Below are 72,089 nucleotides of genomic sequence, written 5' to 3'. Positions count from 1 at the left end.
CAAGCATTACGAGAAATATTAGTTGTAAAAAGAGACGAAAACATATAAAACAATGCTCCTAGTAACATATAAAGCAGATCAATATGTGACAATAACATTAATTGGGACACCTTGGTATAATGACTGCCAACTAATGAGATTAATGTTGGAGGAATTATTGGTCTACCCGATTCCTTCAGCTTTGAGGGCTCGTGTTATACGTACACAAGGTATGTCTGCATGTGTTTGTTTTCTCTTTAGCTTTACTGAAGAGGACAAACACGTTGAAAGTGACTTTTCCATTCTTGTTTAAACATCTGACATTATACGCTTTCCTGCTCTCGGCTGCTAATCAGAGTCTATGAAGTGTAAAGTAATCCTGAAAACACGGTGTGCAGTCCTTTCTTGATCGGGGAGAAACCTAACTTTAGTAAGACCTCTAACCATTTATCCAACCCCCGGTAAATGCTTTGCATGCTTGTTTTATAAAAGGTGATTCTTAGTGCTAGAGTCTGCACATATGTGGTCTGAGCTGGCAACAATGGAACTGTTAACCACAGAGCGAACTAAGAATGAGGCATCGCAGGTACAGACAGATAACAAACAAACTGGCCACTCCAAACCGTCCCTTATACAAACTTGGAAGAGTTAATGAGGGACGAGGTGCAGCTGGGCACGCAGGTGAGCAAAATCAGGTGTTTAACTCAGAAAGCAATCGCAAATACAAGGGAAAAAAATGGGAGGGAGAACTTTGAACATTCAAGTTAATTATTTCTTCCAACCAAGTTTATATGACAAAACCTTAGGTGATATGTAGATTTTATTGTTAGATATGTTTTTACACTACAACATAAAACTCGTGATAGCAAATGACACAGATTACCCCAATAATCACCACCCATAATCCCCTCTTTACTTTTTCTATATCCCAGATACAGATTTGTTTTAAAAGTTGAGTTTGGCTTCTGCTGTATAAGTCATTAATTCAATTCACAGTTGAACAATGCATGCATGTATACATGTGTCATGGACATGTGAACAGATTTAACACATACACCTATGTGTAAATATGATTTTGTATTTTATTTCATGTTTTTTTTCCATAGAAAACTCAATGCATGTACTGTCCGAGGAAATAGGACATTAAAAAAGGAAATGCAAATGTTGAATGTGATGAATAGGTTTAAATATGTGGCTGTCATATTTGCCTCATAGTACCTAACATTACAATTTAAAATACATAGTAAACTGTTAATTGTCTCCTGTTTGGTTTCTTCTTGTTTTATCTTCAATCTAGTTCACCTTTATTCACCCTTGAGGGGAACTGTGGTTTACAGTACATTCAACAGGACATTATTCAACTACAGTAAAAAATAAATAGCAAACAAGACAATTAAAAAGAAAGATAACCTAAAAATATCAGTGATACTGCAGTCAAATTAGGGTTAAAGGTCACCTATTATGCAAAATGTACTTTTTGATGTCTTTTATACATAAATATGTGTCCCCTGAAAATAAAACCCCCTCTCTTTTCCTCCATGCCCAAATCTCTAAAAACGGGGGTACAACGGAGCTGATCCAGATTTGCAGAGAACTTGACATCATTACTAAAATGTGGGGTGGCTTTACATTGAACTCCTGGCAACGTGCCGGCCACGGCCCAACCTATCGTCCCCAAATAGTCGGCTAGATCAAGGGTTCCCAAACATTTCAGCCCGCGACCCCCAAAATAACAGTGCCAGAGACTGGTGACCCCCTACTATCACGTGGTGACTGGAAGAAAAAGAAAAACGTGTGCACAGGACGCACGCACTAATAGGCGTATCCAAACACGCGCATAACAACAACACACAAGAACAGAACAGCCTGACAACCATGATATGATTTTACATATAGCAATTTAATATAAGATAACAGCAGAACTCGTGAGTCAAAGTAATCTCCATGTGAATTAGGAGAACATTGTTGCGGTACAAACTTTAAAAGACATAAACTGTAGTAAACATATGAACATTGTTGCGGTGCAAACTGTAAAAATACATAAAGGTAATAAACATATGAACATTGTTGCTGTGCAAACTTTAAAGACATAAAAGGTAATAATAACTAATACAAATATGAACATTGTTGCGGTGCATATTTACATTTGGGGAATACGCTATGTTTCAGCGTTAATCTCACCTAATGAGACGGGTGGGCAATATGCATGGAGCACAGCAAATCCATCCTGGGCTTAATTTTGGAGACGGCCACTCGGAGATCATCCTCCACGTTTAGACGAGATCTGTATTTGTTTTTTATGTATGTCAGTGCCGAGAAAGTCTTTTCGCACAGGTATGTGGAGCCAAACGGCATCAGCACGTCCATCGCGGCCTTGGAAAGCTGTGGGTATTCCCTCTCAACTGAAATCCAGAACTCAGCAAGCGTCTTCGCATTAAAAGCTGTCTTTAATGTGCGGTCACTTGACAGTTCAGTCAGTGCGTCCTCCATGTCGGATGACAGATGACTTGCGGTCGTTACGCTAAATGGTGATCTTATCCAGTCATATTTTTCCGGAGCTGCTTCCTCTGGGAAATACTTGTTAAAGTGTTCCAGGAGGGCTTGCAGGTGGGTAGTGATAGACTTCTTCACAGAGTTAACACTAAGATCATTTTCTTCTATGAATTCCTCCAGCTCAGGAAACATATCAATCCTGCCCATTTCAACTCGCGCAGTCCAGCGATCCACTTTCCTCTTGAATGCGCAAATGTTATCATTCAAGGACATGATGCTTGTGTTTTCAACTTGCAATGACAGGTTAAGTCCGTTCAGTCTGTCAAATATGCAAGACAAATATGCCAGCCTTGTTAACCAGGGTCTGTCAGGTGGTCAGCGAGCTGGGACCCATGCTCCATGAGAAATAAGCGCAGTTCATACAGGCGGCTGAGAACATTTCCCCTTGAAAGCCACCTGACTTCTGTGTGGAACAGCAGGCCCTGATGCTCCGATCCCAGTTCGTTGCAGAGATTGGCGAACAGCCTGGTATTGAGTGGACGGGATTTGATGTAGTTGACCATTTTTATCGCCGTCTCAAGAACACTTTTAAGCTCTGGGTCAAGCGTTTTACTCACTAGAGCTTCTCTGTGGATAATACAGTGCGTAAAGATAACGTGGGGCGCCACTTGTAAGACTCTTGCTTTTAGTCCTCTCTTTTTCCCCAGCATTGCTCCAGCACCATCTGTACACACACCGATGCACTCATCCCAAGACAGTCCCTCTTCTTTTATTTTGTTGTCAAGTTTTGTGAAAATGTCCTCGCCTGTGCACTTTAGCTCCAGCGGGGTGCAAAACAGCATGTCCTCATCAAGTTTTCCATCAAAACTGTATCTGGCGAAAACAAGCAGTTGGGCAGAGTTTGACATATCTGTGGATTCGTCTAACTGCAAAGCATATTTCCCTTTCTTCACTCTGTCAATCAGCTGACACTTGATATCCTGGGCCATGTCCGTGATGCGCCGGGATATGGTCCCGTCAGACAGCGGCACTGCTTCCAGCTCCCGTGCCTGTTTATCCCCATGCATTGCCCTACTCATAGCGATAGCAGCAGGTTTAATGAGGGTTTCCCCGATTGTGTGTGGCTTTTTTGCCTGTGCAATTAAATATGCCACCTCATATGATGCCTTTTGAGCCTTGGTAGGGATTGTTGCTTGGTTAGTTATAACTTTCTTTTGGCCTTGCAATTCTCTCTGCTTTCGGCGGAAAAACTCTGCTGGTTTAGTAGCAAGAGAGGGGTGCTTCGTGTTTAAATGTCTGAGCATTTTTAAGGGCTTTAAGCTCTCATGTGCAAGAACCTCAGTGCACACTACACATTGGGGATGTTGTGCTTCATTGATAATGAGGCATGTGAATCCGTACTGGATGTATTCCTCTCGATACTTGCGACACTTGGATGAAGGCTGGTCTGACTGATTATGGACCGCCTTACGGTTGTCGTCTCCTCCTCCTCCTCCTCTTCCCGCACAAGAAGTCGACGGCTCTCCGCTCTCCTCCGCTGCCTTCTTCGCTGGCCTGTCTGCCTTCTCACTAGTTGGTATTAACCAACGTTTCATTTTGAAAAATGTATTAAAGATCTGTTCAGAAGAAATATACTAGTATAGTTGATGTGTGTTTTACGTCTCTGATATTTACTGTGGTGCTGTAAAGTGACCTTTGAGCTGCAAATGACTGTCGTAAATCTGTCAGAATCAAAATTCCTTTATTTGCCCGCTTACCTATTAAACAGACTTACATAATACAAAATGTCTATGCACACGTTATTATTATTATTAATAATAATACAATTAATAATAATTCAAAAATATATTTACATTTTTTTTTTTTTTAAAAACACCTCAGGGGTCACATCAAGAGGATTCTGAAAACATCTCACGACCCCCACTTTGGGAACCCCTGGGCTAGATGAATCCCCTCCCGCAGCTGTTTGTCTGTGTATTCAGCAAGATGTCTACAGGAGGGACTTAGAGTGAAGTTGTTATATATATATATATATATATATATATCAGGGCTGTCAAGTTAACGCGTTAATAACGCGTTAACGCACAAAAAAATTAACGCCACTAATTATTTTAACGCGATTAACGCATGTGTATTTTTTTTCCTCAGCCGCCCCGTAGTTTCAGAGCGCATCGAGTTTAAACCATCTACAAGCTGATGCTGACAGCCCCGCTCCTGCCGCCCGCTTGTGGCAGACCACACTTCCACGCTCACCGGCAGGCACCGACTGGCTATTGGGAGGACCGGGAGGGTGTGTGTATGTGTGGCCCGAGCGAGCGAGAGAGAGACCTTACGTGCATTGTTGTTGTTAGCATCTGGTGCTAGCTAGCTGCGCTAACGGATATAAGGAGCTGTTTAAATGAAAACAGAGGAGCGACATTTCGCCACAACTGCACCGAGCACTTGACTTTATGCAGGCTCCCGTTCGAGCATATGCCTTGAGTTGCACATAGCTCCAACGATCCATCTCACACACACACACACACACACACACACACACACACACACACACACACACACACACACACACACACACACACACACACACACACACACACACACACACACACACACACACACACACACACACACACACACACACACACACACACACACACACACCACTTTGTATTGTATTATTGTATGAGAGAGGTTCCAGGTTGAATTGAGGCGAATATTTGTAATGTTCAGAGGTTGTTGTGTTTAATATTCATGAGAATATTTGTCATTGTTCAAATGATAATAAACATTAGCATAAAGCATATTTGTCCACTCATATGTTGATAAGAGTATTAAAAACTTGAAAAATATTCCTCTAAGGTACATTTAGAACAGATAAAAAATGTGCGATTAATTTGCGATTAATCGCGATTAACTATGGACAATCATGCGATTAATCGCGATTACATATTTTAATCGACTGACAGCCCTAATATATATATATATATATATCCATATAATGGCACTGTCCTAGCGGTAAACACTGAATAAAGAACATGTCAAGCTTTGTGATGTATACATCAGAAACAATGCGCGATGTGTTTTGGAAGTAATATCATCTGTGTTTACATTAGCAAGCATCGCTAACACTCAGAGCTAACGCTGTACTGGAGAGAGTAGGCTATGTGTAAAAAAGCAGGTTATAAAAAGGTACTCACCTTGTGGTAAACCCGCGAAAGAGAAAGCGTTTGAGCTCCATTCTGTTTCAGAAATAATGCTTGATGTTTAATCACAGCAGCGTTTAGCTGAGTTTATTCCGGTAAACACCCTTCTCTTCACAGAGCTCACCGCTTGCATGCGGATGCTCCAAAGGTGCGTGGCCAGCAGCAGCTTGGTTACATTTAAAGGGCCATACCCAGAATCAGCAGTTTAGTAACAGGGCTGAAATAGAGGGGTATGAGGCTTGGTTACAAAGGGTGATCTGTTTTGTATTTTGAGCAAAACACATCAGAGACATTTTTTGTATTGGTGGCCCTATAATATATTGTTAATATATAGCCTCATAGGTGAGCTTTAAGTGCAATTTAGTTAATGTATTTAATTGACACAACAGGATGTCTCTAAACCTAGTGCTTTTTACCAGGGGACCGGCCACCCTGTGAGTTATAACAACCAATTCCTTCAAAAATGGGTGGTCAGAGTTGAGAACTGGACATAGTCACCATGATGTCAGTCAATCATTTTTGGACTGTGTTTTCAAGCTTTGAGTTTTGTGATAGTTCGAGAACACTTGCTCATTATAGACTGTTATACAGTCATGCAGCCAGTGGAATTACCCCCTGCTGGATATTAGAGAGAATGCAAGATTAGGACACTTCCTCATTAGCGTCACTTATTAGTCTATTTCGCTGTCTGTGCCATAGATATGTGCTAAAGAATGGTTCTGCTTGAACAATGTTGAACACACTTTTTAGTTTTTCTTTCATCAGTAAGTATCCCGTACCAAGAAAACCAACAAAATGTCGGAATGGCCATCAGTCTGGAAGAGAGTAAAGTACATCTTTATTTTTGTATTTCTATATTTTATTTTACACAAACAATAATATTGGTGTAATTGTTTATATATATATTGAGCAACATGTAAAAATCAAAAATACCCCTAGGTTAAGCCTGTTTACTGATAAAAAAAACCTGCTTATATAGCACCATTATCTCTAATTGCCAGCATGTAGAAAAGTCAATGACAGTAGTGTAGCCTACTAGCTACAGATATGTGTTTGCATTGCATTAAAAGCAGAGGTGAGGACTCGAGTCACATGACTTGACTCGAGTCGCATATTTTTTGACTTGAGACTTGCTTGACTAACATTGATAAAATACTTGACTTAACTTTGACTTGGTATTTATGACTTGAGACTTGACTTAAGCTTGAGATAGATGACTTGAAAGGACTTGACTGTTTAAAATTAAATATTTGCGTTTGTTTTTGTAGTGAGATATTACGTTTAGTTTTTTCGAAAAACGTGATTATAGCGCCATGCGCGCAAACCTGGCAACCCATTAGAAGGCAGGAGTGTCAGTTAACATGGCAGCGGCTAGCTTTACTCCAAAAATAGTGACGTTTGGATTCAAGGATTATTTTGGCGATGACGGTAATAAGAAGAAAACAGCGGCATGCAGGGTCTGCAGCATAAAGATCAGTGACACGACCACCACAACATCCAACTTCATTCGTCACTACAAAAAAAAACACAGTGAAAGGTGCGTGCATGTGTTGTGTTAGCAGGGCCGCCCCTGGTCAACTTGGGGCCCCAAGCGACATTGTGAGATGAGATTTTATTATAATATAGTTGTAATATAGTCAAGACAAAACATGCTTATGACATGCTCAAAAACTGATATTTCTTAAATCTGTATTCTAGTTCCCTCTGTCAGCAATGTATCAACAACTACACACACATTTCTATCAGTATTTCTCTGTGTTGTGGTTGACATGATGATGACTGTTAGGAGTTAAGGGGAGAGGCTGAGCATCACCATCAAATGTGCAAATTGACATAAAAATGAATAAAAGAGGAAAAAATGCTCCATGTTTTTTAAGCTGTAAACTTGAACTGTTATGTAAGCCAACTAGACAGACAGTGTATCACTCTTCCTCCTGTAGGCTACATTAGATAAAAGGCATAACATACTTGAATGAATGTTAAATAAAGAATGCTGGAAATAACTGCATCTCCATTAGCCTATATGCTATGCAGAGACTGCCTTCTTCATGTCATGAATTGCAGCTGATGTTTTAATATGGCACTTGGCAATTTGACTTATACAACATTCGCAAGTTGTACATTTGACTCATACAATAACCCACCTTCGAGTGATGCTCTAGTTTCTTCATGTTTTGTTTTTTTCCCTCTTGCTTGCGCCGGACTGAAACTGTCTTTTCACCGACATCTCTTCACCTGCACTAGTGGCCGTTTCAAAGCCGTTATTGGTCAGATGTCGATTTATTGCAACGGTGTCGGGTTACAGACGTGCTCCCCTTGTCACCTCTCACTCTCACTCTCGTGGGGGGTGCGCGGAGAACTGAGCGGAGAACTGCGCACAGCAGCTGAGGCCCTCTGGGCGGGGCCCCCTGAGCAAGGCGGGGCCCCATGCAGCCTGCGTGATTGGCCTGTAGGGAGGGGCGGCCCTGTGTGTTAGCTAGAAAGCTAACGTTAAGTTTAGTTAGACTTGGTTTCAAATCGATTAAGCATTGCAAAGAGAAGACAAAACGGTAATTTAACACTAGAACCACCAGGGATTCATTTTGACTAACCCTGATAGGCCTACTGACGGGCTGTCAGGAGAGGGAGAGAGAGAGAGGAAAAGAGATGCCTCGTTTATTCCCCCTGTGTTATTATCAGAAGTTACTGTACACTTTTGAATAATGTAGTTCATCTACTTTTAGTAGTTTGTTTAAATGTTTTAATTATGTTGTTTTTGTTTGTAGAAGTGCATCATTCCTTGAATTATTGTAAAATGAATCTGAACTTTTTGATCTGTTATGATGATAAACTGAATTAATTTCTAAATTAACACAATTAAGTGAGTTTTAAATCGTCCTACTTAGTTTACAAGGAAATTTATTTAGATTAGTCACAGCATCATCCTGTAATAGTAAACAACAGTCAAACTGTGATAGCAAATTTTCATTCAGTCGTACTGACTAACCAAAAGTGTCGTATGAATACAGGTTAACTTCACAGATTATGTTGATAAAGATGGGTAACCAATACCTTCAGTAGTGCTGTTATAAAATAAAATTCAAGATGCAAGTTTTCTTTTCTAAACTTTGCAGCAGTAATATCACGTGTGCATAACATTCACAATAAACAGAACCCAAAATTCAGCAGACTCAGAGTCCACCTGTGTTTCCCTATTCATTTTCTCCCCCCCCAAAGGCCATAGGTGTTTTTTTTCCTCATTCACCCCCAGAGGTCATTGTGAAACACCGAAAACACTCCTGTCTACAAGTCCAACCTAGTGGCCGGCTTACTGACACGGCCAGACCTGGTCTGAACACGTCCTGGTGTTGGTGTATGGGTTGTCACCTCACTTGGTTTCAGGGTAACAGTCTCTGGTGTGTTGGCGCTTACAGGCTGGGAAATCGCCACAGCACTCTCTGCTGGTGTTAGTGGGATGTGCTGTGCAGGTCGGGAAGTTGGTTCTGCCCGGAGATGAAGTCGGTTCCGCCGCAGCACTGCACCTCCTTGTGTGTTAATGAGGTAAGACCTCGGAGTAACACACTCTTTTGAGACGAATGCTGGTGTCTTCCAGGACTTCTCGTTGTCGAGCTTGGTGTAGACTGTGTCTCCTGGCTGTAGAGCTGGCACCATGTGCCTGAACCATGTCCATATGCCTGACACTAGGGCTGTGCAATTAATCGTATTTTAATCGCGATTACGATTATGGCTTGCGACGATTATGAAAACAGCATAATTGACAAAATACGATTATTTTGCTGGGTGCGCTTTCGCCCCTCCCTAAAAGCCCACTCGGCCACGTGGGAGTGACATGTGTTGTGAGTGTTCAGCGCGAGCGAAGATGTCAGAACAAGAGCAGTCGCCGCCCAGCTTCATCAACATCTGTCCAACCATGAGCTCTACGAACCCCTACAGTCAGCCTACAGAGCACATCACAGCACAGAGACCGCCCTCCTCAAGATCACTAATGACCTCCTTCTCGCTGCTGACTCCGGACAAATCAGTATTCTCATCCTCCTCGACCTCTCTGCTGCTTTTGACACTGTTTCTCATACAGTCCTCCTGAAATGCCTCTCTAACAACCTTGGCATCACTGGCACAGCTCTGTCATGGTTTCAGTCCTATCTATCAACCAGGTCTCAGTTTGTTAGCATCAGCGGCTCATCCTCCCCCTCGGCCCCAGTCAACCATGGTGTCCCCCAAGGCTCCGTGCTTCGTCCCCTACTTTTCACCATTTACATGCTCCCCCTTGGCCAGATCATACGTCAATTCGGTCTCAATTTCCACTGCTACGCTGACGACACTCAGCTCTATCTCATCACCTCACCATCCGCCCAGCTCCCTCCACAGTCTTTGGTCAACTGTCTCCACGCCATAAAAACCTGGATGACAGCAAATCTACTCAAACTCAACAGTAAGAAGACTGAGCTCATGGTTGTGGCCCCCAAAGCACTGCTCCGGAAGGTTGGGGATCTCCTCCTCCACATTGACGGCTGTTCCATCTCCCCGTCTCCCGAAGTCCGTAACCTGGGTGTCATCCTTGACTCCACTCTCTCATTTCAGTCACACATCAAATCCGTCACTAAGTCTGCCTTCTATCACCTCAGGAACATCTCCTGTCTACGACCATCACTCTCTGATTCCGTGGCCGAGACCCTCATTCATGCATTCGTCTCCTCCCGGTTGGATTACTGCAACGGAGTCCTGTTCGGGGTTCCCAGTAAAGCCCTGGACAGGCTCCAGTATGTGCAGAACTCGGCTGCCAGGGTGCTCACTCACACCAAGCCCTGGCAGCACATCACCCCCACCCTGATCCACCTACACTGGCTCCCAGTCAAGCACCGTATCACCTATAAACTCCTTCTTCTGACTTACAAATCCCTCCATGCCCTCGCCCCCCAATACCTGTCTGACCTTCTCCGCTACCACACTCCATCCCGGAAGCTAAGATCATCTGGACAGGATCTCCTCTCCACCCCCCGCACCAGGTTGCGGACTTTTGGTGACAGAGCCTTCAGTGTGGCATCCCCCACCCTCTGGAACTCTCTCCCCCCCGAAATCCGCAGCGCCCCAACCCTGGACATTTTCAAAAAAGCCCTCAAAACGCACCTTTTTACCAAGGCTTTCGCCACTGTATAGTTAGTTTAATAGGTTTATTTTTCCGCTACTTCCCCCCCCCCCCCCACCCCCTTAACCTGTCTGCCTTTTTTCCCCTACTCCCCCCCCCCCCCTACCCGACTTGTAAAGCGACCTTGGGTTTCCTGAAAGGCGCTATTAAAATATTATTTATTATTATTATTAAGAGCAGCAACTCGTTAAAAAGAAGGGTAAAACTATTTCCACTATTTGCAAGTACTTTGCCATTACATTCCACATCGCTAAATATATGTGCCCAGTTAGCACTGTTAGCAACCAGGGCTTTAAGCAACTTGTCAACACGTTGGACAAGCGTTACGCGATGCCGTCTCGGTATTATTTCAGCAGGTCTGCGCTGCCTGCGCTATGACAAATGCCGTGGGGAAGTTGAGAGAGATGTGGCTTCAGCTGACTACTTTGCGACCACAACAGACCTATGGTCTAGCCCAGGGGTGCCCAACCAGTCGATCGCAAGATGTGTCTAAAAATAGAACAACAATATTCTGTTTTATCGTTAATGTCCTGTAACATAATCTTCCTGTGCCAGAATAATGCACATGAACGCATCAAAGCTTTGTGATTGGCCGGCGTCACCCCATGTGTCAGGGCGTGGCTGAGGGTCTTCAGTACAGGTGGCAATATCGTCACCTGCCTGCGCTCATCTCTGAAACCAGACCATGTAAACAGCCTGGTGTTTCTTGCAAAAAATCTTTAAGAGATGCATGAGCAGCCCTACCAGCATTTGCCATGGTGGCCTAAACATTTTTATTTGGTCTTAAATTGTAGTTCAACATTTATTTCCTGTTACTTTTGGACCATGACGGTTGGCCAGCCTTCAACGTTTAACTGAGTGGAATAATGAATATGTTTTACCAAAATGTTGGCTATATGTTAAGGAGTTTTCAGTAGGTTGTGACAGTGCACTGCAACATGTTTGATTTAATTTATTTTGGTCTAATTTATTTTTATTTATCATATTAATATATGTTTATGGTTTTGGAAGTGCGCTCCAACATATTTGTTGATCTTGTTTATTGGTAAAATATTATTTGTTTTAAAGTTCAATAAATGGTCAATGAATAATCGTCAAAATAATCGTGATATCAATTATTGACCCAAATAATCGTGATTATGATTTTTGCCATAATCGCACAGCCCTACCTGGCACCATGTCGTCGGTTGTAATAAAAGGCTTGTTTTGCTTTCTCACTCGTGTCCTTTTGTTTGACAATCTGTCTGTTAGGCCATTTAGGCCGTAGATTTTTCTCGAGTGTCGGGAGCGTCATTCTGATCTTTCTCCCCATTAGCAGTTCTGCTGGACTGACTCCTGTGGTAGTACAGGGAGTGGATCTATAGCACATAAGGGCTATCAGCGGATCTTCCTGACGAAGGATTCTCTTAGCGGTCTGTACTGCTCTTTCTGCATGACCGTTTCCTTGAGGATGGTGAGGACTAGACGTGATGTGTCTGAAGTCTCTGGATGACAAGGGCACTGGTCGTAGATGGTAGTTGTAGTATTTCTAGGTACCGTGGATAGTAGTCTGAAATCACAAGGTAGTTGTGCTTGTTATGTTTGCAGAGGTCGAGAGCGATTATTTTCCACGGACGATCAGGCAGCGGTGTGGAAATAAGCGGCTCCTTTTGTTGAGCCCGCTTCTGCTCCTGGCAGCTCCTGCATATGTTGACAATGTTCTTAATGTCTACAGAGAGCCCCGGCCACCAAACTGATGCATTCGCCTTTTCTCTGCATTTTGAGAGCCCCTGGTGTCCCTCATGTATTTTCTGCAAAATGTCTGCTCTCAGTGACCCCGGAACCACAATCCTGTTTCCTCGTATGACTAAGCCATCAGCTTCCGATAGCTCTTTTTTCACTTTGGTGTAGTCCCTGATGTTCAGTGGAACATTACTACTGTATTCAGGCCATCCTGCCCTAATCAGCTTGATGATAGCCTGAAGCTCACTGTCGGCTGCTGTCTCTTTTCTGATATTCTCCATTCTCGTTGGAGATGCTGGGATGCCCTGTATCACTGTGGCTACATAGCATGCCACATCTTCTTGAGTGTCAGTCTCTTCCTTTGTATGTGTCTGTGGGCTTCGGGACAGTGTGTCGGTGACAACAAGGGTCTTCACAGGCACATGCTCTGCTAAAGGTTTGTATCTCATGAGCCTCATTAGTAGACGCTGACATCTCAAGGGGACGTTATCTAGGCTTTGTTTGTTGATCAGTGGCACTAATGATTTGTGGTCGGTCTCCAGCCTGAACTGATCCAAGCCACATAGATACTTGTCAAACTTCTCACAGGCCCATACGCTAGCCAAGCACTCCTTTTCTATCTGGGCGTAGCATGTCTCTGCTTCTGTGAGACGCCTCGAACAGTAGGCTACTGGCTTCCACTCCTCTTCATGGAGCTGGAGGAGGACCCCCCCCAGGCCATAGCTACTGTTATCAGCAGACACCGCTGTGGCTTTAGCCACATCATAGAACATCTCGTTTTTAGTCTTACGCATCCGACCTGGAAAACTTTGCAGCCAATCTTATTTGTTACAGTGTACCGTGCACCAGGTCCTTATTCAAAATTCCTATCTGAATTCTCTGAGTTTTTATCAACTTTGGTTCTTAAAACAGATAAAGTAATTATCGTAGGTGACTTTAATATTCATGTTGACGATGATAAAAATAGCCTTACTGTTGCATTTAACTCTATATTAGATTCTGTTGGTTTTTGTCAGAGTGTAAATAAACCAACCCACTGCTATAATCACACTCTCGACCTTGTTCTGACTTATGGTATTGAAATTGAGCAACTATTAGTCGAACCGCATAATCCTGCTTTATCCGACCATTTCTTAGTAACTTTTGAAGTACTGTTACGAGACTACAAAGCATTAGTCAAAAGCTCCTGCAGCAGAAACCTATCTGTTAGTGCTATAGCCAAATTTAAGGAAGAGATTCCACCGATACTTAACTCGATAACATGTCTGCATGTAAGGGAGGAAACTTATACAAAATGTACACCACCCCAAATTGATCATGTTGTTGATAGTGCTACAGATGCGCTGCGAATAAAATTAGACTCTGTTGCTCCTTTGAAAAAGAAGAAAATAAAACAACATAGATTAGCTCCATGGCATAATGCCGAAACCCGCAAAATAAAGCAAAAGTCGAGACAACTTGAAAGGATATGGCGTTCCACTAAACTTGAAGAATCTCGTTTAATTTGGCATATTACTCTCAATGAATATAAGAAAGCACTGCGTAAAGCGAGAGCAGCCTACTACTCTTCATTAATAGATGAGAATAAGAATAATGCAAGATTTCTTTTCAGCACTGTAGCCAAGCTGACAGAAAGCCACAGCTCGATTGAGCCTTCTATTCCCATAGCACTCAGTAGTAATGATTTTATGTGCTTTTTTAACGATAAAATTGTTACTCTTAGAAACAAAATTAATGACCTCTTGCCTTTGACCAGTATAGTGTTATCAACAGCTCCCGGAAACGTAAGTTCTAATATTACACTAGATAGTAAACTAGAATGCTTTTCAGCCATAAACCTTGAACAATTAAATTAAATGATTCTCTCTTCTAAACCATCAACGTGCATGTTAGACCCAATTCCAACTAAGCTGTTGAAGGAAGTTTTTCCATTAATTAGCACTTATTTATTAAATATTATGAATATGTCTTTATTATCAGGCTATGTTCCACAATCATTCAAAGTAGCAGTGATAAAACCGCTTCTTAAAAAGCACAACCTCGATCCAGAGGTTTTAGCCAATTATAGACCTATTTCCAATCTTCCGTTCCTCTCAAAAATTCTTGAGAAAGCGGTCGCAAAACAGTTGTGTGATTACTTAAAAAACAATGATTTATTTGAAGCTTTTCAGTCTGGCTTTAGAACACATCATAGCACAGAGACAGCTCTGGTTAAAGTCACAAATGACATTCTAATAGCCTCTGACAAGGGACGTGTCTCTATTCTTGTTTTGCTCGATCTCAGTGCTGCATTTGATACTATCGACCATAATATCTTATTGCAAAGACTAGAGCACTTAGTTGGCATACAGGGAACTGCTTTAGACTGGTTTAGGTCCTATCTATCTGAACGCTCTCAGTTTGTACGTGTCAATGATGAATCTTCCACGCAAACCAAAGTTAGCCATGGAGTGCCACAGGGCTCAGTGCTCGGACCTATTTTGTTCACATTATATATGCTTCCGTTAGGCAATATTATAAGGAATCATTCTGTAAACTTTCATTGTTATGCGGATGATACTCAACTATATTTATCAATCAAGCCTGATGAAATTAATCATCTAAATAAAATTCAAGACTGCCTTAAGGACTTAAAAACGTGGATGACCTTAAACTTTTTGATGTTAAACACGACCAAAACTGAAGTTATTGTACTTGGCCCGAAGAATCTACGAAACAAATTATCTAAGGATATACTAACTATGGATGGCATTAATTTGGCCTCCAGTGAGACTGTAAGGAATCTTGGTGTTATATTTGATCAGGATTTATCCTTTAACGCCCACATAAAATCAATTTCAAGGACCACCTACTTCCATCTACGTAACATTGCAAAAATCAGGCATATCTTGCCTCAAAACGATGCAGAGAAACTAGTCCATGCATTTGTTACTTCAAGGCTGGATTATTGTAACTCTTTATTATCAGGGTGTACCAAGAAGTCAGTCAAGTCGCTTCAGCTGATTCAAAATGCTGCGGCTCGTGTACTAACCAGAGTTAGGAAAAGGGACCACATTACTCCTGTTCTGGCTGCCTTACACTGGCTCCCTATAGAACACAGGATAGAATTTAAAATTCTTCTTCTCGCCTACAAAGCCCTTAATGGGCAGGCGCCATCTTACCTTAAAGAACTCATTATACCCTACTGTCCTACTAGGGCATTGCGTTCCAAGAATGCAGGGTTGTTGGTTGTTCCTAGAGTCTCTAAAAGTACAATGGGAGCCAGAGCCTTTTCTTATCAAGCTCCACATTTGTGGAATCAGCTTCCAGTTTGTGTTCGGGCGGCAGACACCCTATCCGTTTTTAAGAGTGCGCTTAAGACCTTCCTTTTTGATAAAGCTTATAGTTAGGGCTGATTAGATTCAGCCCCTAGTTTTGCTGATATAGGCTTAGTTTGTCGGGGGACATCTTACTTCTTCCTTCTCTCTGTCTATACCTGTGTACTCTCATGTTCCGATTAACCCAGCTTCCCCAAATGTCTTTCTTTTTGGTGTCTATATACGCCGGGATCCGGAGTCATGGATGATCCTGCGCTCCTCTGTCCTGGATCGCGAGCCCTGGATCTTGAGTCGTGGCTGTGGTCCTGGATCATAGGTCCTGGATGGATATCCTCGTGGATTCATCTTCCTATTATACACACATGCATTTCCAAACATTTGGACTACCTATGTTGCAAATGTATTATCTTTTCAATTTACACACGGCATCTATTGCACGTCTGTCCGTCCTGGGAGAGGGATCCCTCCTCTGTTGCTCTCCCTGAGGTTTCTCCCATTTTTCCCTTTAAACTGTGGGTTTTCTTCGGAAGTTTTTCCTTGTACGATGTGAGGGTCTAAGGACAGAGGGTGTCGTATTGTCATACTGATATTTTGTACAAACTGTAAAGTCCACTGAGACAAATGTAACATTTGTGATATTGGGCTATATAAATAAACATTGATTGATTGATTGATTGATAGAAGACAAGAACAGGTGCTGTGGTCAGCTTTGTCTTAATGTTCTCAAAAGCTGACTGCTGTGACTGACCCCAGGGCCAGATGTTCCTGCTCTTCAGAAGCTCGTACAGTGGTTGACCTATTGTGGAAAGGTTCGGAACGTACCTACCCAGGTAGTTCACCATGCCCAGGACTCTTTTCAGCTCATGGACGTTTCCTGGTGGAGCCAGCTGATGTATGGCTTCAACTTTATCAGGGTCGGGCCTGACTCCTGACTGGTCGATGAGATGTCCCAGAAAGCGTAGCTGGCTTTGTCTGAGGGAGCATTTATCTTTATTAGGGCTGCACGGTATTGAAAAAAACTGACATCGCGGTTTTCTCCCCCCCTGCGGTATATATCGCGTTTTTTTTAACCTGTTAAACCCCAAAGTCCCGGCGGGTACTTCACTTTTTTTTTTCACGACAGTGTCTCAGGGGATCGTAATATTTAAGAACCTATTAATGTGTTATACCAGATTAACGGAAATAATCTCAGCTAACTGACGATACAAACCATTTTATACCAAAACAAAACACAAGTCTCATAAGAAGCATCTAAATGACCCCTGAGCGAAATATGCTAACGCACTTTGGCACAGAACTCAAGATAAAAGTACCCTTATTATTACTTATCGTAGCTGCACTTACAAGACATCCGATTAAAGCTGAGGTTCCACAGATTATTTAGGTATATAGTATCATCACTGAATGATCTGAACTCGGACAGGGGAAGCAAACACAGACATCACAACACGTACCTTTACGTAGCTTCGAGGGGAGATGTCTCACCGTAGCTGTCAATCTGATCAAAAGACGTGGCATTAATGGCATTAAAACGAGAAAGAAAAAACGCGGCTGAATCGGTTAATCCATAGGTTTTTAACGTCTCTGTATACAAAAATGATTTAATTTATAATCCATAATTCCATTTTTATGTAAATATCGCAGAGCAAAAGTTAGCTGCTAATGGTAGCCACCATAGTGGCTGCTGCTTCCGGTCTTGGCTATGCGGAAGTCTCTCACACATTACCAAATAAGGACTGTGTGATTTCCCCTCGATTCCATTGGCTCTGACGGTCAGAAAGAGATGTCACATGTCAAAATCCAGCAAGGTGGGCCAGAGATATGGAAAATCCACCCAAATGGCCCCAAAAGAGGTTTTTTTTGGTGCTAAATCTGTCTAAAAAGGTCAAATATCAGGGGAAGTTCTACACACACCAACACATGAACAAATACGGAGTGAGAGTGACGACGCGTAGCCAAAACCGGAAGCTGCATACCACCAAGGTGGCTACCATTAGCAGCTAACTTTTGTGATCCGATTTTTACATAAAAATGGAATTATGGATTATAAACAATTGCTTCAAAGCCACAGGTACATTATCAACCTATGGATTAACCGATTCAGCCGCGTTTTTTCTTTCTCGTTTTATGCCATTGAACACGTCTTTTGATCAGATTGACAGCTAAGGTGAGACGATCTCCCGTCAAAGCTCCGTAAAAGGTACGTGTTGTGATGTCTGTGTTTGTTTCCCCTGTTGCGAGATTGGATCGCTTAGATACTATACTTAAATAATCTGTGGAGTCTCAGCTTTAATCGGATATATTGTATGTGCAGTTTCGATAAGTAATAAGGGTATCTTTATTTTGAATTCTGTGCTAAAGTGCGTTAGCATTTTTTTTTTTTAAATGAATAAAACCGCACGTTCCTGCGGTGTGAATACCGCGCATGCGCATACCGCGGTTATCGCCATGACAGGTATATCGTTCAGCCCTAATCTTTATTACGTTTTAAGCCTGCTGACTCAACACGCTGTAGTACCTTCTCGAGTCTGGCGTTGTGCTGTTCTGTCGATGTCCCATAGACCAGGATATCGTCCATGAAGACTTCAACGCCTTCCAGCCCCTGTAGAGTCTCTAGCATTTTCCGCTGGAAGATTTCAGGCGCACTGGAAATCCCGAAAGGTAACCTTTTGAAACAGTACCTGCTAAACGGTGTTATAAAGGTTGTTAATTTACAGCTGACTGGGTGCAGTGGGATTTGCCAGAACCCACTTGCAGCGTCGAGAGAGGAAAACACAGTTGCACCACTTAGCTTTGCAGTTATTTCATCAGAGGTAGGTAAGATGTAGCGCTCTCTTTTTACTGACTCATTTAGTCTTTTCAGGTACACACAGATCCTGGCTTTGCCTGTGGTTTCCTTTAGAACGGGCACCATAGGAGCACACCATTCAGTTGGCTGTGTTACCTTCTCGATGACACCATTCTTCTCCATCCTCTGCAGTTCCTCTTTTACCATCTTTAACATTGGGAAGGGCACACAGCGTTCTGTATGCACTGCATATGGTTGAGCCCCATCCTTTAATTGGATTTTAACAGGTTCAGTTTTTAGTGTGCCGTGCTCACCATAGGCTTGAAGGTGTTCACTGGTAGTGAATTTCACTTCATCAACACGCCTCACCAGGTTCATCTCCACTGACAAATCCCGGCTGAGTAGGTTATTGACACTCTGGCCACGGACTACATATGCTTCAAATAGGTAGTTCTTTCCCTTGTAACTAACTGTAGCATTAAAGCGTCCCAGACACAACAATTCACCTCCTGGGCTGTCTAATGGGATGTCAGCTGGTTTCAGTGTTTTTGGTGGAGTGAGTGTGTGAAATGCATCCTCACATAAGACGCTGACATCAGCTCCTGTGTCAATTTTAAATTCCATTGGAGTAGAATCCACCTGGAGCTGTACTGTCCACTGCTCTTTCTCATCTGCACTGCACACTGAGCCTAAGAAATAATGGGTCTGCTCAGCCTGTACAGTCCCTGTGACCTCATTCACTGATCTATTGCTGTTTCGGCACACTCTGGCCCAATGTCCTATTTTATTGCACTTGTGACATGTAGCTTTAGCTGCAGGACACCCTTCTTCCTTGCTATGCTGTGATTTCCCACATTTACCACATTTCCTTTCACTTCCCCCCCATTTTCTGTCTTTTGACTTGCCTTGATGTTGTTGAGGTTTCCATTTGTTATTTTTTTCTTTGAATCTCACCTCCTGTACTGATCCCACTGTGTCTTCCTGCAGACTCACTTGCTGCGACCTCCTCTGACTGCCTGACAGTCCGTATCGTCAGTGCTAGTGTTAGGCCCGCCGTCAGCTGCAGCCTGCGCGAGAGCTCTCTGTCTCGTATTCGGTTGCGGATATTCTCATCTCGGCTTACGCCAAACTCACAGTGTTCAGATAGATCATACAGGGCTCGGATGAAACCCTCTGCCTTCTCCCCTGGCCGCTGAACCCGCTGGTGGAAACATGCCCTCTCGTGGATAACGTTCCTCCTCGGGAAAAAGTACTCGTTGAACTTTCCCACCACAACGGCAAAGTCATCGCCGTCTTCTTCGGCAAAAGTGAAAGACTTGAATATGTTTTCTGCCTCGTTGCCCATGGCATAAATCAGGCAGCTCACCTGCACTCTCCCGTCATCTTTGTCGAGTTTAGTAGCGAGTCTGTACCGCTCAAAGCGTTGCCTCCATTCTGGCCATTCAGTCGGCTTATCAAACGAAAAGTTCGCTGGGGGATTAAACTTGGCCATTCCGCCGTCTATATTCCTCTACTTTGTCTTGTTTAATTCCTGTGACTCACCGGTCACTTCTGACACCATGTAGAATGATCGAGGGTCGAGTATCTTTCACGACTCAGGTTTATTGTACAGTAAGTCAAGACATTACAGTAGGCAGCAACAACCACACTCGCGGGCTTACTCTGAAGTCAAGCAGTCCCTCGCATGCCGTAAAGCATGTCGCAACACTGTCATAACGGAGCGTCCACACAGCAGCGTGCGTTGACGCTTGGAGGTGGGCGTATCTGAAGCTTGGGGATTTTTTGCGAGCAACACGACCAAGAACCAATCACATGAATCTCCCGCCCCCGACATACAAAGCAATAGCAATGTTAAAACGAAGTAAACTGGATATAAAATCCCCAAACAGGCGAAAACCTACCAGTTTCACCCACTGTCTCTGCCACCTCCCTCCATGCCTCGCTCCTCCGGTTTGTATCCCGGTAGATGAACAGAGACTGATCATACAGCACCGGGTGATTCACTACCGCTACAATGAATTTTCCCTCAATTTTTTTGAATATGAGGAAATGACCTGCGTAGTCTCTCCCAGCATACACGCGGTTTGATTGGCTAGCGATTGTACTGGCAGATTTGAATAAACGGGATTTCATTGGCTGACGCCTCCGTCGAGGCGTCAAAAGTTGAACATTGCTCAACTTTTGACGCCAGCTACGCCAGCAACGCTCCACGTCGCTTCCCAAAATGCAGTTCGGCTAAAAGTGACGTCACCCCATTCAAAGTGAATGGGCAGAAGCGTTGGAAGCTTCAACGCACGCCGCTGTGTGGATGGGCCGTAACAGCCTTAACTCTGTATGCATTAGAGCAGGGGTGCCCAACCAGTCGATCGCGATCGACCGGTCGATCGCGGGGAGATTCCCGGTCGATCACGGGGAGATTCCCAGTCGATCGCGAGATGTGTCTAAAAATAGAACAACAATATTCTGTTTTATCGTTAATGTCTTATAACATAATCTTCCCGTGCCAGAATAATGCACTTGAACGCACCAAAGCTTTGTGATTGGCCGGCGTGACCCCTGGGCACTATTTCGCTGACATTGTCCATGTCAACAGGAGTGACAGTCCGCACACACACAATTATGGCAAAAGAAAAAAAATATATATATATATAATTTTCACTCCGAGTGGGAGGATGATTATTTTTGTATCTATTCCAATTCAAAGTCCATCTGTCTCATCTGCAATGCGAGCGTGGCTTTATCGAAGAAGGGTCATTTAGGAGCGGCATTTCAAAACAGTGCACAAACGCTACGAGACGGAATTCCCTCCTAATTCTGCCCTACGCTCCCAAAAGGGGAGGGACCTGAAAGGACAGCTAAATGCACAGCAGTCCATTTTCACCAGGCCCAACAACAAGAGCAAGGCTGCTCCCATAGCATCTTATCGTGTCAGTCACGTTCTTGCGAAACACATGAAGTCTTTCAAAGACGGCGAAGTTGTGAAAGAAGTATTCCTGGCTGCCGACGCGCTTTTTGGGGACAGTAAAAATAACAGAAGCATTTCAACAAGTTTTTGATATAATAAAAACTCAAGTTAGATACCGTTATTAATCAGCTGTAAGTTTTAGTTTGTTTGAACGTATTCATTATAATTATTGTACAAAATTGTATAATAATGCAAACTTAAATTGATTATAGTCTATTATCAATTCAGGTTAAGAAACTAGTGTTGCTTGCATCCTATTTTAAAGGCATTTCTTTTTATACTCTACTAAAATGCAACAAAACAATTGTTTGATTCTATTAATTGTGTCTTTTTTATTGCACTTTGGCAGCAGATTCCTGTGTAGCTTCAGATCTGAGTTGTCTTATTAGTAAGCCTAATTTATACTTTTGTAGCAACACTATTTTATATAATGGCAAAGAAAGGGTTCAGAGTCTTTTCTTTTTTTCCTGTGTCATATGTGGCAGCACTGTTCAATGTTTCTTAAACATTACCCACTATGTGTGACGTATGTGACGTGTAAATAAACTCCAACTCTGTATCAACAACACTGTTGTGTGACTTCAGTTAAATACTTGTATGTGTGTAGATTAGAAAGAGGTAAAATAAAGGATCTGCAGTATTTTATGAAGTATTCATCGTACAAAGGTCAGTTGTATACAAGTAGAAGTGTAGGCTACTATTTACCTGGTAGTAGGCTGTCAGTAATGGCTACGCCTCTCTATTTGGACTGGTAGATCTCGGCAGACTGGCAACTTTAAAAGTAGCTCTCGGTTCAAAAAAGGTTGGGCACCCCTGCATTAGAGGCTTCTCAATACTCAAATTTCCCCTCCTCGACTCCCCTCCTCGGTTCCCCTCCTCGAGACTTAGACCCGCCCACAGGAGATGCGAGCGGAGGAGCCGTGGAGGAACCATCAGTGTATCCTCGGTTATAGCTCCTCCAGAGAGCCTCCTCGACGCTCGATGCTCGGTCCTCGGTGTGCATTTAGAGAAATGAGACGTCCTTCAAAATGGCGCGCTGAAATTCATTTCCGGGTCACTACCGGAGGACCGAGGAGTCGAGGAGGGGAAATTTGAGTATTGAGAAGCCTCTATTGTATGCATATGTGACACCCTGGAACCGAGGGAAACTCTGAAAGAATACGCCCATTGGCTACAAATCAATATATGATTGGTTGATCAAACTGTCAGTCCAAACGTACGCTCTCATTCAGTGCAACGGCCAGGGCATTCTATCAAGGATGTAGAATACCTTGGTTAAAGGATATTCTACCCAGAGACCCAGAACAAGATCTGATTGGTTGCTTTTTTTTCTAACACAAAACCACTGAAATGCGTAGTGCATGGTCCGAGAAGGACAAACAAATCAACGTAACACTGTAATATTACAGATCAACAACACAGATACGATTCTCATTTATTCATTTTATATATATTTTATTACATTTTATTTATATAATTAAATCGATTTTTTGTTTGTTTTATCTGAGTGTTCCAGGGTATTCTCTGAATACCTTGAAGGCCCTGACGGTTCGCCACTGCTATGTAGGTGCTGACGCTGTTGGCGGTTCTAGTGTTAACAGACATTTAAATTAAATATGTGTAATAGCAAATGCCATATATGATTTTCTTACCTGGAATTCTGCCTTTTGAACAGACTTTTTGATTGAGTCCTAGCTATATTGTCTGCAGTTCTAGGGTTAATATGAATCTAATATGATTGTCATCGGTCTAAATTAGATTTCAAATGATTAACGGTGTATGTAATGAAGATCATAGTGTGGGTTGAATCCATTTTCATAACCACTGTCTTTTAACTGATTTAAATGCGGAAACTGGGCTTATTCATCAGAATGTTGTATGACTTGACTTGACTTGCTTGACCTGAGCAATGACTTGACTTGCTTGACCTGAGCAATGACTTGACTTGCTTGACCTGAGCAATGACTTGACTTGACTTGCTTGACTCTCACCACAGTGACTTGGGACTTGCTTGATACTTGTAGGTCAAGACTTGAGACTTGCTCATGACTTGCACATGTAGGACTTACTCCCACCTCTGATTAAAAGTGAGGAAAACATTTGAGTACTTTTGAGATGCCTGTACAGATACTAGAAGCACCAATCCAAGCTGCCTCATCAGCAGCACTGGTGGCAATCTATTTAAATTTTAAAAGGTCACACAAGTGAAATCCATGTTGATAATTTTTAGGGTCATTTTTATCATGTAATCAAAAGCCTTGAAACAGGGGTACAAGTGTGTGAAGGTCTTCTTAGGACAATCAATGGATACATATATCACAATTGTACCTTTTGCAGAAATGTAGGACCTCATGGTTATCATTTCAGCACCCAGTTACACATAAAGTAGTAAGCATACATTACCTTCTCCACTGTGAGAGCTTTTTTTTTCCATTTTCTGTTCTCCATGGACAGTGCAGCAGCCACTGCAGCTTGTTGTTTCCTGAATATAAAGTAGAGCAGAATAAGCATGCAAAGAGTGACTCTCACATGACCAGCTTGTTGACTACTTAGTACAACACACTAAATCATTTCTCACCAGCAAATTAATAATAGAGCACCAGATACTGGCTGTAAGCTTCTTGTGAAAATAAGTGTGACATCTGTAGTGGCTACATGTTCAAACAAAGGAAAAGAGGTGTAGAGAACAAAACATGAATTCCATGTTGACACTGCTCGGAGTTATAGATTTTCAAATAATACTTCAATCATATTCTATAGTGTGGACAGGCATAAACTTTATTCTACTGCCAGAGGGTTCCTGATCAGGACACGTGTAGCATGATAATCTCTTCTCATTGGACTTTGCAGCACTGTCAGATGCTCCCCATCCCTTTTTTAGGTCGCTGACTGCCACTGTGTGGACGTAAATATTTAACACAATTCTGCTGCAGTCAGGTTAAAACATTCATTTTATAAGCCTTGTGACTATTATGTAATTGTAGCACCCCAGTTATGAAACTGTAATGTTAAGAAAATGTGGGGATGACAAAATGGAAAAGCTCATGTTGTAAAGAACATGTTGCATCATACCTTGGGGAAAAACTAATCTTGTCTAATACTGTAGGTAGAAAGTTATTTGTATTTACCTAGGTAAAAAAAAACAGTGTTTACCAACACTCCAGTCTCCATCATCATTAAAGAAGAGAGACAAATGAAACCACTGTTCGATAGGAGCAGCTCCTGCCATTTTGTTGTTTGATGATATATATTGGTATATTTTTGGTAACACTTTATATTAAGGTACACAAATTAACCATCAACTAGTTGTTAATTAACATGCATATTAGCAGTATATTGGCTCTTTAGTAGTCATTATAAAACACTTATTAATGCCTTACGGCCCATCCACACGGCGGTGTGCATTGAAGCTTCAACGCTTCTGCCCATTCACTGGGGTGACGTCACGCTTTGCCGAACTGCATTGTGGGAGCGTCGCTTCGCTTTGCTCGCGTTGCTCGCTTCCAAAGTTGAGCAATGTTTAACTTTTGAAGCTTCGACGGAAGCGTCAGCCAATCAAATCATATGCCAGTACAAGCTCTAGCCAATCAACCGCGTGCTTGTGTGTCCGGGGCAGGAGATTCATGTGATTGGTTGTTGGTCGAGCTTCAGACACGCCCGCCAGCAAGCTTCAACGCACGCCGCCGTGTGGACGCTGCGTTATTCTACATGACCATATTCTACAAGTAATAAGCCATTAGTTGAGAGTTTTTCCTCAATAAGCCTCAAATTAGTGCTTATTTATTGCAAGTAAGGAAGTTGTTACATGAGTTTTGGTCTTAATATGCGCCGCTCAATATGGGCCTAATAAGGCAGTATAGCCTACTACCACAAGAATAGTAATCCTCCAATAATAACACTTCACAAATATGATCTATTCTTATGTAACAAGACATGAAACTATAAGTGTTAATTAAGTCTAAATAACTTAAAATTAGGTATTTCTATCTAAGAACATGTTCCCTATTTTAAGATGAAGTCTTGTTCATAACCGACAAGCTAGTAGTTTGACTCTAATTGACCTGAAACAGGTTCCCTATTCTAAAGTTCCCTCCTCTTCACACTTTGTAAATACATTATAGAAAACAACTACTGAAATTAACCTCAACAGTACATGAACAAAGTAGGCACACGTTGAAATATATGTTTTATTAATGAACCACTAAAGAGAGGTTCAGACACATACCAAAACATGTCAAGTTTCTCCAAGGCTGAGAATACATAAGCAGCCTGTACTTTTTAATAAAAACAGATTTTTAACAGCGTTGATGTATTTGTGATCATATTGTGTGACCTGGTTGTACTTACACACTAGGTGTACTGTTCTCTCTCTGTGTTGTACTGTCTCAGTGTGAACATAGATTAAACAGCCAGCCAAACTCTTTTGAGAGCCAGGGAATGAGCAGCCATGCTCCTTTATTGACTTATTTGCAGTCCACTGACATTCAAACAGAGTGAAACTATAAAAAATAAGTTACAAGGTACTTAATGATCTCATACATGCAAGTGTAACATACACAGATTAACACATTAGGACCGCTTAGTGTAAACAAGGTAAAAAATAGCTAATGCTAGCTGTGCAATAAGCATGTATACAGGCTAGTATGGCTAACGCTAGCATGTATGCTAACTCTACCGTGTAGGCCTATGCTAACGCAGGGCTGCCAACACTCACGCATTGAGCGTGAGAGTCACGCAATTAACCCATATCTCACACACTCAAGCCACACTTGCCTTTCCTCACGCTAAGTTTTCGTCCAAAATAAATGCATATAAGTATACAAATAAAGTGAAGGAACAGCAAACCGAGCAGTTTACGAAATGAGACGGTCTTCTGGCTTAGTTCTGTAAAGTTGGAACGATATTGCAAGATTCTGATTTCACGGATCAATAACTCATGAACAAAACGTTATTCAGACACAAATGACGTCTCCTAAGTACCGTGGTAAGGTTGACAACGAACTACAATCACATTTTGATTAAAAAAAGCCAATACGCGCCGTCCTCCGAGCTGGACATATTACATTGGTCTCTAATCGCAGCCGGAGAAGAAACGAGTGCTCAGGGACCGTCTGCAAAGTGCAACTCCGAAAAAAGAAAATACAATGACTGGATGTGTCAGAACTTTCTCCAATTAAACAAAGATAAAACTGAGGTAATGGTTTTTGGAGCCAAGGCAGAACGTATAAAAGTTAGCGCTGAGCTTCAGTCTGCAATGTTCAAAACAACAGATAAAGCCATAAATCTAGGTGTAGTCATGGACTCTGACCTGAGTTTCAACAGTCACATTAAAACAATTACTAAATCAGCCTACCTAAAGAATATATCTAGGATTATTATTACATGTTAGACGCTTTTATCCAAAGCGACTTACATACTCAATACTGTGGGCAATCCCCACAGGAGCAATTTGGGGTGAAGTGTCTTGCCCAGGGACACAACGACATGCTGACTGCAGTGGGGTTTGAACCTGTGACCCCCTGGTCCCAACACCAAGGCCATGGTCCCAACACCAAGGCTCTATCCACTGCACCACATCACGCCACACGGATTAAAAGACTAATGTCACAGCAGGATTTGGAAAAACTTGTCCATGCTTTTATCTTCAGTAGACTGGACTACTGCAATGGTGTCTTTACAGGTCTCACTAAAAAATCTATTAGGAAGCTGCAGCTGATTCAGAACGCTGCTGCTCGAGTCCTCACTAACACTAAGAAAGTGGATCACATCACTCCAGTTCTGAAGTCTTTACACTGGCTTCCTGTGTGTCAAAGAATATATTTCAAAATACTGCTGCTGGTTTATAAAGCACTGAATGGTTTAGGCCCAAAATACATTTCTGACCTCCTGCTAAATTATGAACCATCCAGATCTCTCAGGTCTTCAGGGACTGGTCAGCTTTCTGTCCCCAGAGTCAGAACTAAACATGGTAAAGCAGCATTCAGTTATTATGCTCCAAATATCTGGAACAAACTCCCAGAAACCTGCAGGTCCGCTGCAACTCTGACTACTTTTAAATCCAGGCTGAAGACTTATCTTTTTGTCGCTGCTTTTAATTGAAACTGAGCCGTTGTGTTCATCGGTAAAGTGGAACTTCTGTGTGAACTATTCATATCTTAAACTGCACTGTAACTTTTTATTCATGTACCTTTTATTCATGTATTTTTTCTTTTAATGTTTCTTTTATTATCTTTTACTGTTTTTAAATGCCTTTGTCTGAATGTCTTTCATTTTTGTAAAGCACCTTGAATTGCCTTGTGTTGAAAGGTGCTATATAAATAAACTTGCCTTGCTGTGCCTTACAATAATATTCAATCACTATTATACAGCTTATTACTACCAAACTCACTACACACATCAATAGTCTCCTGGTGGTCATACTCAACCCAGTCTCATGGCATTTCGTGTTCACCAACACGATTTCCCCCTTTTTTTCGTGTTGCACAGCACGATTTTAAAAGCAATGTATTTCTACTGGTAATGACGCTCATGGAAGCACGGCATTCGTTTGTGTCGGCTGCCCTTAAAGGCAATGTGAGCGTCCATTCTCATTGGATAACGGAGAATTAAGTATGGACCCGTTCAAATCCAGTTTTGGACAGTCTGCCGTGGTTCCATCCCATTTCAAGTGCTGTTCGAGGCTCGGCGTAACCCTCGGAGCACACTCTCCAATCACAGAGCTTGAGGACTATCACTGGGTTTGTCAAACAGAGCACATGGTGTAGTCCAAACGATAGCTGGGGATTCTGGGTAGTGTAGTGTCTTCTGCCATCCTTTACTCCGAAAAAACATTTGTTTCTCCGAATCGAAGGGGAAAAATACAAAAGCATTGCACACAATTTAAACCAATCAATGTTGTGTAATTAACAAGGATAATCTGGTGTTTTTTAGTCGATGAGTAGTGCAGATATCACTGTAAAATCAATCGACAGTAAGGGGAATACTTACTTCCGGGTGTACAATTCTCCGTTATCCAATGAGAATGGACCCCCCCCCCCACTTATAAAATAGCACTTTACCTCTGCTTACACCTATATGCAATTATGCTGTGAGCTGATTATCGAGCTTTCATTTAACGCTAGCGCGAATGCTAATGAAAATGCTAGCGCGAATGCTAACGCATTTTCTCATTGTGTTTAACATCTCCACACATGGGCGTAATTTCCACTGGGGACAGGGGGGACATGTCCCCCTCACTTTTCAAAATCCCATTTGTGTCCCCCCCACTTTTTAAATGTGTTTATTATTTTTTAGAGGAGTTTATCCATGATGTGTTATTGGTTGTGAGCATATTCTAATGGATTTTTGATTATTGAAATATATACAGTTCTGTTTCATATGAGTGTTTAGAACTGTATCCATACATCTCTTAATTTGTGCACCAGATTGATGCATTCAACTTCAATGTAAAGAAACAAATCTTCCCGGGGTGCATGACCCCCCTAGAGGATGTGAGGTCATCACAAATAAAACAGGTTCACATGGATAGGATACTAGATAAGTGTGCACACTCATTATATACACTACACATTTTTATTGGATTTGTTAACACTATAGTCCCCAATATATTTGTAGAAAGGCAGGAAATGGAATTAAATTGAGAAAATGTTTCATTGCGGAATGTGGAGGACCCCCTGTTTTGTGTCCCCCCCACTTCTCAAACCAAAGTTACACCCTTGTCTCCACATGTCATCACATACACACAATACATGTTACTAATCCTTACAGTGTAAGTGTAAGGCTCACACTTACACTTACAGTCATTGCTTTCTGACAGACTTGACCCTTTTACTCTTCAGGTTGCATAGGGAAAATGAGTTGCAGTCTACTCATGGATGTCTACTGCCATGCTATTCAGTTCACTTTCTTCTACTTCCTGTACCCGGTTTCCTGTCTAACCTTCAGTACACATTTTACAAAAATAGAAATGTGCAAATATTTAACATACAGGTCAATATCACCTTGCTATTGGTAGCTGAACTGTCAATACCCCAAAACATATTCTTAGATATAAATACCTAATTTTGAATGATTTAGACACAATTAACACTTATAGTTTCATGTCTTGTTACAAAGAATAGATCATTGTTAAGTGTTATTATCGGAGAAGTACTATTCTTGTGGTACTACTGCCGTATTAGGCCCATATTGAGCAGCGCATATTAAGCCCAAAACTCATGTACAACAACTTCCTTACTTGCAATAAATAAGCACTAATTAGAGGGTTATTGAGGAAAAACTCTCAACTATTACTTATAGAATATGGTCATGTAGAATAACGCATTAATAAGTGTTTTATAATGACTAATAAAGACCCAATATCCTGCTAATATGCATGTTAATTAACAACTAGTTGATGGTTAATTTGTGTACCTTAATATAAAGTGTTACCATATTTGGTATATCACTCCATGACACTGACATGGTTTTGACATTGAAAGTGGGGAAAACATTTATTTTGTATCCTTTTAAAACTTCAACAGAAAATGTGAGGACTGTTTTTAATTAAAATTGCACAAGCTTTTTCTAGAGCTGCATTTTAAACCGGAATCAGATTTCAGACGGAAAGACATAGCACTTATACACATCTGAGCAAACAGCAGACCAGAATGCCATGCTTTCACAAATCGTAGAGATTGCAACAATGTATTTACAAAATATTTGGATAGCTGTAAGGGGTGTGCGTTTTTTGATATTGGTTTAATTCCAACTTTATTCTGGATTCAACACATAGGGGGGCAAATACCTGGATCTTTTCTGGTCCACTCTTCCTTGGTTTGTCAGATTATTGCTTCCGAAGTATACTATCGGCTGAAACAAAACTGTTTACACAAAAGACAGACCAAAACATTTTTCATGCTAAACTTAAAAAATTCAATTCTCAGTGGCTTAGAAAGATGAGAGAAGAAAAAATAAGAAGACACGTTTGTTATGTGAATATTGTTGGTAGGACTACACCATGTGCTTTTTATTTCATACAAACTTACAAAATATAATGTAGATAAAATCACACTGTAAATGGGTGTTTTTTCAACAAATCACTCAAGGGTACTGTTCACAATGGCAAATAACACACTCATTCTTTGACAGTTGGAGAGAGGTAGAAGTGCATTCAGTAATTTTAGTAGCAGTTAGTAAACAACACTGTAAATTAGAATGATCTACATCCCAAATTCAAAACATCTTAAAACGTTTTTTAAGATTTATTGAAATGCTAGTTTTACTTTAGTGGTACATATCACGTGTGGGTGAGATGGGCAACACACTGCGGCGGTAGGACGGCCCGATGGGGCTCATCCTCTCATGGTTGAAGCTCTCCACCTTTCCAATCTGTCGCAGATAGAAGAGCAGAGTGAGCTTTCGGGTCATGGTACGGAGCGCCAGAAAGGAGGTCAGGATCTGGGCGAGGAGGAAGAGGAGGTAGAGGGAGTGGACAGCTCTCTCCAGAGGCAGGATGATAATTCCTTCATCGGTGAGGAAGAACAGCAGCACTGGCAGCTGGAACATAAAAGACAGAATCCAGAAGGCTGCCAGCTCTGGCACCTGATGACAGGGAGGGAGGGAGGAGGAGAGATAGGATATGTGTTGGTGGATGGAGGCGATGCAGAGATAGAGCAGTCAGGCATTAGATGCATCAGTTGCAACCACATGAGACCACACACACACACACACACACATACCATGTATACATCACTTCAGGGGACATTACATTGACTTACATGTATTTCCTGGAGACTTATCCTAAACTTAACCATAACCAACACATGCCTAACCCTAACCCTTACCCTAACCCTAATCCTAAACCTAACCAAGTCTTCACCCTACAATTTGTCCCCATAAGGGAGGCGAGTCCCCACACGTGACTGTGTAAACAGATTTAGGTCTCCACAAGTATAGTAATGCTAGGCCACACACACACACACACACACACACACACACACACACACACACACACACACACACACACACACACACACACACACACGTAATAGACAGTGGTAGCTGAGAGCTGATTGTTTACACACGCGGGGAGAATACTTAAGAAGCCACTTCCTCCGAATGTGTTATTCAGGAGACAGGTCTATGATAAAAGAGCTGTGCGTTGTGATACAGAGAGGAAGTTGCTTTGAATTACCTTTTCTTTAAGGTTGCCAATGTAGCCCAGATAAAGTCGGACCACTTCAACGACTGTGAGGAGGATCACCCCGGTTATGAGAAGAGCCTGGTAGTACCCGGGAAGATAATAGAACTGGAAATAAAGCAGAGCTGCAATGTCAGGAAGATGTGAAAACACCTTTTTGACTTGCAGTTCAAGGACTTAAAACAAAGCACTATTCGGCTGGCAAACAATCCCATAAAACACTTATACAGTATGTGTAGTTGCTTTCACCTTCAAAGTTTTCCAATTTTACATGCCGGACATAATAAATGGTTTCAATTTAAAACTTCTGTTACTTTTAAAAGCATCCCCAGTATTTGTTATTGTTTTTGTTTGCTTGTATGCTTTGGCATGGATACATGTCTTTCGGTGAAGCAGGAATCGCTCTCAGTAATCAGAAAAACGCTTGAGTTTACAATGTTTCTCCATATGGCACTAGTGATGCAACATGACATCAAATCTGTACAATGAGCGAGTTTATGGAGAGCCCTTTCATTATTTAATCAGTAGCAATAATAGCTATTGAAGTTATCCACAATGGCTTTTCTTCTAGTTAGAATACAAAGTAAACATATCAATAATTGACAGGAAGCAATTTTAATTATATATCTTAAATGATTTTCCTTCCAATACTTCATTACTACTTGTGAAAACTTTTATTGTAGATAATCTATTAATTGTAATTAGTAAATGTTTACCATTGACTTCCATTCAAACTCAACAACAGTTTCTTCTTACAACTTCTTTTCAATTCCTGGTTTCAGTTTTAGTCAGAGGATGGAGGAAATCTACAAGGAAAAAATGTATCTAAGGATAAATTGTGAATAATCTCATTGTTACAGATTGAGTTGATTGAATGACTCCCCTTTAAATGTTTTATCAACAATTAGTGTTATAATTAGTATTGCTTCCCAACCACCCAACTTGCCTTTACTTCCAACATGAACACAGAAGAAAACCACCAACAGGGGAAATAAAACAGATTGAAGTACAGCAGCATCTGCAGGGGGAGGTGAGAGACCAGCTCGTTGACCACTGCGTGAAGAATAACAACAGGATCAACATAAGCAATATATTTCATTACAACCACAATTTGTTTTATATTAATTGCACCATTGCATAGTATCTTCCACAGTTTAGATTCCAGGGGTTAGCCAATATAGGTGTACAGAAGGACAAAACTATGTTTAAAGTGAAAAGCGTGACCAGGGGTTTAATGCCAGTAGGCAGCCTGTGTCAGCTGTAGATCAGGCCAGTAAAGGGTTTGTGACTTTTTTAAATGACATAAGAAACCAAAAAGTCCAAAACATACAGCACATTAAAAACTGGAGGGCCATCATTTAAAAAGTGAATACAAAATCTTATGTATGTAATCTTGGACTAGATTTGAAACAAGCGGTCAAAACATCAGTATTGGTGAAAAACAGGTTTTTACTCTTTCTAGTGCTAAGCCAACTAAAGCTATTTCTTTGTGAGTAGTGTTCACAATGTTTTGTCTATCCCTCACAGAGACATGATATTAGATTTTATTTCACTAACACATATTTCCATATTTTCCACATATTGCATCACTATAATGTGATGTAATGTATTCTAAAAGGATATAGTATATTGCACAGTAGTACACTATTTGGTAACAGATAGAAGCAGTAACCCACCCGAAGCGTCCTCCTGCTCCCTGGAGAAATCGCTGTCTGCTGTTCTGTTGTTAGTAAACACAGAGCCTCCCATGTAGGCCAGACCCATCTGCAGGGTCTCGGGAACAGGTGAGTAAAACACAGGCATTGTGGGTAGAGCTGGGAACCATGACAGAGCCAAGAAATCAGGAGGCAAAACTGTGTTTGTGTTGCAGTGCCAATCCCTGTTGTATTAAGTCACAGACAGTACACAAATGGATGAAGGCACATAAATGGACACACAAGACACATGCTGGCAGACTCCACTGCTAATCAGATTATAGCGGGGGAGGCGGGTTGAGGATTAGGCTGAGACAGCAGCATGGCACTTTGTTAGTAAGTCAGTAAGTGGCCGTTTATGATGCACAACAAAGTTGTTAATCAAAGTAGAGTATTCAACATTTATTTAAGCTTTACGAAGTCAAATATGGACTGAATTGAATTACAGAACAGTGTACATTCATAGAAAAAAGGAAATCTTCCTTAATTGTGCATCCGTTCTACTATAATAATTGATCATACCTAAAACTTGTATTCATTCATAGATCCATTTTCAGAAATGCAACCCTTTAAATATGAGTATGCTTGCAAAATTCAACTGTTTTCTTACTGAAAAAACAAATACAAAATGTATACATTTCTGTATAATATATGATAGGATTTTCTTGTTTGGAATAATGGTAAAACATTGATTATAAGATGCATTTGTATTGTGTGTGCAGCATTAGAGAATGCGTTACCCCCATAGTGGAAACATGGAAAAATGTATACATTTTGTAGAAAATAGAAAAAAACTAAAAATGTGAATCCAGGGCTCCTGATTAAAAGCCAGATATTGAGAAGCTTTATTTTAATGCTGGCTGCGGGATAATTTCTTATTTTAAATTAGTTTAAATGGAGACACTTTTGTCCTTAAGGGTCTGGGTGTCTGTATTTTAGCTAGACAATGTATAAAATACTTTTTATAGGAGTTGAGGTTATGCAATAACACAGCCAAAATAATAAAAAAAACATCAAACTGAAAAGAAAAATGTTTTCCCTAGTGACGCACAAGGTACACAAGCTTTCCAGGTGACTAGTAGCCTAACAGGGACCTCGGGCACAATCAATGACTCAATCCACTCCATCTTTTTTAATAATTTGTATTTAAGGCATATAAACTGAGTAACACAGCGATGACTAACACGCTGCACACCGCACCGGGCCAGCAGGTCCTCGGAATGGTGCCTGGCTTATCGTTTTAGCCTTGGGGCCCCACTCGTCATTAATGTGACCCGGGTGCAGTGGCAGCGTTTGGCCACAAGGTGTCATCACAGCTCGTCCTTGGGGGGGCGCAGGGGGAACTGCTGGAACTCCTCTGGCACCTCTTCCCCTTTCTGGGTCCTCTTGTAGAAACCTAGTGAGTCCAACAGGCTGCTGATCTCCTCTGCCTTCATTTCCTTCACAGGAACAGTCTGACGTGTCGGGAAGAAAACACATTTGGACACATGGTGAAAGGTTTAAAAGTAGTAATAGAGTGTTAATGAGATGCATGCAGAGAAGGATGTGTTAGCAGACATGCAGTATGTTCATATTCAAATAATTGATTCCTTCATACTGTTGATATAGAGGTCTCTCCTGCACATTTATTTTCATTTACATTTTTCAACAATTTAGTGTCTGAAATAAATCTTCATATAAAGTCAAATTACAGTCTCAGAGGGCGCCCACAATATGAAACTAAAATGGAACAATGAACATTAGAATATGAATGTGACACAAGAAAAACTCCTACATAATTGGAGGAAAATAATGTGTGAGAGCTAAAGGAAGCATATCCACAGTTTACTTTTAAATCACAGCAGTGGGTTATTTTTGTGCATGTAGATAAGGATAAGGCTATATATAACTGCTATTGTCTAATGCTGGCCTGAATGCAGATTTAGTGGCTTTTCTAAACTGCAAAAAGAAAAAAACACTAGGAAACATTACAAAGTTGTAATTTCAGGGCATAAAAATGCTAAAATTCAAGTCAGCAACTCACCACATACTGTAAACACTTTATATATTTTGTTACTCTTCCACTTTCTTGCCATCTGTTTTTTTGTGTAACTCAGTCTTGCATTTTCAAACACATTGGGTCAGTGTGACTTGGTATCTGACAGACGATCTGAGTCTTTAAACTTCCCTGCATGAATCTGTCCTGACATCCTGGAACTCCCGGGATAAGCCGCATCAAAAGACGGATGTGTAAAAGATCCCTGAACTCACATCTCACCTTTACAACCTCGTCTTTTTGGTTATAGAATATCAGATGGGGATTCTTCTCCTCCGATGAATCGTATTCCAAGTTGTGGCTACACAGGAAAGAAGGGATCAAGGGAAACAACAGGTCGGCAGTGTTGGGAAGAATAAAAAGCATCCATCTGTTTTGCTATTTTTGAGCTTACTCAACATGATTTTAACTTGGAAGAGTTTGGAAAGCTGGCACTGGACTTTGCAACTTGCTAAAAACATGGTTTTGTTCATAAAGGAGGTCATGAGAACATCTGTGGTGTTTTTCTTTTAAAAGGTCACGTCTGAACACACAGCCTTGAGGAACTGAAAATAACAAGGATACTATAAAGCCCAGCGCTCCAGAAGAAAATGATGGAGCTCGGGCATTTTCTTTATGCCTCATCCGACCACACTGGGAGCCTGTAGGGACGAACACAGACAGATGTTAAAGCAGCATGACATAAAGCATTGTGCACGCTTCGTTCTTTGATCTAAGGTGCCAGAGATATATATATATATACATATGTATTTCAGCAGAATGCATACCGACATGAGAGCACATGGCTTTTCCCTTTTTAAATGTGCTGCTCAATTTTAAGATTGTGTTGATTGCTCCAATAAGTCTTATTTCCGATAATGGAAAACAAAACATCCAAAATACTCAATTAAGTGTTTATTCTACTTCACATTGTATATTTGTGTCTGTAGAATAGATACCTTATTTGCATACTTTAACATAACTCTCCAGAAAACTGAACATGTAATTAGTCAACTAGGGAAGTTAGGGTTAGGGTTAGGGTTACACTGAATGATGACATTTCTTGCCAAATTCATTGAATTCAACAATACATATCTTGGAGATTTTCTCAAACTTGGAGCCAAATATCTCCTCCTTAGTTGTTTTTACATATCCCAACCATCCAGTTTTTTAAATGATCACACATAACTTAATTTATAGAACATATTGCTTATTTATTGTGACCTCTGTCTTCTTTCTATGTCTTTGTTTACTGTCAGACCTTCTCATCCTTGCACCAATATCACAACATTCTGAACATAGACATGGCAAGATATCAGCATGAAGGTTTTTTGGATATAGCCCAGGATTTCCACATGTACTCACCAGCAGTTTACCTCTGGCTATATCAAGCTGTTCTTCAACCTCTGTGTTGTTGTTAGTGTCTGAAGCCCTGACAGCCAGGACAAGCGTGATCACTAAGAAGGCCCACATTTTTTAATGACAAATAAGTATCCTTCGGTGCTTTTGCCTAAGTTATTACCAACAATAACTAACCCTGTAATCCACTTGGACAGTTATCAGGGTGGACAAGACCATAGCACATTCCTGTAGGGGAGCAGTGCCCTCATGTGTTAGATATTTCTTACTGTTTAATGTTGGTTTTCTATCAGAAACACTAAATGATCCAAATGGTGGGCCACTGGTAAGCCATAATGCTATTTTGCTGCAGTTTAATTTGTAAGGATGTTTTGGAAATGTCTAAAGACCTACGGAGGCCCCCCGGCTTTAAAGTTGATAGTTTCTTCCACATCAGATGTTACTGGGAGTCCACAGACACCTCAGAACATCTGCGCTCTTATCACTTTTTCCCATTCAGTTCACTTGCAGGTGGTTGATGGCCAATAAGCGCCAGCCACACTCTCATAGCTGCTGGGAAGCTAAGACGAGATTAAGTTGTACAGGTGTCCTTAAGGAAATACATCACTTGTTCTCATTTGTCACTTTAATTGAAAATATGTTATTTAAGAAACGTTTCTTAACTTCCGAACAACATTTAAAAGTATGTTGATCCCGAGGTATTTGTTTTTTTTTGACTGGTGGTGATGCCAAAATCCCAAATGATACCAAAGGTGAAATAAACATGTTACATGTATAATTTAGGAACATGTAATATTCACAAATGTAAAACAATAATATCATCTTATCCAAACAAAGTATGAGAAACTGCCACTCATATAAGTCGTATTAAAACATTTTATAGTTATATTTTGTTTTGTAGCCTAGACTTTTCAATCTTACACGAAAATTATGCTTTTTCCAAACAAAATGTAAATAAGAAGATACTCTCTCTACTATTATGGCCATTAACCTACATACAAATGGGGAACAGGGGAAAGAATCTTGGCAGGCTCAGTAACAATTAATTTGCATATAGCTGTAAATCCAACTAGTATGTTTGTTTAATTCATACAGAGCAATAAAAACAACATTAGTTTATTTTGCCAGGCCCTTAACGCTGTCCAAAAAAGCAGCAAAACAGCATACAGTATCTCAACTATTATTAACATTTTTTGAATGATATTATCTGCCTGCCCTGCATTGTTCAGGTTATTTTCCAAAATGTTTATCTTATGACAAGTTTTTCTATTGCATAATGCAGATCCTGAAGTAAAACATCAGCCACTATGAAACTGGCCACCCACCAGTGCAATGAGTTGGAGTTGCATGAGAAGAAATGTTCAATCCCATTAAGTATTGGTGTATGAAATCTGAACTCAGAAAAACACTGCCCATTTGCACTCTTTCAACACCCTAGGATAGGAAACATCTATCTCCCTCAAAACTACTCTTCGAAAGGCTTTTCAATTCTCTAATGTCCCCTCCTCGACTCCCTTTCTCGACTCCTATCCTCGTGTCTTAGTCCCGCCCACAGGAGATGCGAGCGGAGGAGTCGAGGAGGAGAACCGAGGAGAGAGGAGTGGAAGCAGCAGGCGTTTAGAGAAATGACATGTCCTTCCGGACATGGCGCGCTGAAATCCATTTCCGGAGGACCGAGGAGTCGAGGAGTCGAGGAGGTTGAAATTAGAGAATTGAGAAGCCTTCTATGTTGTAAATAACAAGCAAATTATGTGCATCAGGTCAACACAAGAGGGCAGCAGCACCCTCATGTAGACTTTACGGCAGTTTGGCGGGTAAAATGTACTTCCAAATCCTAGCCACAGACAATTATGTTTCCAACAAAAATAAACCATTCTTGCCTGGAATGCTGAAGCAAAACCATCTCTCTGTTTATATCTTTTCCAGACACAGAGCTCTGCAGCTTACAGCCTCCTGTTGTACTGTTTGAGATTATGTGTCAAATGGCTGTAAAACAGTCCCTATTTTAACAAGGTCTCCTCCCCTCTGCAGCCATCGTAAATCTATGAGCCTGTACACTTCTCTTTCTGGAGTTTATATCTTTGTGTTTGAACGTTCCACTCTTGTTTCCCTCAATGTCTGAAGTAACTAAAAGAGTCGATGCAGAGAAAGAAAGTTGATGAGAGAGGGTAGGTAACACAATGAGCAGTGGGGGTGGGGTGACTCCTCAGTCTATAAGTGTGGATGCATACCATATGTTCACATTCAGCATGTTTCAGTTTACATCATGAGGCGCATGCCAAAAAGGGGATGTTGTTATTATTAATGTGCTGACAAAGGGGAAAACGCAGCCATTTCTAACCAGAGATTTAAAGAAAGAGACTCATGGACGATGAAGACGTTTACAAAATCCGTAATGAGCAACTTTTTCCAGTAGGAGTTTTGCAAATTGCAACACTTGCAGCTGGCAAAAGATCAAACGCTTAAACACCTCACTGTAATCCTGCCTCCCTCGGAGAGCTTGTTATATAGACGCACACACTTCCTGTTTCTCCAAAGCACCGGATGCTGCCTTCCAGCCAGTAGGACAATTTGTGTGTCTGCTTAGAGTCTTCAGTGAGAAATATTTGACTCTGAAGTCTTATTTCTCTGTGCTTTAGAGGGGACATGTATTCCTAAGGATGACCAAGGGAGATGAATACAAAATCTAACTTTGTGCATAAACATAAACACAGCGTGTGTGTGAGTGTGTGTGTGTGTGTGTGTGTGTGTGTGTGTGTGTGTGTGTGTGTGTGTGTGTGTGTGTGTGTGTGTGTGTGTGTGTGTGTGTGTGTGTGTGTGTGTGTGTGTGTGTGTGTGTGTGTGTGTGTGTGTTTATCTGTCTGGAGCCTTCGGGGCATCTTGAGGGGAAGCCTGCTGCCTGTCTGCCTGCTGCGCTCCAGTCTGCTTATAAAGAAGAGAGGCAGTGTTGAAAGGAGTGAGGGCCATGTGGAGGGCTTCATTCAATACAATGCCAGTGTGCTGCACTGTGTATTGTGCAGTAAGTGGACATAACCTCATGGAGGTTCAGGCTCGAGGCACAAAACTGTATTTCCTCCACTGTGAAACTAAGTTTATTCAGCTCAATACATAACACAACATGGCATCTGGTTAAGAAAACTCCAAACTTCCTGTGTGTTCCTTGTTTTCCTCTCCTATAATGCAAAATAGAAATAGAAAGATGTTTTTTTTATCATTTTATTGTCATGTTGTTGCTGTCTAGATTGTGATTATGATCTTAACAAAGTGATAACGAATAGTTTAAATTACAATAATATTGGCAGTTGACAAAGTAATACAAAAAGGGGTAATTGGGTAAAATGTCTATATCCTAACACTAACGTAAGCAAGTTAACAGCTCATGGAGGAAACAACAACGCCCTAAGTATGAATTAGCTGTTAACCAAAAAGAAGTGTCTCCAATTTTGCCCCACACAGGGAGGCTGCATAAGCACCTTAAGAAATGACCTTATTTTTACATTGTGATATTAGTACGGAAATAGTTCAGCCTGGTCTCACTCCCAGGGTGACAAATACCAATGCTTGGGCAGTGGTCATTAGCATCTTGATACCGACACACAAGACCCCCTTTAGCATCGGTATGAGATGCACTGTCTTTCAAGTAACTTCATGTTATTTCAACCAACCCTAAACAAGAAAGAAACTAATAGTGATTTCAAAGCACAGTCCAACAGTTGACTCCAACTTAGCATACCAAAAATCACCCAAAAAATGGTGATTGTAATATCTCTGTCTAAGTGATAAAGTGCTTTCTGCGGATTAAAAAATGTTAGTGGCTCAGTTTTTCCTTCTACTTTTAATGAAGAAAGCATTTTGATGTGCTTTGCATACACAGGTGGGTCTGTAGGAAATGATTTTACATTGATGTTCTAAGCACCATCTGGCTTGTTAAAGCCCATTTTGGTTGACCTCAAACATTATTGACAGAAAATGCAAAAATACCTCAAATAAGTGGCAACAGTGCCTGAATTCTGTCAAATTAAGGATATTGGGTGTTTTATAATTTCGCTCTTCGCTGTGTAGTATTTAAAAATGATGAAAGGAAAAAAGAGGAATGATGTGAAGACTGCTTGTGCACACTTGTGTGGCCTGTGTCCCCTCTGTCTAACAATCTGGTTTCAGGCACTTTTCTAACACGTAGTCACACTGCTGAAAGGTCCTGTAAATAATTGATTCCTCACACTCTCTGTGTCGGTATTCGGACCCTGATCTCTGACCTCTGAGAGGGGGGCTAATCAAAAGAGAATTTCCCAGCTGAGGTCAAATAAGTATCACATTGCTGAAGCTACAACAAACGCAATACTTGTCTTTTGTAGGTCACAAAGCAGAGCCACAACAATATTTGGCAACAAAGGCTCACTTTTAAGAATACAGCAATGACAGCTTGGTACTCTTGACACAAATTAAAAATAATTTCACCAACATGTGTTTGCATATTTAAATTTGGGAAGAGGATAAGAAGAAGAAGAACAATGGAGTGCAGATTTACAGAACCTCAGTCCAATGGTTTATTTATTGGAGTAAATAAAAGTGTCAGAGCTGAGAAAAGAATCTGCACATGAATTGCAAAAACAGAATCTGAATTGTGGGAACTGAATGTGGAAGTCTATAGAGAAGGATTGGAGTATAAGTGGGAATGGGGCGAGGGTGGCGGAGGGATTTGCACTGATGGATGTCCATTTGCTGGCCACATTATAGGAGCCGGGGGGCAAGCAGACAGCAACTGCTGCTCCCCTCCCTCTAATCTGTGTGTGGGTAATCAGAAACACATGGCTCCCCATAATGGCTCCAGTGTTGTCCTGTGAAGTAGAACGGGGCTGTGAGGGTCGGGTACACACCAGCACACAGCCAGGGTGACGGTAAATATACAGCTCACACTTCACATGACAGTGCACTGCAACCACATACAGTAAAATACATCCTGGCACCAAAATACATGTAAAGGGAACTCGTTTTTTTTCAGGCTGTTATCATAGAAGATTGTGTAAAGGTTGTCCTGAGCAGTCCTGACTCCTGAGTCACTAAGACGTGATAAAGCAAATCCTATGCGGTTTTAAGAACATTGAAAAGTTGCTGCAGGCTGAAGGCAAGTTACTCTGCAACGGCATGTGTTCTTATGAGAGGTTTTGGCAAAAATATTTGAGTGAAAGTTTGGGTCTCAAACAACAAAGCTGTTGTAAGCTACAGTTGGTCGGTCGCAGACAGGACTGCTTTTCGGGACAGTTGGGGTTCAGTGCATTAAAACATAAGCCATCTGATTATTTTCCTTGGGTTTGGGCAGACACATTCGGTCTTGTGATCATTTTCCGTACCAATAGCTGGAATAAGACAGCAGCTTTCTCCCTCTCAGTCTCGCTCCCTCGCTCCAGGTTGGAGTGAGTGAGAAGCAGAGAGGAAAAACGAAAAAGAAAAAAAAAACATTGGATCAGCCTGTGGAATTATGTGAAAGCTGAAACCTCAAGCCACATTATGAAGTCTGAAGTCCCACTTTACTGCACAGATAGAGGATGGATGGGTGTGTGAGGGAATAAAAGATGGAGGAGGGAGGAAGGAGTGAATGAGAGAGGAGTAAAACAGGCTGCAGGGGAAAACAGGAGAAAGAGCCAGGGGTTTAATAGAAAGAAAGAAAAAGAAAGAACGAGAGAGCATCTGACTGATCTGCTTTCTATTAACGATCCAAATCTTCTCCACTAATACGCTCATTCCATAGAATTATGCTGACAAAGGGGGAAAAAAATCCAGAGCAATTTGAAGCCACAGACAACTTTTTACACACCCCTTCATGTGAAAGAAAAGGTGGGAAAAAGAGGAAGAAAAATCTCCATCTGGATAGAGAGAGAGCAAATGTGGCTTGATTACATTCCTGGCCATGCATTTTCATTTGTATTTTCCACATTTACAGAACTTTTCAAGATGAAAACTGTGTTTATGTGAAGCTCTAAGTCCTAACACTGCTGGGATAATGATACATGGGTCCAGCTCAAAGTAGTTTGACATGCATGTCACGCATAAAGAAAAGTGGGTGGAATTAAAGTAAATAGCAGTTTTCAGCCTCATACGTTGACTTCGAGCACTGAGACTCTATCTTTCATCAACTTTATCCGAGCGTCTATTTGGGAGGTCGGCTTGTTGTGTGGTTGCTCTTAATTTGTGAATGCTCTTAATTTGTGATTAAGAGCTGCCTTTTTATTTCCCCTCCATGCCACTGCAAGGGAGCGTGTGTCTATTATACTGTAAGGGAAGTCTTAAATCGCGATGTGAGTGGATGTCACTGGAAATCTATAAACACACATTTTATGCTTGTACTGTCTCTCCTCCCCATTTTGGTTGACCTCAGTTCTCCGTGGTTTTTGCTTAAAAAAAGCACCAGCTCCATTTCCAGTAAATGTCATTTCATAGTTACTGCATTTCCACAGAGCTGAGAAACAACGTTTAACGTGTGAGGGGGACTGCAATTAGACACTGTTTCTCGCAGACAGCGTGTCGACAGGGATGAGAGACGAAAACAGCAGTTCTAAATCTCCTCTGGTCGTGTCTGATGCCATGATTGAGTTTGGGATATATGACTGCCTTTTAGGATATTGTGCTGCAACAGAAACACATCTGTCAGAGAGTGAACCATTTGGTGGTTTGAACGCGAAAACAAAATTGCTACTTTTGAATTGTTGTCAAAACCTCAGACTCTCTGTTGCACTGAGGTGTTTCAAGAAATAAGGAAAGTTAGCAAAACACACAAGCATTTCAGCCAAAGGTTTTGGGAACACATAAGGTATTCGAACAGAAAAATATTTCTTAAACCACATGAGAGACTTGCCTTTCTTGAGAATATCTAGCCATGCATGCTAATAGAGGCTTCTCTGCACTGAACGCCTACCTGTTAAGCCCCAGAGCCCCCCAACGGCTAATAAACTATGAATGTGTCATACTCACTTAACGGGAAGAAACTAAGCTAACTGACTATATGAACCATTTTTACCGAAACAAAACACAAGTCTCACAAGAAGCGTCTAAATGAGCCCTGAGCGAAAACATTCTAACACACTTAACACAGAACTCTAGGTATACATCGATCGATATACTTATAGGATCTGCACAAACAAGCTTTGCTAGCAAACTGAGATTCCACAGATTCTATAAATATAAGTATCATCACTGAGCGATCAGAACTCGCGACAGGGGAAGCAAAACCAGACAACTCATGACGTAGCTTGAGGTAGCAAAAAACTGAGATATGCTCACCTTTTGCTGTTATTCTGATCAAAATGTGTGTTCAATGGCATTAAAACGAGAAAAACGCGGCTGAAGGTTAATCCAATGTGTCTGTCACTTTGAAAAAATTATTGATAATCCATAATTCCATTTTTATGTCAAAAACTGAGTTTTCATATTAGCTGCTAATGATAGCTTCCAGAGTGTATGACAGCTTCCTGTTTTGGTTACGCGTCACTCTCACTCCTTATTTGGTAACGTGTTTGTGTATGTGGAACTTCCCCTCGATTCCATTGGCTCTAACGGTTAAAAAGAGATGTCAATCATCAAAATCGACCAAGGGGGGCCAGAGATAGGTCAAATCCACCCAAATGACCCCAGAAGTGTTTTTTTGTTGCTAAATCTCTCTAAAAAGGTCACATTTCATTTGATTAGCATCAATCTTGATACAGGGTAGTTATTATATTTTAGATTCCTAAAGCTTTTAGTCTACCATCCCATCATTCAAGGGTGGTTTTCACTATAAGTAATATTTTTCTTTTGGACGGACAATGATTTAAAAAATGTTATCTGAATTTACTTTAAAATAAAAAAAATCTATATTGATTCTTCTACATCCAACTCTCAGGTTTATCATTGCTTTGAGAACAAAGATGATTAATTTACCCCTTTTAGAAGTTAAGTTATGGTCATTTGTTCTGGGAACGTCATTTTCGAGCCTGAGACCTGAAAAACAGGCTCGGGGCTTAACAGGAACCCCTTTCAAGTGTAACTCGACTCCACTTTCTTTCTGCTTTGCATTGCAGAAAATATTTGTCTTTTTCCCCCTCACTCATACATTTCTTTCTTCCTCTCCTTGCAGGGACTGAAATGGCTACCAGATGTGGTTCCAATCTGTTCCCGTTGCCATGGAAACACAGGGACTGGAATAGGTTTTCTGAGTCCAGGGCTTTTGGCTGACTCATAGGGCCTGAGTTTTAAAGCCTTGCTGTTTCGATGGACCTGGGAAACTGAGGGCGCCCCAGCTCCAAGTCATGTTTAGACTGGCAGCAGAACATGTCATCGAACCCCCCCTTCCCACACTACTAACCGTGACTTTTTGACCAAGCTTTAAGTTATCATGTACAGTCGCTCCTTTGTACTGCAGAGCAAGAGCGAATTTATGTTTCACACATCAACCTTCAATACCAACTCAATAAACTGAACAAAATATGACTCTTAGCTAACTACACAGGGGATATGAAGAGGCCAAGCTCCATAATCATACACAGGCCTCCCCCTTTTACATCCATTTAAAAGCAGCAGGCACAGAAATCCACCACACACGTATGTCGTACACATGCTCTATCAACACAGTTTATCCTGAAATGCTGTGCAGTGGTGACACGCAATGCTGATTTCCAAGCTGTGACTTTCCCACAGCATGTCAAGGATGAAGAGCCAGAGACCATGTGTTGGTATGCTCAGCTGGGAATCTCCTCCATCTGTGAGTTGAGGATGGGCAGATGGAGGCAGTTGTGTCAACATTCCTCTCCATATTGGCAATGAATCAAACTTCAAGCCATTGTCACATGAAAAATGAGATGGTTGGGGGGGCTAGAGTTAGGCTGATGGTCCTTATAAGAGCGTAAGCCTAAAGTGATTTGAGAATCAAGACCAGGTCTATAGCTGGGGAGGAAATTGAAAGACTTAAACCACTCAGGCTGTACACATTGGTTGTTTGAGCTAACTGCTAGCACCAGCATGCTAACATGCTGCAATGGCAATGTTTATGTGGGTATAATGTTTACCATGTTCTCTGTCCTAGTTTAGTGTGTTTACATGCTATCAATAGCTATAGAGTGGCGAAGTCCCTCCCCTTCCGGTGGACCTCCATGGGACCTTATTTAGAAAAAAATATGTATTGAAGTCAATGGAGAGAGAAAGATTATCTTTCGATCCCGTTTGAATTGTGCCACGAATTACACATATGATGTTTGTCAATTTAAAAAATAGTTTTGCGAGTCCAAAAAAACAAATGTGTAAAACTGTGAAGTAACACATTTGTTTGTGTGAAACGCTCAATGAACTACATCTCTGGTCTCGCAGAACAACACACATCACTAAGATGTGCGTCACTACTGTCTTGTCAACAAAACGATTGACTACCCTCACTATCACCACAATGAAACATGTCCAGAAGAATGTCATGCAAAGCTGCCTGCCTGCCTTCCTTTGATTCTCTCTGAACTGCCTGGTCTTTTTAATGTTTAATGTCAACCATTTGTGCAGATAGCATGAAGTAGAAAAGATCGGCGATGCTAGCTTTAGCATTTCTCCCTCAGGCTTAAATTGTGTATTATAGAATGATCACACCGGTGAATGTACTCTTCAAAGGTTTCACGAAATATGACTACTACTCTTAATGTTTAACATTTTGGGTTACTTAATGTTACTTCATATTAAGGCTAATAAAAATGACAAGGCTGTAATGCTAACTAACGTGCTAGCTACTAGATAGGTAGCTAACTTGATCTAGCCACTCCAGGGGGGGTATACTACGAAGCAGGATTTTCGCTTAGCCGGCTAAATTCAGGGAAAACTCCGGCTTTCCGGTCCTACGAAGCTGGTTCTCTTTTTAGCAGGCTAGATCTCCATGGTAACTTATGCTTAGCGGCTAACCTGGTCGGGACCAGGGGCCTACTACGAAGCTGGTTCAACCTAACCTGGATATGTTTGAGTTAGCCGGTTGGCCTAATCCAAAACATACGCGCTCTCGCTAAACTGTACTACGACGCTGGTTATCAAGTGGATCGCTCAAGCCAGCCATTTCCTATCTAGTTAGGTGCGCGTTCACATGAAAGGGGTGGTATTTTGAGCATTCGACCAATCACAAACATGAAGAAGCGTACTGACAGCGCAGCGTCATACTTCCTGAATGAAAAGTGAACTTTAATACTAGTCAAAAATTAAGAAGTTAAACTTTAAACATCCATGACTTAAACACTTTATCCAGGATAAAAGCCACATAGCTGTACCTGCAAGGTGAATACAGCTGGCAAAAGAAAAAGTGTTTGAATGCGTACATTAACAGGTTTTTGTTTTGTTTTACGACAAACTGTGACTTTTTTTTACATGGAAATGATTTTTTTAAGATTGACAAACATCATATGTGTAATTCATGGCACAATTCAAACGGGATCGAAAGATACGTTTTCTCTCTCCAGTGACTTCAATACATTATTTTTCCGAAATAAGGTCCCATGGACATGGAGTAGATGGGTGTGACTTCGCCACTCTATAGCTCTCAACATAAAATACAGGTTAGGCTGAATAGAATGTCAATAGCATTAACATTTTAGGGATAAAATAAACGTATTGTAATTAAGTATTCAGGGTCCTAAAATGTCCAAACCCAATTCTATGGCAATCCATTAAATAGTATAGTTGATACCTTTAACTTAAAATAGCAAATCTAACATCATGGTGGTCCAAGGAGAAAAGGCATAACGATTCAGCACCCAATACCCATGAATAAAATATTTAAGACATGAATAACTACAGAACATTTTAAGACAATCCATTCCGTAGTTGTTAAAACAATTTTAACAAGATACAAATAGCTAAACAACTGACATTGCCAACCTTTGAGCTAAAGTGCCATAGCTAAAAAGGCTACATACTAAGTGTCAATATTCAATTGCTAGATCTGCTCTAGAGAAAAAGAAGAAATGCAAACTTTCGTTAGTTAAACATCTTTTTAGAAAAGTCTGTTAAGGTCCAATTGCAGACCTTGGTTGTCAACATCAAGACAAGGCAAAATAGTAACAGGCAAGTCTCTGAGGAAAAAAAAAAAGTGGATCATAAATCAGACTCAAAGTTAACGCGGGTCGAGAAAAATCATTATAACATTTTGTATTAGTAACCCACATATACACAGTAAGTAGAACACCATGTCAAAAGAGTAGACACAGTTTTTTCGCCTTCTGGTTTCAATTACCCATCACATGACCTATCCATCCATGCTTATATCCATCCATTAATGCTCCTGCTTTGCCTTGCGGCCCAGTGCTGCTATATCCCTCTTCTCCCCGCCAAAAGAGGACACATATGCAGCGCGTGATTAACTCCTTAGCACAGACTTTCCACTGTTTCCCCCTCTCATGAAAGGAGCTCTTGTCCCCGCATCCTGAAGGAGCCATATGAACAGTTCCCTGGTTCCCTCAGGCTCTTTGAAGAGCCGCTGTGACCCAATGACTCTGGCGGACTCCTGCCACGTCCCGGTAGCCCAGAGTCACAGGAAAGGGTCAAATATCAATCAGATTTAGAATGAATCTGTTTGAAGGATACAATAAGAGATGTATGTGGCATATTACCCATATTATTATTAGTTGAATGTACACAGGAACAAGACATTTGGAGAAGATGCCAAGGAGAGGGCATGCCCCCATGAGAATGTATCAGGTCAATTAGTGTATGATGAATGACATTGCAAAGTGATTAAATGAGATTTAACTTCTGTTTTTTATACAGCTACATGTATTGCTTTTTTTATTCCAAAGAAGTAAATGAGAAAACACCAATTTAATACCCTTACACAAATGGAAATCAATGTCGCTAAACACAAACCACAAAAGACAAAATATACCTTACAGTTGGTAACGTTTCTGCAGCTTTTCAGGCTCCTCTTTACAAAAATGCACTGTGTACCTATAAAAACAGGCATGGGCCAGTCAGATAAAAATTGCCACTTCAAAATAACACAAAGTTATGTTTTTAAGTATATGCAATTATTTCAACAGTGGTATCATAGTAGTATTGTACAATCCTTTCCGTATGAGTTTATCTTATTTATGGGGGCAATCATAACAACTGAAGGGAACAAAAAGTTACAGATTTCCGGTGCAGCTATTAATGCTGTATAATTACAATCTGCGTCATGCAGTTAAGTGTTAAACAAACAATAACATCAACAGAGAACAATTACAAAGCCAATGTAAACTTTACAAGGTGGAAAGTACTCATACTGTAGGTTTGCTTCAGAGCTTAGAATAAGCAACATAACAAAAGAAAAAGGAAAAGCAAATACAACATGAAAGCCAGTTCATTGACACCAAGGAAAACAGAACTACAAAGGTCATATAAGCACAGCTTACAAAGATAATAAAAGTACACAATGTATACAAGTAGAAAATGTTGAAAAAATAACCAAAGAAATGCGTTGTACCTTGATATAAACACATAAAACCAAGAAAAAAATTCAATTAGCTTTGAATTTAAAATATTCTTCAACCGCAAACATACCAATGGCATATTAACAAACATGCCATAATCACCATAACCATAACAATCATCCATTGTTTAGCAATCATGATTAAATGCTACTTTCAAAATAGCTCTCCACCAATAAGTGACACAAACTGAATTATTCCAGTTCAAGTATTCCACCCCACCAACTTTTTGGTATAATTATTTTAGGATCTACACTTGAAATAAAAGTTGGCAACAACATTAAGGCAAACATGGCTTCTTTGCTTAAACTGATCTACAGTTGAGGCACATTTCAAAGCTCAAGGCATGGTACCACTTAACCTTACTGACCTACCCTTAAAACAAATTAAATCGAAGCAACCTTTAGCATAAGTCTACTAGCTTAAGATAATACGATCCTTAAGGGGCAAAACATCCGTGACAAGATGTTTTTCCACTTAATTCCCCGATGGCATAAACAAATTTATGTGAAAGGGAGTAGCTCAGTTTGGGATATTGACCTAGTTTCTCGACTAAACTAAAAGAGCAGATAAAGACACATGGCAGTCTCCTCTTGTAGTCGGCTCTGTCGAGAATTCTACCAACAGTTATTGCTTTAACAAAAAATATTTACTGCATCTGATTTATGGGGTGTCCTGTAGTATGTTTTACTCAAATACAGCATAGATACACTGTGGATGTTGCTGTAGTACAGAGAAAGGATTCTGTTTTAAATGATTTCTAAGCATGACAAAGTGAGGAGATCAGATAGCTTGGGATTTTATTTTTGGTTTAGTGGTTTAGCTGACTGAATAAATCGTACAGTAAGAGCACATTCTAGTGATTTGGTGTTAGCCCAAGTATGAAAGAGGTTTAAAGCAGCCCTTTTTGCAGATAAATCAAAGCATTTGTTTGGGTTTCTACAAACATTGTCTGACAGAGTTAAACAAAGGAGAGCTAAGTGTTAAAATCCAAAATTGAAAAAAAGGTCTAAGGGAAGAGCCCTAAAACTCAATGAGGAATTAAGTGTGACTTACAAGAACAGAGGACTTTTAGATCCTAAATGTGGCATACTCGGGATGTCAAATTAAGTTGTTCAAAGAATAATGTTTCTTTATATTTTGGTATATCAAACTTTGATATAATAGCAAAATAGCCAAGGAACATAAAAAGGTTATTTCTTTGCTGAAGAAATTCCCCAACAATTCACACTTCAAGTGTTGCTCTTAATCGACAAGTATTGAACTGTATTAATGTATCTTGGTCCACAAACTTAACAAATAAATCAAAATAGCTTGCAATCCTAAAAGGATCAAATGTTCTGGTTATTTTAAGTACCATTAGTACCTTTGGATAGCGCACATAAAAAATAGCTTTCTTTCCTACACCTGCATAGAGAATTACAGTTATGCAACCTCAAAAGCAATCCATATATAAATATAGTGGTGGAAATACTGCAATGGAATAGAGATGAATGAACTATGGAGGATGTTGCATAGTCATTATATGATAAACGATCCTTGAAATGTAATACAATGGTGTATAGAGGTCATAATAATACAACTCACCAATTTGGCTCAATTACGCCCTTGATTTAAAAGTATTTCTCACTCCTAGTCCTGGAGTCGCAACACACTTACATAGAAAATGTCCCTTGATTGAAAAACGATATGGTTCACCTTACAACAAATCCATTTTAGTCTCTTTGAAATCCATCAAACACGTTGGTCATTTGTCTTTAAAAACCCTTATTTCACTACCTGTGGTGGCATGATGGCTGTCTTTTGCTGATGGGGCGTTTTACTTTCCGATGTATCCAAAGTACCCTCCTTGCCTTTCTTCCTTGGTGGCTTTTTCATGGGAGTTTTCTTTGGCGTGGGATCAAACATCGGGTCCCCTGCCCTTGAGCCGTTCAAGTCCTGCTTCTCCGGGCTCTTGGCTTCAGGGGTCCCGAGGTCGGTGGCGACTGGAGCCACCATTTTCTGGAGGCTGTTTGAAGTTGGCAGTAAGGGCTTGGTGGAGCCCTGCTGGCTTAATCCGCTGGAGGGGGTCCTCTTGGCTTTCTGTGGAGGTGTTGGCTTCTCTCGGTTTCCCTTGGGTGTGGAGAGACCGTTGGTTTTCGTCAAACCTGTCCCCTCGTTCCTGTTGATGCTTTGGGTTTTCTCCTTCAGCTGAGCAGCCAGGAGTGTGGCAGCCTCAGAGTTCATATGAGGGTGGATGACCTTGGGGCTCTTGGGTGGCTCCTTGGTGGTCTCCTTTGGAATGTCAGCACCCTTCTTCTCAGGTGAGGTGTTGTGGAAGCTACTTATCTTCTTGAGGGCATTCTGCACAACACCATTGATGTGCTCCATGTGACTGGGACTGCTGGGCTCATCCCCAGACTTCTTGCCTCGCAGAGGCTTGTGTTTGCTAGGGGAGCCATTGATGTCTGCCTCCTTCCCCTCTTGTTTCTTCTGTTGCTCACGGCTCCTCTCCTTCATTTTCTGCTGCTCCTCGCTTCTGGCTGAGCAAGTGCTGGAGCTCCTCTTTTTCTCCTTTGGCACTGCAAGGGCCTTCATTCCCCCATGCCCCTGTTGCTCTGGCTGGGGAGAACCTGTAGTATTTCCATGTATCCACGATACTTTGGGCTTAGTGGAGGGGTCTGGAGGACGTGGTTTGGGCTTGCCAGGTGAAGGTGGTGGCTTTCCATTTCGCTTTGCCTCTGGAGTAGGAGTGCCATCTCCATCCTTGCCGCTGCCATCGTCCTCCTTGGACTGCTTGGAGAGGCGGGCAATGCGGGCATAGAGGGCTGCAGTATTGGACTCAGAGCCACTGGTGGAGCCTTCACTGTCAGAGGACTTGAGCAGGGGCTGCTCGCTGCCTTCTAGTTTTGAGACACTGGTGTCTTTCAGGGAGGTGTACTCCCCTGCATCGTCCTCATCTTCTGGGTTCTCTGCTGCTGGGCTAGGGCTGCGCTTATCTCTGCTTTCATGCACAGATTCTGTGGATCATTAGAAGATCAACAGATATTAGTCAACACTATACAGTATTCACACTTAGTACGTTTTAAATATATATTTTTTACAAATACACATAGCTTATTGACAATACACTTGTGATTGCTAATATGGCCTTTTTTGGTATTCTGTGATCACTAGCTTATAAAGGCCGATGTTAGTTAATGTCAACCAACTTTCAATATACACTGAACAAAAATATAAACGCAACACTTTTGTTTTTGCTCCCATTTTTCATGAGATGAACTCAAAGATCTAAACCATTTTTATATACACAAAATAACCATTTCTCTCAAATATTGTTCACAAATCTGAAAAAATCTGTGATAGTGAGCACTTCTCCTTTGCCGAGATAATCCATCCCACCTCACAGGTGTGGCATATCAAGATGCTGATTAGACAGCATGATTATTGCACAGGTGTGCCTTAGAATGGCCACAATAAAAGGCCACTCTGAAACGTGCAGCTTTGCTTTGCCGAAAACCAGGCAGTATCTGGTGTGAGGGGTAGGAGTAGGGGTAGGGGTAGGGGTAGGGTTAGGGTAATGTTGTGAATCGAGTGGCCCATGGTGGTGGTGGGGTTATGGTATGGGCAGGCGTATGTAATGGACGACGAACACAGGCCACTCGATTCACAACTTTACCCTAACCCTAACCCTAACCCTACCCCTAACCCTACCCCTAACCCTAACCCTACCCCTACTCCTACCCCTCACACCAGATACTGCCTGGTTTTCGGACCCCCCCAGACCCCCCCAATAAAGCAAAACTGCACGTTTCAGAGTGGCCTTTTATTGTGGCCAGCCTAAGGCACACCTGTCCAATAATCATGCTGTCTAATCAGCATCTTGATATGCCACACCTGTGAGGTGGGATGGATTATCTCGGCAAAGGAGAAGTGCTCACTATCACAGATTTTTTCAGATTTTTGAACAATATTTGAGAGAAATGGTTATTTTGTGTATATAGAAAATGTTTTAGATCTTTGAGTTCATCTCATAAAAAATGGGAGCAAAAACAAAAGTGTTGCGTTTATATTTTTGTTCAGTGTAGTAGATATTTATCGTGTCTATGATATTTTGTATGCTTTACAGATTGTAATTGACATTACAATACAAATGCTACAAGTTTAGTGTGTTCATTAATTAATTAATTAAAGTGGACATATCATGCTATATTTGAATAATATATTGTAGGGCCATACCTATATAAAACATGCCTGTGAATTTATTTTTTCAAAATACCAAACAGATCATGCATTTTAGCCATACCTCATTTCGCTCTATTTGCTGTATTCCAGCCCTGTTTTTGCAAGGGCTGATTATGTGGCAAATGAGCTGCAGCTGACCACGCCCCCCTGCAAAGGAGGGGGGCGAGGCACGAGCGTGATGTTACCATGCTGTTACCATGCTGTTACCATGCTGTTACCATGCCACGGCAACCTCTCATTCCCCTGATAGGTGGAGAGTTGCCCATATAGGCGGAGCTCCCCGTTTCTGACGTCAGAACAATTTCAAATCTGTATCAGTCTGTATCAGCTCTGCTGCAGCCACGTTTTTAGAGATTTGGGTATGGTGGAAAAGAGAGAGGGTTTTGTTTTCTGACACACCGGGGACACATATGCATGTATAAAAGACGTACAAAGGTGCATTTTGCATGATAGGTCCCCTTTAAGGAAAGCTTTTAAATCTGAGTCTTAAAAAACAATGGCTTACATATGTGACATTCACAAATGTGACCCGCTCTATCGAAATCAGTCGGAAGTCGCAACGGCTCATTTCAAAATAAACGTGGATTTACGTAAAAAACTATTTTTTCGGGGTTCGGGTGTTTTGTTTGATTTTAAACAAACAAAGTCTTGGCTTTCAGAATATGAAACTTTTATTTCCAAAATCACACGATAAATACATTTTTGAAGCTTGTAAAGGGACGAAGACAGGCACCTCTCACTCGCAATCTGCTCTTCCGCAGCGCCGCCCCCCCCCTCCCTCCGGCTGAAATTATGAATGTAAGAGTATAGTAATCATAGATAACACGGCAGGGTCAGTTACAGTTTGTTTTCATCTGATTTCAATTAAAAAAAGTCTTGGCTTTCAGAATATTAAACTTGTTTCGGCAAATTCAGATGATAAATACCGCTTTGAAGCTTCGGCATAATTACAAGCGGAGAACGGAGTAACTTAAAGTCACAGCAGGCATAACAACAGCCGGAGTTTCTCGTGAGTGTTTTCCCCGGGAAACAAACACTACACACAAACGCAAAAACACACACACACGCACACGTATACACACACACTCGCAAGCTTCCCTCCAAACGAAAATATCTTCCCTCCGTAGTATTTTGATCATTTGCTCCACTAATAATCAATCAGATTGATGGATTTCAGAGAAGAGAAAACTTTGAAGGCCTTTTTCTCAAAATGATGTCTCGGTGACAGTCATTATATAATGTGACATATTTTGCTTAATATTTGGAGTACAAAAACAATCCTGATATCATTAGAAAGCTAGGAATATCCTCTTTCCAGCAGTGTATACAACTCAAAATGTGTCTTCGGGTCAATGCTACTGATTTCGATAGAGCAGGTCACAAATATCAGCATTGTTTACATTGTTAAGGAGACTTTTTTTGTCTTTCCACAAGAAAATAAAACATGTTATTTAAAAAACGTAAAGCTCAACCACTTCAATTGCTACTTTATAAACACATAAGGCTAGAGAGGCCCGGATCCAGATCCTATCAACTCTATTTCAGAACCCTTTTGTGATGTTTACAACAATACTTGTTATGCCCAAGGCTTTTTAATCAAAATCAATTGTTTCAAAGCCCTTGAACCAACCATAAGAAGAATGATAACCAAACCAAACTATTTAGACAACACTAAAAACCCATCAAACAATCACTCAACACACACACAAATCCCCGATACAAAACCCGACGTGTACTGTCAGACTTCCAGAATAGAAACTGATTAAATGGGTGTTTTCCATCAAACTTCAAGGAGTTAGTCATTGTTTGGATTTGTGCCATGTGCTGACTTGACCATTCCATTTCCTGTTTATACTCTCCTCATTCTTGGAGCAAAAACATGGGCCTAGATCACATATGATAAAGGAACTATCTCCATAATGAGATCTACAGAAGCCGGTGAGTCAAGTTGGGGATCTTGACTTCAGAAAAAACAATGTCTATCAGTGTTTATGCAAAGGCTCCTACATGCCAAAGACAAATTAGGGATTTATGTGCGTCATAACGAGATAACTAAACTGTTTATTTATTCAAGCGATGACTCACCTTCATGGGGCACACTGTAAACTGGCCCCTCGTCTCCGCTCTCAAAGGAAGAGAAAGACTCTTGAGACGACCAGGAGGAGGGGGAGGGCTGCTCGGCCACTGACGGAGGCTCGATGAAGCTGCAGTTGAAGTTCTCTGGGTCGTGGTGGGCTACTGAGAACAGAAAACAAACACAGAAGCCAAAAGGTCAGGCAGAGGGTATTGTACCATGTTACAAGAACAACAGTCTGTTCTCACTCACTCACAACTGCTGCAGAGATGTCAAAAGTGTTGGTTTTACTGTGTCTGATTTCTTTTTTTTTGCATTGGTTCTGAAATTAAGTTAACCAAAGCTTCAACATAATGGGCTTTTGCAAGGAAATTACAGTATTTTTGTATGAGGTGTTTATTATTGTTATATCTTGTTATCAAAAGTGAATCAAGTTTCACCTAGAATCTTAGCAAGTCAAAAGACAAACAAGATACACCATTCTGACCATCAAACAAGATACAGATTATCTGAAAAACCCATGCCTACCACCGTTTTATTTTGGAAAGGTTCTTGTTGGCCCACACAACTAAATAATGTAATCATTTATAAATGAATGCATACTTTGTAAAGAAGTATGCGAGCTAACATATATTCTTATTTTCACAATCTATGACATTCTAAATCATATCTAATGAATAAAAGGATTTGAAACGGGAAAAACTATTCTTAAAAATATTTAGTTTGGGGATAGTTTAGCAGATTTGGAAATACAAGTCTTGACTATGATGACAACATTTGAATCATAAGCATCTCATTAATTACAAAGCTAATTAATATATGATTTATTTATCTTACAAGAAGACTGGAAACACGGAGAAACACGTCATCTGTACATATTTCTGACGATGTGAGGGTTTCCTTTCAAACGCAACATTTGGTATGATTTTCAATATGTTTTTGTAAAAAAGGGATAATATCTGATATACTACTAAGTATTGATCCAGAGTTAAAATGTTGCTACGTTGATGTTATTACATGCCTTATTCTGTACTTTAGTTCATTTGTCATCTTCCAGAGAATCCTCTCCCTTAACAATGTAGATCAGGTCATTTTCTCTCTCACTTTCTGCCTCTTTCTCTCTCACTCTCTTTTCCTTCCTCCCTGTCAGACACTGCAGCATTCTGCTGACCCTTCAGTCTCAAGACAGCTGTGGTTTCTGAGGAACACTTGCGGCTGATCTCCCCATCTGGCGTGAGTTTTGGCCTAAAGTGTCCTGGGCGTTAACTCAACATGACCGACCACATCAGATGCTCCTGTGTACATGCCCGATGACACATGGGTGCATCCAATTGTTTGGATAAATAAATCCCCAAGATGGAAGAAATCCCCAAACTGTACCAAATCCTAGCTCCATAGCTGTTGTTGTTTGACTGTAACTAAAGATAAGTGATTTACTGCCAGATCTTTGCAGACTTGGCAACAAGGAAGACTGCAATTACTTTGTATTTAATCTGTAATCTGAGATTCAGATACATTGTCCATGCGTACGCAGTTTAAGTGTCTGATATGCATATACTTTTAAAAGGCAACTAACAACTAAATCAAATAATAATAGTACAATTCAAACTCATAACTTTAGCAAGGGTTCTGTTTAGAGGTTTCTCTCACCACAACGTGTAAGATAAACATGTCTGGTTTATTTTTCATCAAATTACAGCCTGATGTTTATCCCCTTGCTTCCTGTGTCCATCCGTCTGCCTCGCACCATGTGACTTTCTGTTCTGGTTTCAACATTTTCTCAAACAACAACCACATTTAGTCATGGTCATGGTTTCTAGCTGCTGAGTCTAACTTATATTTAAAAAAAATGTATCTGTATGTTACTACTTCAGATAGAAGATATGTTAAAAGTCTAGCTGACATACTAGGAAATAAGAATTAGATTCATTTGTATTGCTACACTGATCCTATACAAAATATTGTATCACATTTATCTAAAACAAGTCATTTAAACCTCTGAACTACATGTTTGAGTTATGGAGTCCAATGCCTTTGTGTTACTTGTAGGGAGGCTAATGTCAACACAGGTGCAACATGTCTACAATAAGCAAGTACATATGTGTGTAAAAGGGGCTTAAAAGACCAAACATAGCATGTGTTTTGATACAAATGTAGAGTGGACTTCCATCCACATTTGTGAGATTATTAAGAGATATCCTGTTTACCAGAATAATGCCACCCTGCTCTTCCTACATGTGCAGTAGTAGTTGTTGGACTGCTGTGGCTACAAAAAAGACTACAAATCCAACCTATGTATCCATAGGTGTTGTTGACAAAATAATATTTGCCCTCATTGAATTAGAGGAATAAATAAGGAATAAGACAGGGTTATTTATTTGCCCTACCTTAACTGTCAGTTTCTTTACTGTGCAGCAGCAGGCAGAGAGTGACTGAGGAATGTAGAGCAGCTAACGTATACAAAGACTTCAGTTAAGTTAGTCAACAAGCCAGCACATGGGTATTTTATGACATTACTTGTGAGCATTGATGAGCAACTGCTACCCTTGAGGTCCAGACTGTCTGTCTAGTGGGGAAGATTGTCCTGCAGACTGGAACGCCACTGTGATCCCTCCCTTCATGGAGGCTAACGCACAACAGGGCATTATTTACACGTCCCAGCTGCAGAGCTCTGCCACCACAGTTGCTCAGTGGGGGGGGGGGTTGGGGGGTCACAGACTTAGTCTTAAGGCCAGAGAGGTGGGATGTGACATGAACATGGCTAGTTCAAATGCTTGGTCGAGTTGTTGAAATCTGGAAATAAAAGGGGAAATGAGTTGCCAAAAAGAATAAACAATGTGTTTCAGCCTGAAATAGCCTGTGTCAGGGTGACAGGATTGCCTGCAAATAAAACAAAAAGTACACTGAGTGAGATTCAAAATGGCCAATAGCTATCAATGTTGACAGTTAATCACAATTACTCATACATCTCAAACTGCCCTTTTCCCCTTGGTAACATCTTAAATTCCAAACAGAAAACCTTACAACTTCTTCCCAATCCTTCTCAGAATCAGAATCAAGTTGTGTTTTTGTTGGTGCCAATGTCAGAACAATTCCCTCAAATCTACGAACAACACCAGACAAACAACATTTGTTTTCAAAGATACTGTGCAACATAGACATTGACATAAACAACATATTTTTGGTGTAATAGTTTTATTCTAAACACCAAGATTGATCGACTTGTTCGTTTGCAACAATGCTAACGCTAGCAGAGATATCCGTCAAAATCAAGAAACATTGATAGAAACGGAAATAGAGACATTCCATTTCATTGCAGGCCAATATAAAACATACGGTAGTAGTCATAGGTAGCTTTTTGTTGTATACTGATCTAGGAGGATGAACTTTTTTTTAGCGGGAAAAGTTTTCACAGTTATCATCTTTTCGCTACCTTTCTACTGTTAGCTATTTTGTTGAGTTGCATTAATAAAATGCTAGGCGGCTAAGCAATGATGGAATATGTCAAGTATGTTTATCGTGAGGGGAGTTTGCAACCTAAAAGCAGACACATTACTTAACAACTTGTTGTTAAATTAGGCTTAAAAGGAACCAGTCAAACATGGATGATATCTACAGCCATTACATTGTGCAATTAACTTTTACTTCATAATGATAAGTGAAAGCATGTACTGCCACTTAGTTAAATGCACTCAAGAAGGACTTTAGGGTGTGGGAACGTTTCCTTTAGGCATCTCACAACTGCACGAATGTATGGTTGAGTGTTGCTGCAAACACATTTGCAATTCCATCTAACTTTCCCAGGATAAATAGAGATGAAAAAAAGCAGGTGGCGCTGCTCTCAACCCTTACCCGAGGGGAAACATTTGGACACAAAGGATGTGAGGAATGCCGGACAGACGTGAATCTGTTGGGCGTGGGGTAAATGTTTAGAATGGAATGCCAAACTACAAACAAACAGCCTTAGTTTTGCCAAGAGGTTCATGTAGCTATTTCTCCTTTTCTAACAGAGAGGTAAATGTTGTCTTACTTTCCTATACTTCCCCCTTTTCGTTTTTATTTTGTCTTGCCACATCTGTTGCCACTGACCCTGGTGTGGATAAATCACAGTTCTGACACAGGCTGGGGTAAATGTGACCACTTCCTGTTTCCAGCCCCATTGGGCCCCCTCTGGAATGCATGTGTGCAGGACTGTGTAGCCCCAGTCAGAGTTAGGGTTTCTAAAATGTTGGCAGACCAAGCTTCTGCGGGTAATCCAAGAGAAAGCAAGGAAGCAAACATTTGAATAGGACAAACCAGAAAGGATGACAGCGATGCATACCAGTAATATATTTGACTGGGTATTGATGTCTGAACTGTCATTTGATTGGCACAAGCTTGTCTTATATGATCGATCTTTTAAAAAAAAACACATTTGGCTAAGATGACGTTGCTTTTTTAGGCCTCTGGCACATTGCTTCACATGGTCAGGCTCTCCATAAACAAGCGTATTAATGTCCCACACTGATGACAAAGGCAAGTCTGTCCCAGTATTGCATTTTGACTGAGGCATGATTGGGACTAGCTTAAAGAATAGCTGAGGAGGCGCATGCTGCTCAGACATGGAAAAGAAACCCGGTCATCAACTTCTTCTACAGTACCCTGACTTCAGGAGAACCCTTTAAGGAACATCTAATTAGACTGCTTCATAACAATGTTTAAACTGAAGCAATGTTAGGAAAACTGCTGTGTAACACTTTGAATATGTATTTGTTGTACTAGTCAATCATTGAAACTTAAAACATTGGAAAAAGATTCCCTAGAACGTTCGAGAAAGATTCCCATTTAAAAGTTCCCGTTACCCACTCCCTTGGCTTGCTTTGTCAGAGAGTGCAGCATATTTGGCAAACGGGAGCCAGAGAATGTTTGGGTTTATATCTCGATGAATGATTTTTAACAATAAATCGATTATGATAATTGCTGTTTATTAACTTTCTGTCAGTGTAATCATTCAATAAATTACTAATTGCTTCAGCAATACTGAAAATGTCATCCCCATATTCTGTCAGTGCTGTTAGGTAAACAGTATTAATCTCATACTTCAATTAGTAAGTAAAAACATTTGCACAGTTAATACAAATGGGCTTCTACATAGGTCTGAAAAGTAAGATGAATATTTCCATGCTTGAAAATATTGGAAATTACATAAAGTCGTTGAACAGTATTGCTGTTCTGATATGCAGGAATAACAACTCATTTACTCTGCATTTGCATGTATTGTCAGAAGAGGGAAATCATTTTGGTGATATAGCATAGCTTATAGGGGCAACATTTATATATTTAAGTATGTATTTAAGTAGCTATTTTGCATTGTGTGTAGTGTTTTTAAATATATCATATATTCTCTGTTGGCTGTGAATATAGGACTGGGGTCACAGACAGATCTGTCACAGACCACGAGACCTCCGCATGGAGCAGCAGAGCGTCCACCCAAACAGTGTGGCCTTTGATAGCGCGTCACTCACCACCACCCGGGCCCCCCGACAACCACTGGCCTTCTTTTAATAACACAGCCTTCTCCTCAGTCCCAGAAAAAACTACTTGGGGAAGAAGATGATGGAAGTAAAGAAAATGGGGAGAAAAAAAAGCCCCAGTTTAGGGTTGTAATAATATGAACACATGGCATTTGAGGGTGCCAAATATAATAAGGAGCTCTAAAACCAGTGCATTCCTTTCAAATGAAACCCCATACTCGCCTGGCAGCCACCATACACTCTTCAACCCTATTTATCATCTGAGACGACTGAGGAAAAATGGTAAATCTGATTGCTGTGCATTGCTGTCATTGTCCCTGCTGTGATAAGCTGAAGACGTATATAAAAGCACTGAGAGCTTGTGAAACAACTTTATATCATGTCAAGTCTAAATAACCTTTATTTACTGGTCTGTGATAAGTATGCATTGGCTTTTGAAGTGGCAACAGATTTCACCCCTCCAGTGTTTCAGAGGGATATTATTGTTCGTGCCGCTGTCACAAAGACAAACACATCACTTTCTGTTTTCGATAAGCTACCAGCAACACATAAATGCATACTGCGTTTGTCTAACAAACTGCGCAACGCAGACAGTATCAACGTAGCTACCGCTGGCAGCCAGGCAAACATTACTGTCCAAAGCAAGAAAGAAATTGTAATAATCCTACCATAAGCACAGTAATCAAAGCCCTGATTTAAGTGCTATGATAAAGAAGGACTAAAACACCCATTAATATAGCTACTATGGTTGATATTGGGGAAAGCTAGCCATTTTGTTGAGTTGAGCTGAGGGGAGATCACGACTAGGGGTTACAGAATGTAATTTCAATGTGTAATTTGTTATTATTTTGTCATTGTGCAATCAACATTAACCTCTTGATAAATACACAAAGCAAAAATATTTTCAATTGCTACTTTAATGAAGCTATGAGTGATGTGGCTTTAGCAGCCTGTGTTGTAAAATCACCAGAGAGGATGATTACATAAAACACAGCAGCTTCTGGCAGCCCTGCTGTGGGATATGAGGAAGAGTTTTGGGGCTTACCGACAACTTTGGGCAGTTTCTGTCGCCTCAGTGGAATACGGGGAAGTTTAGTGCTGATTCGGCTGAATCGTCCACACAGGATCCGCTTGGCTTTTTTGCTGTTGGTAGAGATGTCTTGGTCAGGATTGAAAAGGGATGACGGCATGGAAATCCAAATGAATCATTCAAAAGAGGCATATTAAACCTGGCCCCATGCCTCTTTTGAGGACTCTGGGGCTGCTCACATTGCTACTCACACTGTTATGTCAATATACAAGAGCACTTGAAATACAATTGAAATGCATTTATTAATTTAACAACCTGGTACCTGTGAGATAGAGTAGAAAGAAAATATGTTCCTCTATTTTCATAACCAGGTCAAGCCTCCTACTAGGATCTTGCTCCTGTGGGGGTTGCCCACAGTATTAAGTATGTAAGTCGCTTTGGATAAAAGCGTCTAAAAAGTGACATGTAATGTAACTCGAGCCCCTGTGTCGGCCATAGAGGTGAAGACAACTATCTGTCACTCACTTGTGGTCTTCTTTGTGTCGACACAGGCAGCAGCAGCACAGCAGTGAGAGGAGGACAATCAGTAAAAAAGAGACCAAGGTTCCAGCCGCGATCACGCCCATCCGCTGGTTGGGCACTGAAAGACGAGAAGCAGAGAATCATGGGTGTGCCACATTGGCGCAGCAACATTTTAATGCCAGTTTCAACAAATCTCTCTCTCTCTGTCATCACTAGCACTAGAGACCTTAGCAAATTATCATGATTTACTGTACAAGTGAATTAAAATGACTTCAGGAGAGTGCTTAGCTAACTCTATATGATCTTTATTAATGTGATGGTTGGCTTTGATAATAAAGATAAAGCACAGAGCTGTGTTAACAATTGATTTTCAATAGCTGATGACATGAAGCATCCCTGGGGAATACTGCAACAGGCTGAAATTCACTACCATTAATTCACTATTAATCTTATCTCCCTCAAGACACAGGACCACTTGTGCTTTCATTGCTGATTTCCTGCAAGCAACCGCCCACCCGTCCCTGCCTCCCACTCCTAAGTCATCGATGATTTATTAAACACCCCTCCCTCTTCCAGTGGGATACACCCCAGAGATAAAACGTGCTGTATTGCATAAGCATTGACTGCCTTTGGCGCTAGCATGGACAGATGACACCAGAAGACAAGCAAACCATCAGTATGGCTTTAAGTAGCGCCGGCCGTCGGATCTTTACACTGTCACATAAGGCTGAGATGGATTGTTAGGCAGTCTGGGCGTGGCATGTTGTCATTGCTATATGCTCACAGCTGGATACAGATTGGGAAACGTTATGGGTGGGGAAGTCATGTAAAAGTGACAATGGAGGCAGTCAAATGCATAGGAAATTCCTTAAATGCTAAGAAAAGGTCCTTCAATGCCTCCGTTTTATCTCCTTTAGCAGATGACACTATCCTTTATTGAAGGAAACGAGATAAGCGTCTTCACACAATTCCATGCTCAAAAACATTTGAAGTTACACAGGTCAATAACATTTCATCATTGGATAATGAACCAATTTGTCATTTACATAATTTCTAGAGCTCATGATGGTTTCGAACTGCCACTGCCCATGATGTCTACTGGCTGAAATCATTCCTACCTTTGTATCCTAAACAACTTCGTCCTGACCGCCTACAATGAGCTCCTATTTCCTAGTTCCTCTTTCTCTCGCTCTCTCTTCCCTCTCTCTCTGGCTGGACAGGAACAGAGCCAACAAACACAGCCATAAAAAGGACAGCGGTCTGGGTCTGGAAACGCTATCAAGGCCTTGCTAAGTTAACTCTCCCACTACACATGCTGACCTGAATAGAAGTGTTTGTTGGTACTTAGTGTTTCCAGCCAACTATGAGACACTGAATACACAGGCAGCAGTAGTGGCATCTGGCTCTTTGGACAAACAGTTCAGAAAAGTTATAATTCCTTTGGTATGAGTAATAAAAGTAAGAAAATAGCAGTTTTTGTGTGTCTCTGAAAAGGTACGTTATTTGGAAAAACACTAGTTTCTGACAACTGCTATCCACAGGAATACCTTTAAAACATTGCATCTAAAAAGCATTTGCATGTCCTTAGAGAAAATAAAACATTCTTACGGAGATGGCAAGCACCAGACACAGGATCACAGTTCTTGTCATTGCAGGAGCAGGTTTGGTTGCAGTTTACTCCATACTGGCCAGGTTGACAGGTCATATTGCAGCTTGAGTACAGACAAAAACAACATCTGTTTAATGTTCAATCCAACTGACAGGTGCAAGACATTTGATGCAGAAAGTGAGAAAAGTCATGAATGGGATCAGTTTTTTGTTCCAAGCTAAATCATTCCCACTTTTAAAGAGTATTCTTTATCAGTATCTGTAACAACACGCCCCAAAACACATGCTTTGCTTGTGTAATTCTCAAATTATTTAAGTGTTTGACAAAAACGTAATACAAATCTATGGACCAATTTCTCTTTATATTGCAAAGCACAAGCGTGAGTTTTTTTTGCGTATGAGGTGTCTTAAGACTTACTAGGTGCCATAAAATCCAGGGTCGCACAAGCACTCTCCGGTGACAACATGACAGATGCCGTTAAAACAGTGACTGCAGTTGTTCTCACAGTTCTCGCCATATGTGCCGTTGGGGCAGCGCACCTCACACCTATTATACACAAAAGGAATTAAATGATTACAGTAATTTTCAAGCTAAGACATATGCGTCACAGACATTATTACTGAATGGAAAGCAATATTACAGTAGCTACTACTTAAAGGAACCAATGTTTTTAACTTTGAAAATTACATAGCTCAATGTAAAAATGCAGACCTAACAGAAAAACGAAATATTTTCGTGTTGTCTTACCTGTCCCCAATCCAGCCAGCGTTACAGTGAGAGCACTTGCCATGAATAGGATCACAGTGGTGACCATCTTTACAGAGAGGACATACTTCCTGGCAATTTTCGCCAAAGTAGCCCTTTAAGCAGAGCTGGTCGCATCGTGTTCCATTCCAACCTCGGTCACAGGTGATGCAGCGTCCCTCCGTCACCTTACAGGGCTGCTGGCCCTTGCAGTGCCCACATCTGTGGTCAGCAGGGAAGAAGAAAGAAAAGGTCATTTATCAGGTTTGCACGAAAGATCCTTCATCATATTTTAATGAAGTAAAACAGTTTACCTTAACCCCTTTCATTGTTGCATCAATTATCATTTATTTGGGAGCTAACTGCATTAAACTATAACCCTGTTCTTTTTACTTTAAAGGAATTGTATCATGTGAGAATTTCACAGTCCATGGAAGGTAAAACACTTAACCTGAATTGCTTTTGAATGTTGGCTGACGATTATGGGTAATGTGAATACCAACTCCCAAACCTCACTTTATTATTGCACCATTAAGTAAAACACTGAGACATTTTGAGGGTTATCAACCACAGCAAATATAAAATCTTATTTCCTATTAAAACCACAAAACCACACCATGATATGGATCAAACAAGAACATTGAACATTAGGCATCTGTAAAAGTGTTGCCAAGACTTTTTCCCCACCTGTTCCTGCAGTTTTGACCATAGAATCCGGCAGGACATGGTTCTCTGCAGAACTTCCCACGGTACCCTGGTGTGCAGGTGCAGGAACCGTCAGCCTGGTTGCACTTGCCGTGGATGCATTGGCAGTAGCGCTCACAGTGTTGGCCCCACAGCCTCTCCCGGCACTGGCAGCGCCCCATGAACTGGTCGCATGGTGAGCCGTTACAGTTACACTGAGTTCCACAGCTCCTCCCCATCCAACCAGGATTGCACATACATCGGCCCGTCATTGCATCACAGACAGAGTTGCTGGTACAGTGGCAGTTGTTATTGCACTGGGGACCCCAGGCGCCCGGGTGACATGTGCATTTGCCAGTCTCTTGGTCACACTTGCCATTTTTGCATAAGCAAGGATTCTCGCAGTTAGGTCCCCAACGATTGTGGTTGCAGGTACACTCGCCAGTCAAGTCATCACACTGGCCGTTGGGGTAACATTGACATTTTCCCTTGCAGTCAGGGCCCCAGAACTGTGTAGGGCACTCTGTTGTTAGAGAGCAGATTAATCAGGAAATGGTAAATACTAATGTGACTTGTCAAATATACAAAACAAAGTGACAGTCTAAAGCAAAGCTACTGTCTCTCTCAGTGGTGCGTTGTGCCTAGCATGGCTACATGATCCAAACAGCAATTTTAACATGAAGGACAGGTGCAATGTTTAGGATTGTACTAGTATTTGTTTGACTTGGACTCAATAGGTGAATGTGTTTTTGGTTATTTGCTTGAAGTAGGGTATGTTGTTAACATGAGCTTAAAACAATGAACATGTTGTTCTACGAGAAAAGTGAATTTCTTTGCTTTTAATTTATTCTTCAAAAATCATAAAAGTGTTGTTAATGTGTGAATATTATTCTGCAAAAAAAATTGTAAATATCATAATATTTTGTTTGCAAAACTTCTTAATAACAACAAGAACAAATATCCAATTGACACTACATTGCCCACATTAGCTTTTTGCCGAGGGAACCAGTGCAATGCTAACTTCCAGGTTTGCCAATAAACATATGTCATTCCAACCCAGGAGGACTTTAGTTGTTTAGATATTGTACTCTGGAACAAAGTTGGAAACTTATATATAAAAAATAAACATTGCCAATCAAAGCCATGCCACTAACATTAACCTTTAAACACCATGGACGAGAGACAAAAGGCAGAAATGCTGCTAAAAAAAAACTTGCTTACTAGTGTCACAGCTAGCTCCAAAGTATCCATGACGACAGCGACATTCATTCGGCCTGACACACACCTCATTTTCCTTGCAGGTGAAGTTGCCTTCACAGAGAGCTTGGGTAAAGAAGAATTGAACACATTATTCAACTGGTACAATGAACTGTACGACATGTACTTATAAATGATGTCTGTGCGGTACATACGTGTCGAGCATTCAACGCCTAGCTGCCCCCATCCACTGCAGCACACAAATCCTGATGATCTGGAAAATAAATTACGGGATTGAAAATGATGAAGAACATGGCTAAACTGTAATGAAACAAACACATATCCAAATGACAGCATCCACACCCAACTCATGCCTCTCTAATCTCCCAGTTATATTGATGTGGCTGGTGCCAAATTCTGCAAACGTATGCAGGGCATTCATGACACATAGCCTACAACATGGTTGTATAATTATCTGTATATAGGTCATTCCCATTCTCATACAGCTCATTCACTCAAAAGCTGATAACCCCTGAGTCTGTGTGGTTTCTTAGTTTATTTAGGTGTGTTACGGGGGAAATGTAAAAACTCAGAGACAACATTTAGCAGCCAAGTTTAAGGCCTGTCAGGAAAGGACGGATGTGTCTCGTCTTCCTCCCACGCCTTTGACCTCTGCGGGGCCCCTGCAACACGTCAGCTTCCCCCTTAAGTGTTTGAAGATGGCAGTTTGCTTTCAGTCAATGAGCAAGGAGCTGCACTGTTTTTTATGTTGCCAAAATAGGCGCTTCGAAGAGATCACAGGTCCAAGCTCTGTATGCTTTTACTTGTTATGGAATAAAAATGGTTTCTAAATAGGACTTTCATTTTATGTGCATAATGTGGAACTAGATTTAACTTTCAGCAGCTGTACCACATCAATCATTGTCAGCACAAAAAAAAGAAAGATTGCATTCACTGTTGTTTATAACTAATTTGGTGTTTAGAAGCATAGCTTCATTTCTGTTTGCTTTTCATTATTACATAACACACGTATCAACTGCCTTTGCCAATAAATTCAATAGCAGCTCTTTAACTGATTGAAAAACCTATTTTTAGGCATCAGTGTTGAAAGCATTGCATTCAATTCAGAACATATTAAAACAGAATGGGTAAGTGGTGAGCGAAGAGTTCACTGCAATGCATGTTGAACACAGGAAGGGGGGCAAAATGTCAAACTTGCATATCAGGTAAAAAAAACTTCACACATCACTAAAAGGGCATTATGTTTCTTGTAAATGACTCTTTGTTGCCTAGAAAAGCACACAACAATATATGAGATGACAACATAACTTCAACTTTAAAGGTCAGGTCTTGCTGACTTTACTTTTCATTCTGACTGCATGATAGCGCTGTTTGGCTTTTCAAATGCACTGTTTTTTTTTTTTAACAAGACACTAATTATATCAATCACATGGTTTCCTATCACTCTTGTCTTTTATAGCACAAACGAGAATAATGCCTTGATTACACTTCTGTCCACTATCACAAAATTCATAGACATCAGTCCAAAACGTTTGGCTGCTGCAGTCAGCAATTTGGACGTTGGTTATTTTATTTTTTTATACACCAGAAATCCACAAGTTGTAAGAGGTCATCAAGAGATGCTTTTTGAAGCCTTCACTTTTAAAGAAGAGAGATGTTAATTAGATTGTAATCCTTTCACTTCTTTTATCTTTAATTAATAAATATCAACTTTCCACCAAAGTTGTTTGCTTTAATAATGTGAAAATATTTTATAAAAACTAAAATCTAAAAATGTATTAACAACCACAATGTGATATCAAACGGTGCCAAGAATACTGTGAAGGTCAACGAGAGCGCCCCCTAGAGAGCATTGCAAAACATCCTGTTCCAGATGTACACATCTGTATAGCTGCTTTCTTCAATGGACTCCTGCTATACTGGCAATACGTTAGAAAACAACGTATTCAACGTAAAGGAATGCATCAAATATGTATGTTGATATGAATGCTTGAATAATACAAGTTAAATGTAGGAAGTCAGTGGTTGATTTCAAATATCAACATTACATTTCCCCACTTTGCCGAAAACCGTTATACGTGCATAGGCGAACACTGTTAAAAATGTGAATGCTTTATCAAGATATTGATTGATGTCTTCTGCATTTTCAAAATCCTAATAAATCATTATAACTAGCAACTGACTTCAGGAATGAGATTATAACTTTAATTTAGTGCAACCTCAACTCATTGTTTTAAAGTAAGTCGCCTTTTGAAGCAAGGGAGAATGAAGGAAACAAGGAAAACTAACAACACGCTGACTTGAATAAACAACAAATAAACCCATCTTGTTCTGCGTGGATGCTTACCCAGGTGCTTTGCATACATTTCTGCCTTTGGGGTTGAGTTCTTGGCTGACACTGGAGCAAAAGAACAGACAAACCACCGCAACAACAGCAAAAGAGTTCTTCACTTCCATTGTACAAGCAGCAGCATCCTTCTAGACGCCGTTTTTACTCCGCATTTCCCTTCTCCGAAAAGTAATGATGATGGCTTTGCACTGGCTTTTAAACAATCCGAGTATAATCCAGATGTATCTGCTGAGTAAACATAAAATCCTTGTCCAAAAATGTGTTTGGAGAACTCTTGCAGCCACCTACGAACACCCAGAAACTCAGAGGCAAAAGAAGTGACCAGCGACAGCAATCCCAACCGAACAGCCGGAAAAAAAGTCCTAAAACCGAAACCTGCAAATCACGGTATTCTTGATAAATGCTGTTTTCCGACAGTGCCCCGTTTATTCCACCAAATGTTCTAAAAGAGGTCGTAATACATAGCCCGTGATTCGAGACTCATAATGATATAAAACACATTTCTTTTCCAAAACAATGCCCTGAAGGAGCGTGGAAACGTGTAGATATGCTGATTGACAAAGAAATGGAGGCGAATCAGCTGCCTTTCGCTTTTTCCTCTCTGAGGAGAAGCGCTTAATCCGTAACGTTTGTCCTCTCTTGCGCTCTCAGGAGTGGCAGGAGGGAAATTCCTGATTTGTTACTCTATCTTTGGCTCTGTGCGCCATGCGTGCGCCACCAAATGTACATAGGCCTGTGTGCAACAGAGCAGATTTAATGGCCCCGGTTAAAACAATGTAGTGTGGCCCAATTTGTCATCAGAGCAACAACATAAAGTTAATTTAGGCTGTTAGGACTAAAAAGCAAAGCTGTTTTGTATGAGGAGAATTGCCAATAGTGTCATTATTTCCATAGTTGCGTATTGTATGCCTATCATCAAAATGACAGAGTTAAAGCTAAATCTGATTAGCATTTAATAACCTACTAAGAACCTCCATTTATTTAAGGTAGTATCTAATTGATGGATGTTAAGAGTGTGTGTGCTTTTGGGGGGGTGGAGGGGGCAGCAGTGTATACGTTAGTCAATAGCTCCCCCATCTGTTAACACCAGTGAAGTGATACATTTGGGCACAAGGCTGTGCTACATTAAACTAAGTGCAAGGTCTCTTAACCCTTAACTACCTGTTTAGCAGGTGAAATATCATATTTTGTCTTCATTACATCTGATTGATAATAACATTGAACCATTGTTCATGAATGCTGACATGCATGGACAGTGCAAGACACAAAGTATCTTGTTTTCTTACAAAAACATCACATGGGTTCAGGATTTAAAGGTATTAAATACCCTCTACAAAATGTTATAACCCCTGTATAATTTAATTACTGGAATGTCAACATAACCCACTGTTAAAATTCAAAACAGAAAACAGTCGTGACCAAGATTTTACAGGTTTTATAAGTTATAATGCATGATGAAAAACGTAGGTCTCCCTTTCATGCATGAATTATGAAAACCTCAGTCAGGATTTTTTTACCAAGTGTTTTTATTGCTCTTGGGGCATGAACAACAAGATTTTAACTTTAGTTTCTTTTTATCTAGTCTTTTCAAATATAGAAAATAAATGTTTTATATGTCCACTCAGGTGGACAGTAGCGTTAAAGGTGGCCGGGCTTGCCACGGAGCCCGGCCGGGCCCAGCCCGAAAAGGCAACGTGGGCAACACCTCCGCTTCTCCGTCCCGCGGGCCCACCACCTACGGGAAACAGCGATGGGGTCGGGTGCGCTGCCAGAAGGGTGGCAGTGAAAGCGGAGGGTCTCGACGGACCAGACCCAGGCGACAGAAGCTGGCTTTGGGGACGTGGAACGTCACCTCTCTGGGGGGGAAGGAGCCGGAGCTTGTGCGGGAGGTGGAGCGTTACCAGTTGGATCTGGTTGGGCTCACCTCTACGCACAGCGTCGGCTCTGGAACCTTACTTCTGGATAGGGGTTGGACTCTATTCTTCTCCGGAGTTGCTCAAGGTGTGAGGCGCCAGGCGGGTGTGGGGATACTCACAAGTCCCCGGTTAGGTGCTTCGTTGTTGGAGTTTACCCCAGTGGACGAGAGGGTCGCCTCCCTACGCCTGCGGGTTATGGGGGGGAAAACTCTGACTGTTGTGTGTGCTTATGCACCCAACAGCAGTTCAGAGTACCTTCTTGGAGACCCTGGAAAGAGTCCTGTATGGGGCTCCTGAAGGGGACTCTTTAATCTTGCTGGGAGACTTCAACGCACATGTGGGCAATGAGGGAGACACTTGGAGGGGCGTGATTGGGAGGAACGGCACCCCTGATCTGAACCGGAGTGGTGGTTTGTTACTGGACTTCTGTGCTAGTCATGGATTGGCCATAACAAACACCATGTTCGAACATAAGGATGCTCATAAGTGTACGTGGTACCAGAACACCCTAGGCAGAAGGTCCATGATCGATTTCGTTATCGTATCATCGGACCTGAGGCCGTATGTTTTGGACACTCGGGTAAAGAGAGGGGCGGAGTTGTCAACTGATCACCATCTGGTGGTGAGTTGGGTCGAGTGGCGGGGGAAGCCTCTGGATAGACCTGGTAAGCCCAAACGTGTAGTTCGGGTGAACTGGGAACGTCTGGAGGAGGCCCAAGTTCAGGAGGCCTTCAACTCACACCTCCGGCGGAGCTTTTCCTGTGGAGGTTGGGGACATTGAACCAGAGTGGTCGGTGTTCAAAGCCTCTATTGCCGAAGCCGCGGCGGGGAGCTGTGGTCTCAAGGTCCTAGGTGCCTCAAGGGGCGGTAACCCTCGAACCTCCTGG

The 72,089-nt window shown here is 41.1% G+C and overlaps 3 protein-coding genes across 4 annotated transcripts; all 3 read right to left on the bottom strand.

The window, feature by feature from the left end:
• Positions 1-30,877: 30,877 nt before the first annotated feature.
• On the bottom strand, positions 30,878-33,596 carry zgc:112294 (transmembrane protein 17A). The gene is made up of 4 exons (XM_034225235.1): positions 33,470-33,596; positions 32,740-32,846; positions 31,788-31,901; positions 30,878-31,195 (listed from the first exon to the last, which is right to left on the bottom strand). The coding sequence occupies exons 1-4, from the start codon at positions 33,594-33,596 to the stop codon at positions 30,878-30,880; spliced, it is 666 nt and encodes a 221-aa protein (XP_034081126.1).
• A 475-nt stretch (positions 33,597-34,071) lies between these two features.
• Positions 34,072-48,477, bottom strand: selenoe (selenoprotein e). 2 transcript variants are annotated; one of them, XM_034225329.1, is made up of 4 exons: positions 36,867-37,010; positions 36,087-36,163; positions 35,745-35,823; positions 34,072-34,941 (listed from the first exon to the last, which is right to left on the bottom strand). In XM_034225329.1, the coding sequence occupies exons 1-4, from the start codon at positions 36,972-36,974 to the stop codon at positions 34,798-34,800; spliced, it is 408 nt and encodes a 135-aa protein (XP_034081220.1). In that variant the 5' UTR covers positions 36,975-37,010; the 3' UTR covers positions 34,072-34,797. The 2 variants fall into 2 exon arrangements, with proteins under 2 accessions (XP_034081220.1, XP_034081221.1); XM_034225330.1 differs by lacking the exons at positions 34,072-34,941; positions 36,867-37,010 and adding an exon at positions 48,088-48,477 and having other exon boundaries at positions 35,756-35,823.
• Positions 48,478-48,603: 126 nt separating this feature from the next.
• scarf2 (scavenger receptor class F, member 2) lies at positions 48,604-69,957 on the bottom strand. Its single transcript, XM_034225332.1, has 11 exons — positions 69,284-69,957; positions 67,131-67,189; positions 66,940-67,041; positions 65,722-66,241; positions 65,038-65,256; positions 64,708-64,836; positions 64,290-64,393; positions 62,685-62,799; positions 62,175-62,272; positions 55,628-55,780; positions 48,604-52,317 (listed from the first exon to the last, which is right to left on the bottom strand). Exons 1-11 carry the CDS (start codon positions 69,391-69,393, stop codon positions 51,086-51,088), a joined length of 2,841 nt encoding a protein of 946 aa, XP_034081223.1. The 5' UTR covers positions 69,394-69,957; the 3' UTR covers positions 48,604-51,085.
• Between the last annotated feature and the right edge of the window lie 2,132 nt (positions 69,958-72,089).

The sequence above is a fragment of the Gymnodraco acuticeps genome, unplaced genomic scaffold (genome assembly GCF_902827175.1).
Source record: "Gymnodraco acuticeps unplaced genomic scaffold, fGymAcu1.1, whole genome shotgun sequence".
Taxonomy (NCBI): Eukaryota; Metazoa; Chordata; class Actinopteri; order Perciformes; family Bathydraconidae; genus Gymnodraco; species Gymnodraco acuticeps.
Note: the sequence above shows the minus strand (reverse complement) of the source record. Positions and strands in the feature narration are given on the sequence as shown.

What these genes read in the sequence shown, in the direction of transcription:
- zgc:112294 (XM_034225235.1), bottom strand. Translation starts at nt 33,596, where the DNA reads ATGCCTGTGTTTTACTCACCTGTTCCCGAGACCCTGCAGATGGGTCTG. An exon ending in GGAGCAGGAGGACGCTTCGG is followed by an intron (nt 32,847 to 33,469) that starts GTGGGTTACTGC and finishes TTCTTCACGCAG; the next exon opens with TGGTCAACGAGCTGGTCTCT. An exon ending in TGTTCATGTTGGAAGTAAAG is followed by an intron (nt 31,902 to 32,739) that starts GCAAGTTGGGTG and finishes CTTTATTTCCAG; the next exon opens with TTCTATTATCTTCCCGGGTA.
- scarf2 (XM_034225332.1), bottom strand. Translation starts at nt 69,393, where the DNA reads ATGGAAGTGAAGAACTCTTTTGCTGTTGTTGCGGTGGTTTGTCTGTTC. An exon ending in AATGTATGCAAAGCACCTGG is followed by an intron (nt 67,190 to 69,283) that starts GTAAGCATCCAC and finishes TTTATTTTCCAG; the next exon opens with ATCATCAGGATTTGTGTGCT. An exon ending in GGTCAAAACTGCAGGAACAG is followed by an intron (nt 65,257 to 65,721) that starts GTGGGGAAAAAG and finishes TGCTGACCACAG; the next exon opens with ATGTGGGCACTGCAAGGGCC.
- selenoe (XM_034225330.1), bottom strand. Translation starts at nt 48,289, where the DNA reads ATGGCTCCTTCAGGATGCGGGGACAAGAGCTCCTTTCATGAGAGGGGG. An exon ending in ATGGATAGGTCATGTGATGG is followed by an intron (nt 36,164 to 48,087) that starts GTAATTGAAACC and finishes TCGTCCCTACAG; the next exon opens with GCTCCCAGTGTGGTCGGATG. An exon ending in CTGGAGCGCTGGGCTTTATA is followed by an intron (nt 35,824 to 36,086) that starts GTATCCTTGTTA and finishes TTTCCTGTGTAG; the next exon opens with CCACAACTTGGAATACGATT.